Below are 61659 nucleotides of genomic sequence, written 5' to 3' on the forward strand. Positions count from 1 at the left end.
TTGATGTAGTCGTTCATTGATGTAGATTCCTCCATCCTCAGAGTGTAAAGTCTCCTTTTTAAGACGATTTTGTTGCGTAGGGATTTTGCCTCATATAGTTTTGTGAGAGTATCCCAGATCTCCTTTGATGTATTCTTCTCTTCTATGCTTGACAGCACCCCATCTGCTAATGCCAGATGGAGATTTGCAATAGCATTCCTGTCCATCTCATTCCACTTCTTATCATATGTGATGTCATCTGACCTTACACCGATGGTTGCTAGGCAATTATCTTTTCTCAAAATAGCCTTTATCTTCAACTTCCACAGTGAGAAATTACTCCCGTTGAATTTCTCGATCTCGAACTTCGCCGCCATTGCTTCTACCACGAACAGTAACTTCTTACTATTTCACGTAAACAGTAACTGTATTTATGAACAGTAACTGTATTTATGAATAGTATCATGCTTGTGAATAGTACCGTATTTATAAATAGTACTATACTCGTGAATAGTATTGTCGCCTTCAAAGGGTAAATAATAATCTAACTTATTTTCTGATGTGGAGGAGCCACATTTGGTGACAGCCACAGAACATACGATAAGTAGATACAAGCACCCTAAGCTAGGCTCTGATACCATTTATTAGAACAAACCCGGGGCCCAATAGAACAAGATCCTGGTGTTTGGGGAGAAAGTTGATGTATTCATTGCTGTGTTTATTACAACTTTAAACGTTACAATGAAAACAAAAGTTAGTGTTTTTATAAGACCCTTACATAATGAAAACAAAAAAAGTACAACTCTAGTCAAACAGCGCAACGGGTGTTTATCGCCCGCTGCTTGCGTGGGATCTTAGCCTGTGACGGGGACGTTCATGTCTGTGGACCACCAAACGATCAGATCAGGTTCGGAGCTTAGTTGATTCGCGAAGGAATCAAAAAACCGAAGTAATTATCTCGGCAACAGTGAGATAATCACTCTTCTCGATATCACCGCAACGGGGCAATCTCAAGGCAAAGGACCGGAAAGTGTAGATCTGACGAGCTCCTCTTCTTTATGCCGACAAACTCGATCCGATCTCCTCTTCTCTTCTGAAATTCGTGCTCCTTCAGTCTTCAATTTAGCAGGGCTTCGCCAACGCTCGAGAATTCCAGATCTGATAAAATGAAGGCCCTGGGGCTGTATTTATAGGCTTCTGGAGCTCTGTCTTTAGATAAGAATGGTTGATTCACTCTTATCCTCAATTGTAACCACTTAACCACATTCTTGGATGATGTTTTATCAGTTGGAACAAATCCAGGCGGTTAACGGTTGAAAAACAGCTTAAATATGCCAAAATGGTTTTTGGGGCTGCGGACACCCGTGGGTGTCTCGGTGTGGCCGAGACACTTGTGAGTGTCTCGTCCATGGCCGAGACACCTCTGGGTGTCTCGCCGAGGCCCGGAACACTATTCTGCGCGTTTTGTCCGTTTCTGTCGTATCTTCGTCGTCCGAACTCGGAATTGCGCGATTCAATATGCGTTGAAAATCTGACGAGAAGATCTACAAGTTCTCATGATTAAATTATATGTGGAGTAAATGGGACACGAGGGGCGCTTCATCTTTCGTAAGCGACACGTAGCTCCCGATCCATTCGTGTTTTCGTTATTCTGAAGTTCTGTTGCTTTGCATGGCTCGTTGACTCACTTCATGCACTTGTTGTCGTCAGATGAGCTTCTATGACTCGGATAGTAACATTCATCGTCTTCTCTTTGTATCGAACCGCGTGCGAGGACCTATAGGTAATTTTTGATGTCTACAGATACCCCCTCCAAAGTGTTTCAGCCTCATTCTTTTATAAAGGAGGCTGGAATACTTTGGATGTGATTGGTCCAACCTTCAGTCGGTGTAAAAGGACCTATAGTCAGCTTCGATCTTTGGCTTCTTCGATTTTCAGTCTATTCAATATTTTGACGAATAGCTGAAGTTCTTCCGGCGCTGCGTTTATCGTCTGGCCGTCGTCGAAGTCTCGAATCAAAATTGGTGAATTGGTTTTAGATTGTGTCATTGAATTGACTTTGAACTGACTATCTCTGTCGCAACGCGTTGATTGGCGTTGACTTAGGGCTACGCGTTGATTGCGTTGACCTAGGGTTATGCGTTGACCGGCATTAACCTTAGGGTTTCGGATTGCCAAGCGTTGACTTTTCGTCGCAACGCGTTGACCTGCATTAACCTAGGGTTACACGTTGACCGGTGTTGACCTTAGGGTTTCGGATCGCCCGCGTTGACTTTTCGTCGCAACGCGTTGACTGGCGTTGACTTGGGGTTACGCGTTGACCTTTATCGCAACGCGTTGACCGGCGTTGACCTAGGGTTACACGTTGACCAGCATTGACCTTAGGGTTTCGGATTGCCAAGCGTTGCCTTTTCGTTGTAACGCGTTGACCGGCGTTGACCTTAGGGTTTCGGATCGCCCGCGTTGACTTTTCATCGCAATGCGTTGGCTGTCGTTGACCTAGGGTTACGCGTCGACCGGCGTTGACATTAGGGCTTCGGATTGCCAAGCGTTGACTTTTTGTCGCAACGTGTTGACCTGCGTTGACCTAGGGTTACGCATTGACCGGCGTTGACCTTAGGGTTTCAGATCGTCCTCGTTGACTTTTCGTCACAACGCGTTGACTGGCGTTGACCTAGGGTTACGCGTTGACCTTCATCGCAACGCGTTGACCGCCGTTGACCTAGGGTTACGCGTTGACCGACGTTGACCTCATGGTTTTGGATCGCCCGGCGTTGACTTTTCGTCGCAACGCGTTGACCGGTGTTAACACAGTTTATACTCGAACGTTTGCTAGAGTCTACATAGTTTAAGCTCTTAAGATATTGGAGCGTGGCGGTCCCAAATGTCGAGGCTGCAGGACCAACTGTTAAAGCTGATTCATCTGCATGTATGACTCCTATTCTGAAGTTTTTGGATGCACAAGTCATGAGACCAACTAATGGGGTTGATGCATCAATGACTCTCACATTTATAGGATTTTTGGCAAACCCTCAGCCATCAACGGGTTTGATGAGCCTTTACCGACTACCGTTTGAGTCGGGCTAGTATGTGAATTGTTTAAGTCTGTTCTGTATGTAACGTTATGCCAAAAGAGTTAACTCTTTTAGTGCTACGATATTGAATACGTAGACTTCGTCCTTCTCACGGGAATAGACTACCTGGCCGCATGTATCAGATGCAGACTCAGGATTTTTGGCAAATCCTTAGCCATCAACGGGTTTGACGTGCCTTTACCGATTACCATTTGAATCAGGCTTGCATGCAGATTATTTAAGTCCGTTCTGCATGTAACGTTATGCTAAGAGAGTTAACTCTCTTAGTGCTACGATATTGAATATGTAGACTTCGCCTTTCTTACGGGAATAGACTACCCGGCAACGTGTGTTAGGCGCTGACTCATCCTTACTTAGGATTCAGGATAAAAGTCCCCAGACTCGGATTCTGGTGTCTTCTTCAATCGGTGAAAGACTAATTCGGCAACGCGTGTTAGGTGTAGGCTTATCTCTATCTAGGAGTCGAGATAAATTTCCCCGCGCGTGTAAGACGCGGATTTTGGCGTTATGAATAACAACCTACCACAATGTTGAATATGTAGGCTTTTGCTCTTTTTATGACAAAAGACTAACCGGCAACGCGTGTTAGGCGTAGGCTTATCTCTATTTAGGAGTCGATATAAAGTTCTCCGCGCGTGTAAGGCGTGGATTTTGGTGTTATGAATAACAACCTGCCACAATATTGAATATGTGGACTTTTGTCCTTATTACGGCAAAAGACTAACCGGCAACGCGTGTTAGGCGTAGGCTTATCTCTATTTAGGAGTCGAGATAAAGTTCCCCGTGCGTGTAAGGTGCGGATTTTGGCGTTATGAATAACAACCTATCACAATGTTGAATATGTGGACTTTTGTCCTTTTTACGGCAAAAGACTAACCGGCAACGCGTGTTAGGTGTAGGCTTATCTCTATTTAGGAGTCGAGATAAAGTTCCCCATGCGTGTAAGGTGTAGATTTTGGCGTTATAAATAACAACCTGTCACAATATTGAATATGTGGGCTTTTGTCCTTTTTACGGGCAAAGACTAACTGGCAACGCGTGTTAGGCGCTGACTTATCCCTACTTAGGTTTCGGGATAAAATTCCCAGATTTAAATTTTGCTATTTTTTCCAATCGGTGAAAGACTAAACCGGCAATGCGTGTTAGACGTTGACTTATCTCTACTTAGGCTTCGGGATAAAATTCCCCAGATTTGTATTATGGTGTCTTTTTTAATCGGTAAAAGACTAAACCGGTAACGCGTGTTAGGCGTTGACTTATCCCTACTTAGGCTTCGGGATAAAATTCCCCGTGCGTGTAAGGCACGGATATAGGGAGTTGAAAAGTAGTGTCTTCTCTTGGGGTAAAGACGAACCCGATGCGGGAGAGGAAGGATTTTATATTCTATCTCCCGAAGCTGAAGAGGAAGAATTTTATATTTTATCTTCAGTTGCAAAAGAAACTTAAAGTGGGATCTCCACTTTAAGAATCCGAGAAGGTGAAACTAAGAGTGGGATCTCCACTCCGAGAATCGAAAAGATTCGGATAATTCTAACTGTCGGAAGGTTTGATTACCGAATTAAAAGTGAGTTTCTCGTTTATCAAGAGTGAATTACAGTTTTGGCCCTAACTGTAGGAAGGTTTGACCAAGTGGAAGGTTTGAGTCGACCCTAACTGTATGAAGGTTTGATCGTTCGATTTGAAAGTGGACCTCTCGTTCATGGAAGGAATCGAGAGGAAATTTTGGTTGTGGCCCTAACTGTAGGAAGGTTTTACCAAATGGGGGTTTGAGACGATCCTAACAGTAGGAAGGTTTGATCGCTCAATTTGTGGACCTCTCGTTCATGGAAGAAATCAAGGGGAGATTTTGGCTTTGGCCCTAACTGTAGGAAGGTTTGACTAAATGGGGGTTTGAGACGATCCTAACTTTAAAAAGATTTGATCACTCGATTTGAAAGTGGACCTCTCGTTCATAGAAGGAATCGAGAGGGGATTTTGGTTGTGATCCTAACTGTAGGAAGGTTTGACTGAGATAAATAGTAGGAGTGGGAGTACAAATTACAGCGGGAGTGTTGATTCGTACAAATCACTCAAATAGAGTTCCTGGTGTTAAGTGACAAATACTTAACACGAAGGGGTTTGACAATCGTCAATGATCAGGATATTAAAATTCCAAGTACTATGTATGGACTCTAACAATGGGAATGTTGAGTGCACAGACATAGCGGGAGTTTGAGTGGGAGTTTCTTATTCATCACCTTCTTGTAGTGACCGAGTTATCCCTAAGAATACACTATATAGAATTCTTTCGGGAACTTTCAGTTATATGAATTATCCACCCCCAGCTTCCTTTGCGAAACCGGGTCTAATATTATATTTAGTTGGATGTCCGGGTTATCCTTAAGAATACCAGGCATGGCACTCTCCAGGAACTTCCCGTGAAAGAAAGGAAACAGTTTAGACTCATATACCTGTTGGAGTATCAGGGAACAGTTTAACCTCATATATCGGTTGGAGGATTGAGAAGCAGTTTATACTCGTATACTCTTCGGAGTGATCATTCAGCTTAATTTAGCGTTATAACGCCAGCTTTAACCAAGGTTTGGATGCTACTTTTTAGCACGAAGCAAGCCTTGGTGGGGTGAAGGATCCTCCTGTGGTATGCATAGTATTTTGGATCCGAAGTGTTGTCAGCTTCCTCCTGATTCGTGATAGGTGGTAGCTTGATCTTGTTGTTTTCAAAAAGGGATTCGAAAATGGCTGGAACGTCTTCGTCCTTGAATGAGTACTCTTTTTGGAGCCTCAAACCCAAATTCTTTTGCTGTCTCCGGGATTGTTGCTGCGACGTCTGATTAATATCAACAGCTGCTGCAGATGTCTTCCCCTTACCACGGGAGACAAAGCTTGAGTTCGGAGGGTTAGCCGTCGGTTGGCTCCTCTGGGCCTTCTTCCTTCTGAGGAAGCATTCGGCCTGCTCTCCGCGCATCTTCAACTCTTTCCAGGTGTTGGACGGTGCTACTCTCATAACTTCCAACACGTCCAAAGAGAGGTTGTTGTGACAGGTTTGGAGGATGAAGTCCTCTGTGATCGGATCTCGGTAGTTCATCGTCTTATTCCAGAAGCGCTTGACGAATTCGTCGACCGTCTCATTATCTTCCTGTTTCTCATCAAAGAGTGTCCTGATTGATACCTTAGTGTCATCATCAAAGAAGTGAGCGAGGAACAAGTTCTCCAGGTCGTCCCAGCTGTTGATGCTTGCAGGCTTGAGACGGCGGTACCAATTGAAGGCGGGCCCACGAAGGGTGCCAACGAATGACCGGGCCATCAAAGGCTCGTTGCCAGAGATCACTTCTAAGTGGGACTTGAAATAAATCAAGTGCTGAGTGGGGGAACCCTTCCCGTCGAACGACGTGAAGTTGATCAGGTTGAACTTCGCCGGATATGGGATTGATTCCTACTCTCTTGGATAGGGACATGGAATGCCGGTCTTCTTCACCTCCTGAATGGACATCAAGGCATTGATTTTGCTCTCGAGATCTTTCATCTTCTCATCCTCGCTCGTATCCTTCCTCGGTCGATTTCGAGGAGGAACATCGCGGCCACCCCCGGCATTGTTATCATCGGTGAGACCACCCCCAGCATTATTGTCTTCAGTGGGACCACCCCTAGCGTTTTGATCAATGGGAGGGTTATCAGCATTAAGGTGTTCATCCACATCTGAATCGCTACCTGCTTGGTTAGCAATGTTACGATGGCTGGATTCACCAAGTTGATTGGATAGAGCCCGAATCTATTGGTCATGCTCTTCCTTCATCTGTATCATGGTCATTTCTATTTCGAACTTGAAGTTCTCTTTTTGCTTAGCCAAAGCATCCTCAATGATTTTGGCCATTTGCTCGGTGTTGATCATGAACACTTCCTGAGCTTGTCCCATGCTAGACATTGTATCATCGGAGGCGAGCACGGAATAAGAATCCGAGAGTTCGTCATCGGAATGGATTCCTTCATGGATTACCGGGTAATCGTTATGTCCGACGGCTTCTAGCTGGAGCTGAAATATTCGTTGGGCTATTCCCGAACTGACTTCTCTTCCTGGAGAAAAGTCGGGATTCGAGCCATTTGCAGCAATCACAGAGTTTCCCTTGTCGACCATGTTGATAGTTACCTCTGGGAGTTCATCCTCTTGAACGGCCGATCTTCTTTTGTGAAAACGCATTGATTTGGGCTTCGACGCTTCAGTGTATATCCTTTCAAATACCGAGACCCTCTGTGGAGCGATCTTGGGGTAGCTACACACTGATAATACTACCCTGATAATTTTGGTACACGGACAGTGAAAGTTCGCTTCCCAGGCATGTCTCTTTCGAGATCGGTTCATACCCCCAGTCTGATAGTACAACTCATCGGCTTGATGACCGGAGCAACCTATCGTGTGTTGGCACGACTTCTCAGGTATAACATCGTCGCTTGACGAACACGTTTTCTTCTAAGGATCCATCGCCTTGTTAGCGCTCTCAAGAGTCGCACGTTTTGAGCTACGCCTTCGTGAGCGTGGGACCTCAACGGGCTCTTGGACTTCGACATACAGTCCGAGGTGGTTGGTTATAGGAGTTTTCTCTTTACGAGAAGGCTCAGACTTGTTGCAAGGACGAGTGCGACCCCCAGCTCGATGAGTTGCTCAGGGTTCATTCACCATGCCCAAGCGTTCTTTGACCAGAAATATGTCTCGATCTTCATGTAGAGGACCGAGGCGATCCTTCAACAAAATTTTGGATTTGGAGAGATCCACGCTGTCGTAGGGTTTCACCGGAGGTGCGGGAGCAATAAGAACGGGATCTGAAATTGATGAAGGCTGGGGAGCAGCCTTGGATCTGGAATCGAGCGAGAGGCACGACTGTTGTCTCTCGTCGGGTAGGGGCACTATTTTGGCCTTCGGTACCCAAACCTGCTTAGATCTTGGTAGTTTCTTGACCACTTCTTCCTGCTGTAATTTCTGTGCTTCTTGTGCAAGAATCCGTGCGTGCGCAAGTAGTGCGCGGCGTTTCTGGATATGCTCCTCAAGAGTAGAACGGGTTCGTTTGACACGAACCTATTTTTTAGCTGATGGTTGGCAGGAGGACCCCCGATGCTTGTTGTGGCGACGGCTTAGCCACTTGGCGCTTTCTGAACTCTAGATCCGCTTAGTAGCGGAGTCCGTCCACTTGCTCTAAAGCCTTAGCGAACTGACGAGCAAGACGTTGACGACGCCTTTGACAAGTCCTCTTCGACAAAGTTGGCATGCCTTTAACAGTCGACTCCTTAATGGAGGCGGTGTCCGGATCTGTAGCTTTGGCTTCATCGAACGCCATCGGACCGTTGCGAGGTGCAACTGCAGCAGCGGTAGCTGGAAGATCGCCTTCTTGAGTCTTCAAATCTGAAGACCGACGGATCTTCCAGGAGGAGGAGACCTTCCTGCGCTTGTGAGGAGAGGCGGATCTGGAGGAGGAGACGTACTCTTTGAACTTCTGTTGGTCGAATTCGTATTCGACCTCTTCGTTCACCAGGATCTTGATTGTCGGTTGCGGCACGACAGCCTTGGCAACAAGGCTGTTAGCTCCCACTGTGGTCGCTAGCTTGTTTTGAGAGAAAGTTGATGTATTCATTGGTGTGTTCATTACAACTTCAAACGTTACAATGAAAACAAAAGTTAGTCTTTTTATAAGACCCTTACACAATGAAAACAAAAAAAAATACAACTCTCGTCAAACAGCGCAACGGGTGTTTATCGCCCACTGCTTGCGTGGAATCTTGGCCTGTGACGGGGACGTTGATGTCCGTGGATCACCAAACGATCAGATCAGGTCCGGAGCTTCGTTGATTCGCGAAGGAATCAAGAAACCGAAGTAATTATCTTGGCAACAGCGAGATAATCACTCTTCTCGAGATCATCATAACTGGGCAATCTTAAGGCAAAGGACCGGGAAGTGTAGATCTGACGAGCTCCTCTTCTTTATGCCGACGAACTCGATCCGATCTCCTCCTCTCTTCTGAAATTCGTTCTCCTTCGGTCTTCAATTCAGCAGGGCTTCGCCAACGCTCGAGAATTCCAGATCTAAAAAAATGAAAGCCCTAGGGCTGTATTTATAGGCTTTGAGAGCTCTGTTTTCAGATAAGAACGGTTGATTCACTCTTATCCTCAGTTGTAACCACTTAATCATGTTATTGGATGATATTTTATCAGTTAGAACAAATCCAGGTTGTTAACGGTCGAAAAACAGCTTAAATCTACCAAAAACGGTTTTCGGGGCTGCGGACACCCGTGGGTGTCTCGGCGTGGCCGAGACACTCGTGGGTGTCTCGGTCTGGCCGAGACACCATTGGGTGTGCCATTAGGTGTCTCGGCCTGGTCGAGACACCTAGGGGTGTCTCGCCGAGGCCCGGAACACTGTTCTGCGCGTTTTGTCCGTTTCCACCGTATCTTCGTCGTCCGAACTCAGAATTGCACGATTCAATATGCGTTGAAAAGCTGACGAGAAGATATACAAGCTCCCATAATTGAATCATATGTGGAGTAAATGGGACATGAGGGGCGCTTCGTCTTTTGTAAGCAACGCGTAACTCCCGATCCATTCATGTTTCCGTTATTCCAAAGTTCCGTTGCTTTGCATGGCTCGTTGACTCACTTCATGCACTTGTCATTGTCAGATGAGCTTCTATGACTCAGATAGTGACGTTCATCGTCTTCTCTTTGTCTCGAGCCGGGTGCGAGGACCTATAGGCAATTTTTGACGCCTACACCAAGCAAATAGTAGAACAGAAGTAATAAAAATGAATACACAGATTTACATGGAAAACCCCCTAAATGAATTTGGGGTAAAAATCACGGGCAATGATAGAAGAATCCACTATGAGGAAAAACTTAGGAGTTACAATATTTCTTTTATAAGGAGCAACTCTCTCAATTTTTTTCTCTCTCACTCTTCTTTATGAGGAATTGTTTCTGGGATGGATTTTTCTTGAAGAGTTTTGGGCCTAATTATAGGCAGTTGAAATCACGATGCACTAATTTTATAATATTATTTTACTGTGTATTTTTCCTCATTTCAAAATATGCAGCTGCTTTCGGTGCGAATTATTTAGCGGGACCCACTCAGTTTTTCCTTTTTCAAGATTTTCGGCTGACAATTCTATGGGCCTCATACTCATGATAAAAAATTAAATTTTTGGCAAAAATTGAAAGACTTTTTAAAATCTATGTGGACAAAGGCTTGGGTGGTGGCTGATGATTTCAATAGCAGTATAAACAGTTTGGAAAGAAGAGGAAGATCGAATCATATATTAGAGATCAAGAGGAGTTTAGTGAAGTAGTTAATGATCTGGTGTTGTTAGATATATCTATGAGAGGTAGAAATTTTACTTGAGTAGCAAAGAAGGATAACCATCTATGGCAAGGTTAGATAGATTCTTGTTGAATATTGTTTGCCAAGTAAATTTCCTATTTCTCATCTGCAGGATCTTGCTAGTCAATTATCAGACCACATACACATGTGCTTAATTGTTAAAGAAGTTGTGTGCTGTATAAAGATTTTTAGATTAGAAAGGATGTGGTTGCAAGCTCCGGATTTTAAAGCTTGTGTGCAAGCTTGATGGAGGGAAGCTCTACGGTATCCATCTTTAGTAGGAAATTTTATATATAAGCTTAAGATATCTGAGGAAAAGAATGAATGAGTAAACAATTAGCAATTTTCATAGCATTAAAGTTACAAGAAAAACATATTGAATCAGTTGCTGGAGATTGATGTACTAGAAGAGGGCAGAGATCTAATTGATGATGAGTGTGTGATGAGAAATGAGCTTACTGCTCAATTAAATAAGATCCTGTTACAAGAGGAGATTATATAAAAACAAAAATTCATTGGTTAAAAGAAGGAGACAATACTAGTAGTTTCTTTCGTAATGTTGCTAATAGTAGAAGGAATAATACGATGACTTATGTGAAAGATGAGAAAGTAGATATTGTTTTCTGAAGAGGTTATAGTAAAGACTTTCTTAAAATATTATAAAGGGAGTGTTGGTAGAAAAATTGAGCATGGATGTGAAGTAAATTAGAATTTTTTATGTCCTAAAAATAATTGGGATTTTTTATCCTTAGAAAAGCCTTTTTATTTGGAGAAAAGGAAAAAAAAGTTGTTTTGATATGGGAAGAGATAAGGCTCCTTGCCCTGATGGTCTTTTTCCTATCTTTTTTCAGATGTTTTGGGAAATAGTCAAGGTGGTTTATTCAAAAATTGTTTTAGATTTCTAAGAACTCTAGAAATAGATAAGCTGAATTATGCTTCTGTGGTTTTACTTCCTAAGAAAATGGATGCTTTACTAGTGAGGGAATTTAAGCTTATTAGTTTGCTTAATGTCAATTATGAGATATAACCAATATTTTGAGAAATAGATTAAATTGTGTGTTAGATAAGCTAATAGATCCTATAAAAAAATGGGTTTGCTAAAGGAAATTTTTTGTTTGATGGTGTAGTCGTGGCTCAGGAAGTTATAAATGATAGTTTTTTGCATAAAAAGAAAGGGGGAATGCTATTAACATTTTTGCAGAAGTCTATAACATGTTGGATTAGGATTTTATTTTAGAGCTTTGGAAGCTAAAGGTTTTGAAAAGAAATGGATTTCCTAGGTGACCATGTGTCTGCAAGGTGGGAAGTGGGCAATTATGATCAATGGTAAGCCTGGTAAGTAGATATTGTCAAGAAGAGGAGTTAGACGAGGTGAACCATCGTTTCCTTTATTGTTTGTTAACCGATGCATTCACTCAAATGCTTAAGTTAGTAGCTTCTCAGAATTTGATATAGGGGCTAGGATTTTATACTTGTGAAAGGAAGGTGTTATGACAAATCCCCATGATAAATTAATATCAATCACACGAAAGCATAAAAAATATCAAGAAGACAATAGCACACGGATATATGTGGTTCGGCTAGTAGCCTATGTCCTCGGGCGAAGGAGGAGAATAGCTTTACCAACTGTTAAGATTTGGAGAGAAAATAGTTTCTTGGGAGAGTTTTCCCTCACTCTATACTTTATTATTTATAGAGATGGATTAGTTACAAATTAGTCTCACAGGCAATGTGGGACTAAACTAATGCTAAACTAATACTCATACTCTCTTCTAACACTCCCCCTCAAGCTGGAGCATATATATCATGCATGCCCAGCTTGTCACAAATAAAGTCAACCTGTGTTCGACCAAGTGGTTTTGTAAGAATGGCTGCCAACTGATGTACTGTCGATACATGTTTTGCCGTGATGATTTTTTCCTCGAGCTTCTTGCGGATTACATGACAGTCGACTTTAATGTGCTTGGTTCTCTCATGAAACATGGTATTCTCAGCAATGTGAATTATTGTTTTATTGTCGCCATATAGACTCATGGGACATTCTGGAGGGAGACCAATCTCTGCCAATAGGTCTCTAATCCAAACCATCTCTAGTGTCACATTTACCATAGCTCTGTATTCTGATTTTGCACTGGATCGAGACACAACACTTTGCTTCTTACTCGTCCATGACACCAGATTTTCTCCGAGAAAGACACAATATCCAGTAATCGATCTCCTATCAAAGGAACATCCAGCCCAATCTGCATCAGAGAAGCCTGCAACTCTGGTATGTCCTTGATCTGAGTAGAGAATTCCTCATCCTGGAGCCTTTTTCAAGTACCTCAAAATTCTCATTACTGCATCCAAATGAGTAGTTCTTGGTGCGGACAAGAACTGACTCACAACACTGATTGTGAATGTGATATCAGGTCTGGTCACCGTCAGATAATTTAGTTTCTCAACCAATCTCCTATACTGTCCAACATCCTCAAGAAGCTCCCCCTGGTCTGGTAGTAGTTTTGAGTTCACATCCATTGGAGAATCACTGCTTCTGCATCCTAACATCCGGGCTTCTGAGAGCATGTCCATGACATACTTCCTTTGTGATAGAAGAATACCCTTCGTTGACTTTACAACTTCAATGCCTAGGAAGTATTTTAGGGTACCAAGATATTTGGTTTGGAAATGTGTCTGTAAATACTTTTTCAGGCTGTCAATATATACCAGAAGTATCATCCCCTGTAATTATAATGTCATCCACATGGACAAATAACAGAATTTGTTTCCCATTTTGAAATCGTCAGAAGACAGGGTGATCTTTTTGTGCACGACAAAGCCTAAATTTCTGAATAACCGATGCAAAACGTCCAAACCAGGCTCTCGAAGACTGCTTTAGACCATAGAATGATTTCTTCAGCCTACACACCTTCGCATTCTCCCTCTGAGTAACAAAACCTAGTGGTTACTCCATGTAAACCTCCTCATCTAGAATACCATTAAGGAATGCATTCTTGATGTCCAACTGATGAAGTGGCCAGTGTTTTGTCGCTGCTAACGAAACAAAAATCCGAACAGATGTTATTTTTGTCATCGGAGAGAAAGTATCTACGTAATCCAAGACATATACCTGTGAATAGCCTTTAGCAACCAGTCGGGCTTTCAAGCATGCCAAAGTTCCATCAGGATTTAACTTGATAGTGTACACCCATTTGCAGCCGACGGGCCGCTTTACTGGTGGAAGTGGGACCAAATCCCAAGTCTCATTCTGCTGCAAGGCCCTCATTTCTTCCTACATCGCTTAGTTCCAACCTGGAATAGATAGGGCTTCTAACACATTCTTGGAAACCAAATATGAGTCGAGGGAAGTAACAAAAGATCGAAAGATAGAGGATAGGCGATCATATGAGACAAAGTTAGAAATAGGATGTTGAGTACAAGTTTGTGTCCCTTTCAAAGTGCAATAGGAAGGTCTTCCGCAGAAAGGGGTAAATTTGCACTTACTGATTCAGGTTCTTCGGGTGAAAGATGTGGTGTTGAGGCCGACGTTGGCACAGGAGCAGAAGCAGAGCGGCGATGATAAACTTGAATTGGGTCGTTAAACCTAGCTGAGTCTTTGCCAGTAGCGCAAATAGTATTGTCAGGATGAACCACCACCATTAACCAATGACTCTTACAGGGTTAACTAATCATACTCATCCGATGATAATAGAGATGGAGAACTAGAATGACCAGGTTTATTTTCAAAGAATGTTACATCAGCAGATAACACAAGACGATTGAGTGACGGACAGAAACACTTGTAACATTTATGCTTTCGGGAGTAGACAAGAAAAATGTTTTTAATAGACCGAGAGTTAAACTTTTGTTTATTTAGACTGTGATTATGAACAAAGCACAGAGATCCAAAAATCTTTGGAGGAAGCGGAAAGAGATCATCGTTGGGGTATAGAACTTTGAAAGGGATTTTATCTTACAGAACAGAAGAGGGCATTCGGTTAATCAAGTAACATACTGTTAAGATAGCTTCCCCCCAAAATTCTTTGGGAACGCGGCGATGGAATAGCAAGGTCCGAACAATATCAAGGAGATGTCTATTCTTTCGTTCAGCAACTCTATTTTGCTGAGGAGTGTAAACACAAGAAGACTTATGAAGGATTCCATGTTGTTCAAGGAAACTAGTGACGTTGCCATCCAAATATTCCTTTGCATTATCAGATCAGAAATTTTTTATCGAAGTCTTGAATTGATTGACTATTTTAGAATAAAAGAGTTTAAAAGTAGAAAAGACTTCATATCTAGACTTGAGAAGATAAATCCAAGTAACACGAGAGTGATCATCCACAAAACTGACAAAGTATCGGAATCCTAATTTAGAAGTTATTGGGCATGGCCCCCAGACATAAGGATTTGAAGATAAGGATTTGACAAAGTATCGGAATCCCAATTGACAAATTATATAAGTTCATTGCTAAGAGGTCATATAGCTCAATGGTTAAAAGGATTTGAAGGAACTATAAAAGGCAGAAATATTATAGAAGAAATTAAAGTAGTAACAAATCCCATTAGAGCTACAGTCCAATTTGGTGAGATGTTATTAGTACATTATATGGAAGTAATAGAAGAACATGATGAAAATTGTATTTCAAAACACAAGGTAGTAATACCACAAACAAGGAATGTTGGACAAAATAATCCTAGTAGAGCTTAGTTGCACTAATTGCTAATTTTTTGACATTTTTTGAACACTATTGTTTTATTAAATTTACTGTTAAACCTCTCGAAAATCTATTTTAAAATAGAATTAGTGTAGAACTAAAATAGAGTTACCATAGTTTTAAGAGTTAATTTGCAAAATTTAGGATTAAAATTTCTAAAATTAGCATGTAATTTTCTTTTAAAAATATTTAGAGGAAAATATCTCGTATTTGCATAACTGAAGGCATTTAAATGCAAAATTTAAAAGTCTTAATGGTTTTTACGATATATACCTTCCAAATCATAGACATTTTCAAATTTGCCCCACAAATCATTATAATTCTAGATTAGCCTTTCAAATTGTTTTCTCCTTTCAAATTAACCCTCGCCCTTAACTTCCGTTAAAATGTTAACAATTGTTAGGATTAAATTACCCTTTTAACCTTATTTAATTGTTTTTAGAAATTAAAACTAAATTAATTATAAATCCAAAATCCAACCATTAGAAGATTGCTCAAGTTCTTACGGGTACCTTGTCTGCAGCTAAACTTGCATTCTCAGCTTCACGGCTATTACTGATCAATTACACTAAATTGCGACGCTCGATCTAATAGTTAGTGCAGCTTCAATCCCAATCCAATTAGCGATGGGCTTTAATCTATCGGATGGTATTGATTCGAGTGGCAGAGAAGGGGTGGTTAGTCATCTAGAACTTAAAACTGGAACTGAGATAATTTGTGGGATAAATTTTTAAGGTGTTAGTCACATAAAACTAGGAAATAGAATATTTTTTATAGTGTTAGTTAAGTAGAACATTTGTAGAACTAGAATTGTATAAATTTTTTGGTGCGTTAGTCAAGTAGAATTCTACTAGAATTAGAATTGGGATAATTGGTCATAATTATCCCACAAATTATACTACCTATATATATAACCATAAGTTCTCCTCTCTCAAATTATCCCACACATTGGAAAGAATACAATTGGGAAAAAAAAGTGAAACGCCGCCTCCCTCCCTCTTGGTTAGTTTCTCCGCCTAGAAAATTTCTTTGCCATGAAGTCAATCATCCATTCATTTTTCTGTCTTTACTTTGTTTTTGTGATGATTAGATCTTTTATTATTATCTTCAAGATGTATTACTTTATTGATAGCTTTTTGACGTTAAATTACTTTATTATTATTTGTTTGATCTAAGGTTTTTCTCTACAACAGTGGTTTAGGTTAAGAATATAGTGTTGGTGGGTTAATGCTAAAGATATGCGGGCTATTTATGTTTTTTTATAAGTTAGAAAGCAACTTTGCGATCACATTGATGATTAGATGTTGAATGGTTAATGGTGATATCTATTATTATTAAATCGGCTCAGTAAATTGATTGGGATATTTATCGTTCATCTGTCGATCATCTGTTTAGCGGCCATGGATGATTCCTATGTACATTTAATTTATTTGCTGATTTGGTTTCAGCGATCATGATGAGATTGTTCCAAAGGGTTAATGGCTGAAAAATGCTTATTTTTCTTTCTTTATGATGTTATGAGATTTGAACTTCGACATTTATGATCCTCCACTAGAAGCTCCACGAAATGTTGCTGATGCAGACGATGACTCCGATAAAGAAGACGAGTTACAGACTCAACGAGCAGCTGTAGGAGCTTGGAGAAATTCTATGGCAGATGTCATGTGAGATGATAGAAGCCATGTTGGATGATGGAAGTCGAGTCACTCTAGGGATTTAGATTTTTATTTATTTGTAAATTATTTTATTATTTGAGATGAATAGTGATGCTTTATTGCATTATATTTTATGGTTATTACTAGAATTTGCTTATCAATATTATATTATTTTTAATATACAATTATTAACAATAGTAATTTATACCCACCATTACCCCCACCAAATTATCCTACCAAATTATGCAACTTCATAATATTATCCATCATTATCCCCACCAAATTATCCTACCAAATTATCCCACTTTAAGAATTACCCATCATTGTTCCACTAAATTATCCCAGTGTCAAAATATTATCTCACTTTATCAATTATCTCAGTTCTACTTAAAAAGTTCTAGGTGAACTTTAGCTAGCACTTCTTCTCTAAGCAATTGAAGGGTTAAAGATGTAATTAAGCCTTAAAGACTGTTAAATTTTTTACAGAAGTTAAAGGTCAATGGCAAATTTGAGAGAACAAAACAATTTGAGGAGTCGATTTAGATTTATAGGGACAAGTTCTAAGCCAGTGCTAACACGGATCCATCTAATTTCTTTTGTTTGTATACATTGGTTTTTTTATCTCAATTTGGTAGCTTTTCTATATTGAATTTCGCTGAAATTCATTTTTTATTTTTTATTTTTTTGCAATTTTATCTTTTCAATAAATGTTTGAAACTTTTGGATTTTCAGAGTGGTATTCAAGCTCTTATTTTTGTAAGGTTGATTTATAGTTTTTAAATCTTAAAAGGTTGTTTTTATTTTACAAATTTTGTGTAGAGTTTTTGGTAATTTTAGACGTTGTGAGGGTGGTTTGTAATCTTTGAATTTTATTGGGGTTGGTTGTAATTTCTATATTTTAAGGGTTTGTAATTTTTGGAATCTTGAAGGTATTGTTTATGATTATTGGATTTTAAAATGGAGCTATTTATAGTTTTTTTTTTTTGGAGTGTTTGTAATTTTAGATTTTAAAGAGGTTTTTTTTGTGTTTTCAAATATAAAGGAGCTTTTTGAAATGTCTAGATTTTCCAGGGTTTTTTTTATAATTTCAAGGGCTTTTTGAAATTTCTAATTTTTCAAGAGGTTGTTTATAATTTTTCAGATATTTAAAGGTTTTTTGTAATATTTTTATTTTTCAAGGACTTGTTTGTAGTTTCCATATTTTAATGCGTTCTTTTACAATTTTTAGATTTTTATAGGTTGTTGATAATTTTTAGTGGGTTCTATGTAATTTTTTATTATTGTAAGGCCTTTGTGTGATTTTAATAATTTTATGGGAATTTTTTTTTCTTCTCTACTTGGCCGTGATGATAGTTTTGTCTATGTAAATCTATGGAGTAACACCATTATGAGAGTTAAGGGCAAAAATTCAACATATTTTGGGTATTTTTTAATTTCCCAATGTTATTGGGTACTTAATAATATTTTTAAAATTCTTTTGCGGTTTGCTACAAAACATTAAAACTTATTGGAATTTTAATTTAATTACCCAAAAGTTTATGAAATAAATGGATAGGGTTTGCAATACATGACAATTTTTATAAGAACTGATATTTTGAAAATATGGTACATTGCCCATTTTTTTAATGATAATTCCAGTGAACTTTAAAAATTAGAGAAACCCCCCTCAAGTATGGGGTATCACACAAAACCCCCTAATCTGTAACACTTTTCTCACCAAACCCCACTATGTCATTTCAAAATATAAAATAACTAAAATATTCTTTTAAAAACTAACTCATTCAATTACAAAAGAAACCCCTAACATCTAAAAAAAGAACTATTTTTTAACTTACAATGTCTTTTGCACTCCTTCTTCCATCCCAAAAAAAAAAAAATCAAAGTAATGTTTTATTATTGAGGGGTACTTTGATATTCTCTCTGTCACTTTTTTAGTCATGTGACATGCTAGACCTAATAGTATTGCCTTTCAGGATAAAGTTCATGGGGTTCTCAAAACTTTAAATTTGATAGGAGACTAGGAGTTATCTACAGTAGGCTCAAACTTGAGGGGCTTTACCAAATTAAAAAAGTTGAGAGGGATTTTCTGTGATGCACCCTGTATTTGAGGGGGTTAAATGAGAAAAGTTTATGGGATTATCCTAAATTTTCATGGATGATGGGGGTTGTCTATGATATACTCTAACTTGAGGGGTTTTTCCAAATTAAAATTGTTAAAGGGGATTTTCTCAAAGTAACCCATAATTTTATGTAGAGAGGCTTTTAACATGATTTTTTTCTTTAGTTTTTATATTTAAATATATAATTATGAGATTTTTTTAAATTGTGGATAGTTATAACCTGAAAAGGATTACAAAATATTTAATATTAGAATTTTTTAATTATAGATAGATTTAGTTTGACTAGAATTCTTATGTGAATATTAGTTTAGGTGTGTACATATCATCTTTTGATAGGATAAATAGACATGTGAACATTTATAATTTGACACATGTTAACTTTTTGTGTCTTTATGATATAACACGTGTCAATTTTTTGCGCTTTTAGGAATTTTTCCAATTTCTCTTTTATATATAAAGAAGGGATTTGGAGTGCGAACTTAGAAATACTTATGTTTGAAGGGTATACAAAAAAAAATAAAAAAAAAAGAAACATCAACAATTAGGTTATATGAGCCCTTACGTCCTCTCCACTCCTCGGATCTCCGCCTCGCGATATTTTCGGGCGAAGATAATTTTAGGATTTTATTTATTTCTTTTAAATTTACTGTTTTTTCTAGTAATTACAGGATGAATCTTTGTAGAAACTATCTCATTTTGATTTCTCTACAAGTTGGGAGGGGGTAGGGATGTCAAATGGGTGGTTTTGGTTGGGTTTTGATTGGGTCATAAATGGGTGGGCACATTTATGACCACTTGACCATTTATGACTCATTTAGCATTTGCTAAATAGGTCACTTCTCAACCACCCATTTACTAAATGGATGGTTCATGGGTGACCTAATATCATTTAGTTATGATTATGATACTTCTATATATATGTAAGTTTCAGGGATCTACTTGTAAACTTTTAGGGGGTTTTTTGCAAACTTTAGGGGGTTTTCTGCAAACTTTTAGGGGGTTTTCTTTAAACTTTAAGGGGTTTTCTGCAAACTTTCAGGGGGTTTTCTGTAACTTTCAGGGGTTTCTGTAAACTTTCAGAGGGTTTTCTACAAACTTTCAGGGGTTTTCTGCAAACTTTCAGGGGGGTTTCTGTAAACTTTTAGGGGGTTTTCTGCAACTTTTAGGGGGTTTTCTGTAAACTTTTAAGGGGTTTTCTGTAAACTTTCAGGGTGTTTTCTACAAACTTTTAGGGGGTTTTCTACAAACTTTCAGGGGATTTTCTGCAAACTTTCAGGGGGTTTTCTGCAAACTTTCAGGGGGTTTTCTGCAAACTTTCAGGGGTTTTCTGCGAACTTTCAAGGGTTTTCTACAAACTTTCATGGGGTTTTTTTGCAAACTTTCAGGGAATTTTCTGTAAACTTTCAGGGGGTTTTTTACAAACTTTTAGGAGGTTTTCTGCAAACTTTCAGGGGGGGTTTTATAAACTTTCAGGGGTTTTTCTGTAAACTTTTAGGGGGGTTTTTGCAACTTTTCAGGGGGTTTTCTGCAAATTTTCAGGGGGGTTTTCTGCAAACTTTCAGGGGGTTTTCTGTAAACTTTCAGGGGTTTTTTTACAAGCTTTCAGTGGTTTTCTGTAAACTTTCAGGGGTTTTCTATAAACATTTCTTTCTCAATTGAATCGACTATTTAGGAAAATCTCTTTTGTGCGTCAATATCTCAACTCACTGATCGCAAATAACACTGGTTCTAATTACTCAAACTAGATTAAAACATAAACATATAACTTTTCCCCTAACTTTCTTCCAAATTCTCGTGCATTCTCCAATATCCATACGTAGCAGAAGTACCTAACCTTAACATTAAATTAAGAATATGAGACGGGTTCCTCTAAAAAGAAAGTCATGTAGGCATCAAAGACTAACTATATATGCAACAGTTAAATCTTGACGAGGTACTGAAAAGATCCCACACATGCATATATCTCCTGCCGACGAAGAATTGTGAGCGCATACTTTTTATATTTATATATCCTTGAGGATGTTTTTTGTAATTTTTAAAAGTTTAGAGGGTGTTATTTGCAAATTCGATATTTATAGGGGACTACAGAGATTTTTTAGATTTCATGTGTCATTTGTAAGTTTAGAAAATTCTAAGATTGTTTTGTAGTTTTGAACTCTTGAGGGTGTTTTTTGCAATTTTTAAACTTTGAGGGTGCTTTTTATAAATTATAAATTGACAGGGGGCTGCTAGTAATTTTTAGATTTCATGTGTCGTTTGTAGGTTTTGAAATTTCAGGATGGTTTCGTAATTCTAAACTATGGAGGGTGTTTTTCTAAAAATTTAAAACTTTGAGGTTGTTAATTGCAAATTTTAAATTTATAGGGGACTATTGAAATTTTTTAGATTTCATGTGTCATTTGCAAGTTTAGAAAACTCTAAGATTGTTTGGTAATTTTGAAGTCTTGAGGGTGTTTTTCTAATTTTCTACAACTTTTAAGGGTATTTTTTACAAATTATAAAATTTCAGGGGGCTGTTGGTAATTTTTGAATTTCATGTGTCATCTATGAGGTTAGAAAATTTTGATAGCTTTTTTTATAATTTTTAACTCTTGAGAGCATTTTTATAATATTTTAAACTTTAAGGGTGTTTTTTGCAAATCTCAAAATTTTAAGGGGCTAATAGTGTTTTCTATAATTTTTAACTTTTAAAAATAAGTTTTGTAATTGTTGAAACGTTGAGGGTGTTTTTAAAATAATATCCATCTAAATGGGCAAATAGGTGGGTAATAACCCGCCCATTAATGACTCATTTATCTTTAATAGAAACTATACACACTCATTTATGGTACATTTAACTAAATGGGTGGGTTTGGATGGTTCATTTAATGGGTGGGTATGGGTGGGCAATTGGTTTTGAGTACATTTTGTCATCCCTAGGAGGGGGGATAGTTTTTGGCCTTTGTCCATGAGAGGAGGGTTGTTGCACATGTTGAGTTTTGATCATTTTCTCAAACTAAATATTGTCCCCTTGCGATAGGTTTGTAGTACCCCATGGTTTCTCTACTTGTTTTGACCTTTTATACATATGATCCTAACAAGATAAGTTCTAGGGAAAAATGTTTTAAGGCCTCAAAAAAAAGATCCGGTTGTGACTAGGCCCCCTGTATTTTTTTTTGTGTGATCAAGCCCCCAATACCCAACTCAATAATGTTTCAGCCCCATTTTCATTTCCCAGACAACTCTGAGAGCACAGTTCGTCTCTAAAGACGAAATTGCCCTTGTAACTGTTCGCCCCCAAATCTGCCCTCCCTCTTTCTCTCGCTCGCGCTCTTTTCTCTGCAGACCCACAAATATCTCCAAAACTCGAACCTCCTTCAGCTTGCGAACCCAATTTGAAAACCCTAGTTTGACTCTAGCGGCCAGGAAATCCACAAGGAAAATGCCGAAGAAAATTATAAGAGAAATGGCTAAGAACCCTAAACGACGCAAGGGTGAAGTAGACCAGATTCAAACGGAAGCGAACGTTCGTCACCGGCGTCGGTCGGCACGACTTGCGCAGGAGGAACTACCAAACTTATCCCCCTCCACCTCCGCCTTGATATCTCACGCCAGCGATTCTGTTCCGCCATCCTCTGATGATGAGGAGAGTAATGAGGCGATGGAAACCCTATTGAGCATGAAAAGTCAGGAAAATCGAGAGCGCAAGAGGAGACGCTCGCCGGAGGATGTGTCCATCTCAAAGAAGAAGTAAGTTCCCAATCAATTGAGGGTTTTTGAATTTAATTATTTTAAATGAGTGATGTTGATTTTAATTGTGGTTTATGGGTTCCTTTTTGAAGGAAATGGTGGTGAGAGACTGGTTATTGTAGTGTATAAGCAGTTTCTTAATTTTGGAGGAAGATCTGAACAATATGAAGTGTTGTGGGGTTGGAAGAAATGCATGTAAACAATTCTCAATTGTTGATAGCTAGTAGCAATGCATGTCAATAATCTGTGTTTGTTGTTAACGTTTACTCTTAAGAGTCAACTATTAGCTAATCATGTTAATAAAAGTGTTTGTTGTTAACGTTTACTCTTAAGAGTCAACTATTAGCTAATCATGTTAATAAAACGTGATTTTGGCTATGTTAATGCCTTTACTGTTGATTATTACGTAATTTAAAGTTGAACGACTTGTTAAGAGTAAATTGTTGTTCATCCAGGATAGTTGCTGCATTAGGTGATATTAGGCCCAGTGCCTGTCTTGGAACATATTGTTCCTTCATGAAAAAACTGCAACCAAAACTGAAGAAGTGGCATTGGGATGCCTACAAGGGCTGTAACTTTGAGCACTATGTGTTCTTTGGTCCCCCAGCACGCGATCGACGGGCACTAGAGTATGTGCTCAGCCATTATACTGGCGAAACTGATGAGTTCTCTTTTCCCAACCCCAAGAGCGGTTCTATATTTTCAGTGAAATTTGATGAAGAGTGGGTGCATACTCACACAGGCTTTCCCATTGATGGGGAGCTGATCTACGGGAATAGAGACCCTCACAACCGACTTTGGAGGCAATACTTTGAAGATAAGAAAGAAATGCTAAAGGCCAAGCCAAAGGCAAAGGCAAAGGCCAAGGCTACACCAGAAGCTGGTAGCATGAGGAGATATGTCGAGGAGTTACTGGAAACACATAGAGTCCTCTGATAATAAGGACATTGAGGATTTTGTGTTGCTTCAGATATTGTACCAATGTGCAACGATTTGGTGCCCCAACAGCTCTCAAGGCATCCCAAGACAATTGTTTCAATATGTAAATAGTATCGAGAGAGTGAAGACCATTGCGTGGGGTAAATTTATTTTTGATGAGACGAAGAGAGGCATTCAAATTGCTGTTCAAGGGATGAGGAAGCCAGGGGTTACATACGAACCTGAATGCATGCCGCTCATCCCTGTATGTTACATTTGATCTAGTTAATAGGAGTCATGGTAACAGGCATTAGAAAACATGTACAACATTGGACGTTAATAGGTTAACATGTTAAAATCAACATGTTAACATGAAGTTTGACATATAAAAGTAAAAGTTAACATTAATAGGTGAAAGTTAACATGTTAACATAAACTTTAACATATAAAAATTAAAGTTAACATTAATAAGTGAAAGGTAACATGTACCCAGTAATGTTAACATGGGTTAGTGAAGTGAAGGCTAGCTATTTAGTATGTTGTAGTTCAAGAAAGAGTTATACAAGTTAATTATTTTGACAATTGATCCTTCTATTCTGACAGCTTTGGTACTTTGAGATGACTGGCATTAAAAAACCAGCCCTAAACTTGAGGTGGAAGCCTCCGATGACCAACTGGGTAAGGGTCGGAGGGACGGCTGGATCGCTGAGGATGGAGACAATCGTCTTTAAGACCAAGAAAGCAAGCATAAAACTTGAGGAGAAACCAATTTCACTCCGCATTGGATGGGGTGAAAAATACCCTCAAAGGAAGCCCAGCAGGAAGAAGATTGAATTCACTCGCTTTGGGAAAAATAGAAGTCCAACGTCCGGGAAGCAAGATAAGAAAAGGAGTAATGGGCAGACCAAAGAGCAAACTAGGCTGAGAAAGATAAACGAGGAAGAAAAGCAGAAGGCTGGGAAGCAAGAGAAGGTGATGGGCAGACCAAAGAGCTCATCTGTGGGTTACGTAAGCAGCAATGACTCTTTACACACCACAGCATATTTACATTGAGTTAAATATTTTATCGTTATTATTAATTCATTTTCAATTTGCATTGTTTCATGTTAACTTTCTTTTATGGGTTTTCATAACTATTCTGCTTAATCTTGTGGATTTACATGGGTAAAGGGTATATGGTTTACTTTTCAAATTTTGTCCCAGCATATCGCTGATGCTTTTTCAAGAGAAGATGAAATAGATAAGTTGACACCTGTAGAGCAAATTTATTTTTGAAGGAATACGACCAATATAAATTGGAAATTACTCCATGCTGTCAAGCGTAGCAAACGCCTTCAATGGGATGCTTGCTCCCAGGAGATACATAGGTTGAACAAGAAATTGGAGCGCTATGAAGGGATCGAAGACTTGATTGACCCCGAAGACCTGAAGAAAAATGTGAGGGAACTTATGTCACAAAATGATAGACATAAAGGGTATGCACAGAGGAAAAGAAGAAAGAGTTTTGATTCTAATGATAGGGGTGATATGGGTGATGATGGAATTTGTTTTGATTATGACGATGTAACGAACATTAGCAAGGAAGCTTCTCATATTGCCGAGGCTGTTGCACAAACAGAGAAGGAGGCAGAGAAAGGTGAATGTCAAGAAATGGAGGTTGCGTATATGGAGAAAGCCGTGCATAGCGAGGAGGATAAGAAAGAGGAAGAGAGAGAAGATGAGAAGAAAGAGGAAGAGCAAGAGATGGAGATGAAAGAGGAAGAGAAGGAGGCAGCGAAGGAGGAATGGCAAGAGATGGAGGTTGACAAAGAGGGGAAAGCTGTGGCTGAAGAGATCGAAGAAACTTGTGTCAAGGGGTATTAGGGGACCAAGTACCAGAAAGAGGACTCACTCACATCTGGTCCGAACCCCTTTCACTGAAGGAAAGAAGAAGGACGATCATCCAGATATAATTAACATATCACCACACAAGGCCGAAGAGAGGGATAAAATTAGGTTCTATTGTAAGCCTGAGTAATGCACTTGGGATTTTCTTGGGAAGAGGAAAATCAAGAAGAAGGAGGAGGCTCTATTGAAGTTGCTAAACAAGGGTATTCCCAACGTTGATGATTTTAGCATACGTGTGATTGATAGTGAAGGAACCTTCGTTCACAACTTTAGAGTGCCTCAGCATATAGCAGCAAAGCTCACACCAGACGAGAACAGATGGCTCTCTCAGTTCTGCAATGAAATAGCCCATCAGTAAGTTTAGACATTCTGATTAACCGTGGCTACAACATGTTAACTTTCATTGTTACATGTTAATGATTATAGGTTTATGTTAACTTTCATAGTTACATGTTAATGATTATAGGTTTATGTTAACTTATACCTATTTGTGCCAACGTTTGCCAAATCATGTTTATATTTGCAAATCCAGTTAACATATAGCCTAGTTTATGTTAAAATTTGGATCTTATTGTTATGTTTCAGGTCACGTATTATTGTTAAGACATTGAACAACAGCATTGATTCAATCTAGCTTCTTTATCTTCTACGTGGCGGGCGTATCGATGACCATGCAAGTTCAATATGCTACTCTCAATATGTTAATCTTTTACGCAATACTTGGATTTACTGCATGTTGAGATGTTATGCAATCTAATTTGCATCTTCTGTTAACAGGTCATGGAAGCTCTTGTAGATAGGCTCAGCACATGGCTAGAGAGGCCAAAAATTGGTTCTGTTGGCATGAAATATAGGGTCGTGTCAGCATTTTTCTACGTAAGCATTAGCTTCAAACTCCTAATGTTTTTTAACTCCTGTTTACAAATGGCTTATCATTATTTGCTTGGCAATACAGCATAGCATTTATGCAGTGAACCTAGATTATGCACATTTATACACCTTGTTCATACAAAAGCATGTCGCCGCAAATAAATCAATACTCCTTATCCCGCTTGTGCGGCATGACCATTGGCATGTTGTTGAAGTAAGGTTGGACGAGGATGTTATCAAGCATTACAGCTCTGCAGGCTACAGTGCATACATGGAGCCAGTAAATAAAGTAATTGATTTCATGGATCATATGAAGGCTGGTTTTGATCCCAATAATGTTTGGAAGAAATTCCGATATGAAGCCGTCCCTTGCGAGCAACAGCGTGGAATGTTAGTGTTTCACACACTTAAACATTTTCATTTTATTCAGCATCAACTATCTAACTATCTTTCCAATGTATATGATGTAGGTTTGATTGTGGACTTTTCATTCCTTTATATATAACGGCTATAATACAAGGGACTGATACCAGTCAGGTAACTAATCCCGCTGACGAGGCCGACGTCATCTGTGCCAAGCTTGCAGCTGAACTCCTAATTGAAGGATGGGAACAGAAAAATTACGTGGATGGGCTAGAAAAGGATGGGTGAATGATGTCAGAAAAAGTTATGTATTATGCAGATTGTTGTGGGAGCAAAACTAATAGGCATATTAATTTAGATGTATAACTAGAGAAAGGTTGTGTAACTGGTTGCTAGTTAAGATGTTATGTGGTATCAAAACTTTTTATTTAACTGGTGGGTAGGTTGGACGAGGAGATGTAAGAAACTGGTTGTTTAACTGGTTGACAATGGAATCTTTGTTGCTAAAATGTTTGAAATGCAATACATAACAGGGCTATAAGGGATGATAGTATATGTCACTGATGTGCCGACACAAAACTTGCATTGGCTGCCATATAAGTATGAAAGATAACATATAGCGCTGAAAGTTAACCACTTTCAATAAAAGTTAACCCGTAGCTCTGAAACTTAACCACTATCAGTAATAGTTAACATGTAGCTCTAAAACTTGACCACTATCAGTTAGAGTTAACATATAGCTCTGAAACTTAACCACTATACGTAATAGTTAACATGTAGCTCTAAAACTTGACCACTATCAGTTAGAGTTAACATATAGCTCTAAAACTTAACCATTTATAGTAAACGTTAACGTATACACGTGATACTTGACCAAATTCAGTTAGAGATGACAAAGATGATGTATATTAGAACCATACAAAAACAACACAGGAAGAATGAACAAAGTTTCCATTTTTCAACTTCGCGGTTTGCTTGCTTCAGTGCTTTCTTCAACTGCTTTGCCTTGACCGTCATATCATTTTCAACGGGGACTTCTGAGTAATCTGGAATATTCCTACTTACCATTGCATCTTCACTGTGAGCCCAAGCGAAAAACTTGTATTGCCTCTTTGGGAAATTTGCACATCCCCAGAAGTATCTATCCTTGTTCCTCCTATTTTTGCACTGCCTCATGGGTGTTGGAATGTTACAAAAACAACATACCTCTTCTCATGACTGAACACCCTCTGACGTTTTCATCTCGCAATCTCAAGAGGTAATGAAGGGAAAGTTAGAACTTCTATTAAGCTTATAACTTTCCTATGTGCACATTTTATATTGCATAAGGAATAACTTACTAGCCATTGGAATATGGTTGTTTGAAATGACTGGTTGCTAGCCGTTAGAACAGTGACTAATATGTTGGAGAAGTCACCCATTTAAACTCAAAATCTTGCCATGACAGGTGAAGGTCTGAAAACGTCTCTCATGCTTGCAGTTTCTATTAACAGCATGAACAAAATGAATCTAACAGGCATTATCATAGATTACAAAAGTACAACGCTATATACTTAACAACTTTAAAACCATCTATATGTCTCATACAAAAGTATTGTTGTTAGAAGTTGAAACACACTAGTCACGGATGGGTTCATTGCAGGTTGCTCTATTGTGACCTTCAACTTTACACCGAGAACATTTGACGGGCCGTTTGTATATGGTTCTGTTGTTTATGCGTCTTGTTCTATTTCTTCCCCTCCTCTTAGTGGTAATTGGTGGCAAAATTTGGATCTCATCTGTGGACACACTCCGCTTCTCATAGTCTGGTATGGGATATAATATTTCGTCGTAGCTCTTCTTAAACGCTTCTACGGACATGAACCAATCACAATATTGATATACATCTCTTTTCATATAAATAATGACTGCACAAGCATGGACACAAGGAATACGGGTTACGTCCCAAGCTCGGCAAGTGCATGTCCTATTCTCCAAATCAACGTGAGTGGTTCTATGTGATTGCACTTCGAAAATATCCTCTCTAGATTGCCTAATCTCTAAAGTCCGCCCTTTTTCCATATTTTCTCTAACAATCTGCTCAGCTTTAGGACAAAGATAGCTTGTCCACTTACACGCCATTATCCGTCTGTTGTTCATGCGAGTCATAAGTTGTTTTCGGATATGCTCTACCATTCGTAGGATACGTAATAAACGGGCTTCACGTATCTAGCTGTTAAAGGATTCTGCGACATTAGAGGTTACATGGCCATATCTGCAAAGGACAACATATAGGAAGTATGATGGGTATATAATATGTTTTCTTAACAAGTGACCATAAAACTTAACCTATACTGCTAAAGGCTAACATAAAAACATCATAGTTAACATATATTGGTGAAAGTTAACATATATCAGCGAAGGTTAACCTATAAAAAGGATACTTCACATATATGCATAACAGTTAACATCAACCGCAAAACGTCATAATGATTGAATGCATACCTAATGCCAGGGAAGAAGGCATTTGCCCAATGCTCTGGCGAGTAATTAATTACAATCTCATATGCGACTGGAGCCATCTCATAAATTTCCTTCATGTAGTCGTTCCATTCCGCTATAGTGTATTTATAGCAAGCAGTTTGGAGCAAATTCCCCAAAACCTGTGTGTCCTTTGCCTTCATTCCCAAATCCTTGAGCTTTGATCTAAAATTTTCAACTAGATGCAGAACGCAGCGTGAGTGAATTGCTTCAGGGAAATATTCTCTCACGGCTTCTCGAATCCCCTTGTCGGCATCAGAAATAATTACCAATTGGTGAAAGAATTGTACGGGTCCAACCTTTCATACAGTATGGACCACAGGCCTTGTAGGAACCATCTCCAATTATCAACATTTTCTTGATCACATATACAATACGCAAGTGGAAATATCCCTTGGTCTCCGTCATAGGCTATGTCGCTCAGAAGCATGCCTTTATATCTGTCTTTCAAAAAGGTCCCATCCAAAAATAAAAGGGGTCTACACCCATTTAAGAAACCCTGGATGCAAGCAGCATAACATATAAACAGTCTTCTGAACCTTCCTTCATTCTGGTCAATGCAAATGTAGCTTCCTGGATTCGTTTGCTTCACCATTTGCTCATACCTGTACAACAATGCCGCTTCTGGACATGTAAATAAATATAATACATTGGAACATAAGGGTAATATATTAACATTAAAGCGGCTACGATAAAGATTTGTACACAAGTTATAAATTAACTATAATATTTATCATCTTAATTGATCATAAGCCTCATAGCTATCACCATACATATCCTGCTGCACTCTTTCTTTGCCCCACCATATCTTACTGTATTCAAGTCTCAATCCAAATCGAGTGAGGAAGTCCTTTTGCACATCAATTGGGCGGATTTCAGGTCGTGCCTTTAATACCGGTCGTAATTGGGCTGCTATGAACTTGCGAGATGCCCGTGATTGCCCTGACAAGGTAGAATGTTGTCCGCAACTGTGTTCATTCACAAACCTTTTGATTTCCATTCTTTTATCATTTTTAACAGGAGCTGCAAAGAGCATCCAAGGGCATTCATACGTCTCCTTATATCGACAACAAATGCGGATACGTTTGGGTTCATTCTTTAGAAATTCATATTCAAATTTTTTGGCTATGGAATAGTATTACAAAGCTAGTCTTAATTCAGTTACGGTTTCAAATTGTTGCCCCTTTTCAGTTAATGATGTGTGCCATCATTGAAGAATGCTCGAAGTGTTATTGAGAATATCATCAACCCTCATTACAATCTCACCAGACGGAAAATCAGTTTGGATTCTCTCTGAATTGGATGCATTTCCTGGAGGAGGACAACTATAATCTGCATTCAAAGAGGCATCCATGTTGCACAATTTAATCAAACAGTGAGATATCCTGCACACTGTGTTAAATATTCTTCTTATAACTTAAGTTAACAGCACTATGATGAAAGTTAACAATATGCATGGTTAACACAGCACACCAAAAGTTAACTAACTGGGTATAAAATTAACCATTTTGAGTAAAACTTAACATAGAGCAGTGGAATTTAACAACAATGGACATGGTTAACACAGAAAGACGAAAGTTAACATGTTCAAGAAAAGTATAACATGTTCCAATGAGAGTTAACATGTTCATATAATAGTTAACATATATCTTAGATAATTAACCTGTAAGCTGAAGGGTTAAAATGTACCCATCAGCGATGGCAACTATTTTTCTCCAAAGTAGCATTGAAACCTGAAATCACAATTTCAACATCCCACATATCCCAGTTTCAAACAGAGTTCATTCTATTACTTACAAATCAGTAATAACTTTCTGTTTTTTCCTCAGGAGTAGGACACTACTTGGCATCAACATCTTGCATTTTAATCAGAACAATTCTAGTTATTTACTTGCGTTCCAACGTGCACTTCAAATCATGCAGAATATAGCATTATCGCCTGACGGCACCATGCTCATCAACTCTTTGGAACCCGTTGGGGGTTGTTCAAATTTATGACGACAATTATACGGTTACATTCAAGGGATTTAAAGCCCAGAGGGGTGATTGAAAGTTGACCAAAAGATAACAGTGCTTACATCACACTAAGCACAATGTTATAAAGAGTTTATTAATTACTTACATTTCGCTAATAACTTTCTGATTCTTCCCTGGCGTGGAACACTCTACATTAACAGCAGCCTGCATATGAATCTCCGTACAACCAATATTTCGATTGTGCTCCAACATGCACTTCAGGTCATCTTCGTTCTCAACTGAAAAACTCAGGTTGGGGTGCCTCTCAGATTTATATATCAAGGAAAAAGATTCTTCAGGTACTTTCAATCTTTCAGCCACACCATATTTCAGTTCATAAAAGCTTGTTGTCGACATTAGCTTCATAAATATGTCATTCTCGCCTAAAGACACCATGCAAATCAAGTCATCGTCAGCCATTGGGTGGTTGAGAGTTATGAGGACAGTTAGAGGACAGTTATGAGGAGGTGAGGAGTAATTGAGGGGATTTCAGCCGCATAAGCATGGTTGACAGTTGAAGAACATACCCTAATTTCATTAATGAGAGAGTGAGAGCTAGAACTAACCGATTTATAATAAAAGCTGATGAAGCAGCACAGTAATGGAGGGAGCGCGCGCTTTTTTCCCCCGCTTTCCTCCGTCGCTTCGCCTTAAATGCGATGAGAGCGGTCGCCGCCAAAGGAGGAACCCATTTAGCCGGTTTTCCTATGAGAGAGATGAGGGTAATTTAGGTATGTTGGTCAAAATACACTCAATACATGTATATGAATGGGTTTTTAGGGCTGGGCCACATTTTTCACTATTTTATGGGGCTAAATGCTAAGGGAATTATTTGCTGGATCTGGGCCACAACCGGATCTTTTTTTTTGGGGCCTTGAAACATTTTTCCCTAAGTTCTATCTCTCTCTTCCTTTTTCTCTTCGCATCAATTCCATTGCGTTATTGAGCAAGATACAATCAAGGAAGAATAATAAAGAAAACACAAAAATCAGCTTAAAGGAGCGTTTGATAATCAAGACGTTTTTGCCATTTCCGTTTTTTTCCAAAAAAACAATGAAATGTTTTTGGTAAATGTGCTCTTTTTTTTACCTGACCCCCTAAATAATCACTTCTCTCAAAACACCTTCCCGTTANCGAGTAGTCGCCGCTGCCGCCTCCACGTCACCACTGCTGCCTCCTCATCGCCGTTGTCGCCTCCGAGTCGCGTTCCCATTTACGCTCTCACCCTCTCATCGTCACCAAAAACCAAATCAAAACCCTAACCCTTGTTTCTCTTTCACTTGTCGTCGAGCTGCAGTCCTACTCCTCTCTCTCTCCCCTCTCTCATCGCCCAGCCCCCACCTTCAACCGCCATCTCCTTGGGAAATTGTAAGTGTATTTTCACAATTATCCCAAAAATTAGTTTGGATTTTGGATGATTTTTACAAAGTTAGGTCGGTTTGGTTGCAGCGGGGCCGAAGGAGTGACTGAGGGGTCAGAAGAAGAAAGCGGCGAGGTACGTGTTGGATCCCATCCCATCGAGGCGTCGCAGCGGAGCCTGCGATCCATGTATCTCTTGATGAGTAAGTTCCATTTGTTATTGTTTTGATTTCTTCATGTACTATGCATAATTTAGTTCATCTGGGATTGAAAGTAATCAAGTGTATTCTGATGTTGGAAACTGAATTCAGTGTGAGTTAAATTGGTTTTCAAAACACTTTTGAAAAAAAAAACACCATGCCATGGTGTTTTTCTACAAAAGCATAACAAGAAAATCACCTTGATTACCAAGCACACCCTAATTATCGTAGTACTACGAAGACAATATCACAAGTCACTAAATTTGAATTGTACTAATTATACTATAGCTTTTATACACTTTTACTAGACAAAGTCCTATACTGATTTACACTACGATGTCATATTCTTTCAGAAACAGAGACATGAATAAACTACAATATCATATTGTTAATTAGATGTCTGTTCTGAATTAAAAGTTGGGAAGCATTGGAGAACACTAAAAACTATTAAATATGAGAATCTAAGATGAAGGCAGCATACTTCGAGAACTTAAACTTATATGCTTGAATTAAACATGCACTTGATGTCACATGAAGCACTTTGTGCTGAACTAATATTTCCAGTGTATCTGCGAGAAGATGGTCTATAATTCTATGAGTTGTATATTTCTGCGAGGTCATGTGGATTATGTTTACTCTTGATTTCGGACGGAGTCAAGAAAAAATGCCTAGATTTTGGCGGCAAGTTATTCTTCAATGACACATAGATGCATGTATCATCTAGTTGCCGACAGATGTTAGATTGAGGCCTGAAGCTATAAGAACTTGCCATAGCTATGGCAAGTTATTCTTTTCTATATCGACTTTGTTTGGTCCTGCTCCTGCACATGTGTTTTCTAAATTTTCTTCCCCCCCCCCCCCTTTGTTTTTACTTCCACTTTGGGCGCCCTCTCCTTGCCTTGACTAGGTAGAAGGGGTTACGGGAGCTCGATAACCATATAAAATTGTTCTTATCAATCATTAGAGGATTTGTTATGTGTGGACAGGGAGATAGTGACCGTATAAATTTATACGTGACTAATATTTATATGGCATGCTATGTTGCACGGGTACTGGTACTGAACATAACCACCAAAGTTGTAAAATATAGAATATTGCAGACTGGTCTGATCTGCCACATGATATTTCACTGTTTCTATTGTATCAACTCAGTTGATACTAGCCATTTGCAGAGTCGGAGATGATGAGTGGACCAAAATAGAGATGGAACAAAACCAATATCTTGATATTGCGTGTTATAAAGGAAAAAAATATTTGTGATGCAGTATGAGGGTTCATTCCATTGGTGGTTGATGTTGTTCAAGACTTTTAGGATCACTACGATTAATGTTCCCGATCATCCACTCATAAGAAAGGGAATCACTCGATCTCGGCTAAAGTTTGTGGACTAGATGGTTGCAGGTCCAATTGCATTTATTACTTGGAGGATTATATCGTTAATTAATGATAGCATGCTTGGTTGTCAGATTGATTGTGGTTCATTCTGGCTAGAGGACGGATGAACTGGCCCATTGACTGAGGAGGTTTTATCATTTTGGTCTGCATGCATGCACCTGGATTTTGGTGTATGCAGTGTTTTTCGTAAAGGGGATTTCCAATTTGTTTTATTCGAACTTATCATATTGACCTATTATTAACTTGTAATCAAACTGCCCCTCAGTTCTTTCTCTATGCATATACAGTTTGCATATGCTGTAAATTGTACTGAATGATGATGATCACAAATTTTTATAGATGTTTTAAACTCGAAACAGTAGCATTACTCTGTAGTTTCTTCATTACTAGTTTGGAGAAAAGTAAGGCTTAACTTGTTATGTTTAGTCATCAACAATAGAACCAAGATGAGTGCTTTGTAAATGTTGCATAGTTTTAGGAGTTCAATTTGAATTTTTGTAATTCCTTAAATCTTCAAGTGAAAGAGACACCTCAGTCTAAGTGGATGCAATTGGCATCCCCCCCCAAAAAAAAAAAAAAAAATTCTATGGGCCCATGCGCATAAATTATTCATGTTGGGTTAGAATGTATCCGGTAGTTGAGACTTGACAGTCCAGATGTTAAAATTAATATAAAAATTATAATCCTCTATCCTCACCAAAACTTCAAAGTTTTGCTGTGATGGTCAAATGGACTTAATTTAAGATGATATAACAGTGACCCAGGATCAAATCCCCATTGGCCACAAATTAAAGCAAAATTTTTAAAAATTGATACTGTTGCATGAGTTTAGATTTTGGCTCATAAAAAAGCATTCAACATGGGAGGGAGGGAGGGAGGGAGGGGGCGGGGGGCATTGTTAGAATATAAAAAATATAATCTTTGATTCTGCCATAACTTTAGAATTTTGGTCTAATGGCCAGAGAGACTAAATTTAAGACCAGACAATAAGTTTATGTTGGCAAAATTGTGTAGGAGTCAATCCTTGCTTGTCAAATATGAAAAGAAATCCTTACATAAAATAAATTGAGTTATTTTTTTATTTACAAAAATTAAAATTATATAAAAGAAGCTAAAAGAGTTTGTCTTAGATCCACCTCTAATTCTCCTTACATCCACTAATTATAATATGCCAACAACTTCAATACTCTAAAAAATAATTTTTGGAACAACGATGACAAATATTGTAATAGTTTCATAGTTTTAGCTCACACAATTTCACATTGGGCCCCACTCACGTAAAATATAGCTCCGTTGTCAAATAAGAGTAATTATAGTGAACTTTAGGGTCAATTTATTTGGGCCACAACAAACTTATTTTTGTCATCGTGATGCGGACATCCAGGAGCATACACGGGATTTTCGTCGTGTCTACCAACGTAGGAGACATCGCGCGCTAGCTGTGCATCAGATTCCTATCATCTGGTTCTGATTGATGACAGATTTAGTAGCTGAGATTGATTGATTAGGGTCCCTATTTTTGTTGCATTTTGAATTTTGAATTTGATTTTGAATTTCAAATTATGGTTTAGATTTGGCAAGTAGTTAGTTTTAATTTTCTGATATTTTGAGAGAGATTCTGTGAGATTTCCAAAACTGTAATCGTTCTCTTTAAAAGAAATTGCTGTAATCAGAAGAAGGAATTGAAGAATAAAAATGAAAATTATCTTGCTTGATTGTGGTGTGAAACCCTAGCAGTAATCTCGTTTTCTTCCCTGTAGAAATTAAAAGAAAAAGAGCATAAAAAAGAAATCGCCACTGTTCATCGTCTTCAACCTCCAACCCCTTCTTCAACCCAACGAATCCAGCATCCCTCCTTCCCCCCTTCTTCAACCAAACCCCCATCAGACCTCATCCTCCCCCACTCTACGCAGAGCAACCACCGCCATCCCCCAAACGGCCGCCGCCCCAATCAGCAGTCAAACATCCCCGCCCTCAGCCACCAGAGCCGACTTCCCCTCAACAGCAACCCCATCCCCAGTTCGCCCGAACCACCCCCTCCCCTCGTTCTCGCCGCTCCACCCTCTCCCCGATTCCCCTCTCACAGACCCCGCCACCAACGCCGCCGTTTTCTCCTTCCTCTGAAGCCCTCACCGTCGCCACCCACTTGACCCAATCCGGAGTTGTTGAAGCTAGTTGAGTCAGATTCAACCCACTTGATTCCTGACTTTGCAATTGATGGTGCATGGCTGATCCTGATGCTGATGATGGAATCGTGCTAGATCCAGAGACCGGCATCGCAGATTTACAGCTTTCCCCGTGGTTTGATTATCAGTCATTCGAGAACGTGCCCGAGTACGTTGAGCGTGTGACTCATCAGATCGTTGACAACATAGAGAGTAGCTTGGGAATCAGTTCATGGCATCGGCGTTTCCATCCAGATACACCGCTCCATCCGAATTACGCCGCCCTCGGTGGAGAGCTTTCACCCCTCATTTTTGGCGTATACGAACCACCTCCGGAGGAGCCTCCCGTCGAACCAGTTCAACCCGACGAAGGTCCAACTTTCTTTCGCCCAATTATTTACGGAACTGCTATTGCTTGCATGTTGCTATCAATATTATTATCGATCGTATTTGTGCTGTATTCAGTTTGATTAAGTGAGCGAGCGAATCTGTTGCTAAGTACTTTTACTTATCTAAATATTACAATTTGAACTGTATTGAGAGAACGAATCATTACATTTATTTTCTGGATCATTTACAAAGATTTGAACTTAGTACATTGCAACTTTTGCTTAAAACCTATCGAAAGCTACACTTTATTCTTGAGCTTCCTGCCTAGATCGATCGCTGATTTGGCGAAGCATTGCTGTTGTTAATCTTCATACCTGCATTACATTGTTTCGCATCATTTTTGGTATCAGAGCACCTGGTTCTAGGTTAGGAAATTTGTTGAGTCTTTATTTAAAAAAAAAGGTCATCTCATTTAATTTTGTGCACCCATTCATATCAACTAGTTGTTAGCGCATGCCCACTCGCACGGGTCTACACTATCGATTAGGAGAGTCTAGTGAGCCAATTAGTGAGTCCAGCATGTCAGGCAGTGCAAATCCCGAGTTCGCCGAAATTCTTAAACAAATCGCTGAGCTAGCAGGAGCGGTAGGTAACTTAGCCCAAGAGAGTAGAGCTACCAATAAAAGGATCACTAGGATCGAGGAAACACGTGTTGCAACCCCGTCGCTGCAAGATCAAGGTTATCAACATATCGCCCAACCGCTGCAAGGTCAAGGCTATGGAAACTTCGTTCAGCGACCCCCACATCAACTGGTACCTGATCCGGATGCGCAATACCTGAGGAGTATTAAGATCAACGCCCCTACCTTTGACGGCAAGCTCGACCCACAAGCTTACTTGGACTGGCTGAAGAGCATGGATCGTTATTTTGATTGGTACGCCCTGACGGAACCCCGAAAGGTCAAATTCGCCGCTATGAAACTTACCGGACCTGCTTGCCAATATTGGACCAACCTCGAAACGTTGAGGCACATTAGAGGTGAGTTACCGATTACAACTTGGCGAGAAATGACCAACGAACTTAAACAGAAATACCTTCCGCCATCATTTTATCATCGGTTGTTAGATAAGTGGCATCGCCTCACTCAAGGAACCAAATCTGCGAAAGACTACGTCGCACAATTTGATGAACTGTTCACTCGATGCAACACTATTGAACAAGAGGCGCCAATGAAAGTCTTGTCGAAGTTTAGAGCTGGATTGAGAAATGATCTGCAAACCGAACTCTTTGCTCGGGGAGTAGACACCCTTGAAAAAGCTTACGCGTTAGTTCAGGATCTAGATGAATCAAAATCCCATCAATCTTATAGGAGTCAGGATTATAGAAATCATTCTTCCCAACCTTCCCGTGCCACTTCTAGTCATCCTCCGAGTCGATCTAACCCTAGTTCTTCCCAGTCTAAAGTCGATTCCAAAGGCAAGGAGCCGGAGAGAGATTTCTCCAAGATTGGCGCTCACGTCAAGTGCTACAAATGCCAAGGGTATGGGCATGTTTCTGCGAACTGTCCGACCCGTCACAAGGTTATCATCGATGTGACGAGTTTGTCCATCAAATTGACGATGATACTGATGATTTCGAGGATGATGCTGATGATACTATCTTGAGTTGTCTTAGACAAATTGAAACTTCTACTGTATCAGTTGTCAGATGCGCCATCTCTCAACCTAAGGCTGTTGATGATTGGAGACGTACTTCCATTTTTCATACGTTCACAAAGATTGGTGATAAAAATTGTAAAGTGATCGTGGACAGTGGAAGTTGCATTAACGCGGTCTCCTCAGCTGTGATCGCTAAGCTTGGTCTTAAGGTTGTGCCCCATCCTAATCCATACAAGGTATCATAGGTTAACGACACTGCACTCAATGTCCAAGAGAGATGCCTAGTCCCTCTTCAATTTGCCATTTATAAGGACAAAGTTTGGTGCGATGTTTTGAAAATGGATGTGGGTCAAGTTATTCTTGGAAGGCCCTGGTTATTTGATAACGACGTTCACATCTTCGGGCGATCCAACATGTTATTGTTCGAACACGACGGGAAGAAGGTCAAGATCCTTCCGGTTCAACCAAAAGGAACTGACAAGAAGACCGACCCAAATAAATCTTCCCAAGGTGTTAACCTGATTGGAGCCAAAGAAATTGATCGTGAACTGGCCAACGGAGCTCCTATTTTCGCCCTCGCCGCTAGAGAAGCTCCGAAGGATATTTCTAACGTGGTTCCCCCAGAAGTCGCTACTGTGTTGGACGAATTTTCTGACGTCTTCCCTGAAGACCTCCCGGACCAATTACCCCCGATGCGTGATATCCAACACGCAATTGATTTAGTCCCGGGAGCATCCCTTCCCAATTTGCCTCACTATCGGATGAACCCCAATGAGCATGCAGAGTTGAAAAGGCAAGTTGATGAATTGTTGAAGAAGGGCTTTGTGAAAGAAAGCATGAGCCCTTGTGCGGTTCCCGCATTATTGACGCCAAAGAAAGACAGAACATGGCGTATGTGTGTGGATAGCCGTGCGATTAACAAGATCACGGTGAAATACCGTTTCCCCATTCCCCGGTTGGATGACATGCTTGACTTAATGTCTGGAGCCACCATCTTCTCTAAGATTGATCTTAAGAGTGGCTACCATCAGATTCGCATCCGTCCCGGTGATGAATGGAAGACCGCTTTTAAGACCAAAGATGGATTGTACGAATGGATGGTCATGCCCTTTGGGTTGACTAACGCTCCGAGCACTTTTATGAGAGTGATGACTCAAGTACTTCGCCCCTTCACGGGAAAATTTTTGGTTGTGTACTTCGACGATATCCTTATTTACAGTAACTCTCGTGAGCAGCACGTGGACCATCTGCGTCAAGTCTGTGCCGTGTTGAGAAAAGAGCAACTTTATGCTAATCCTAAGAAATGTACTTTTCTTACACAGCAAGTCATTTTTCTAGGATTCGTGGTCTTGTCTGAAGGAGTATCCGCTGACCCTGAAAAAGTCAGAGCTATCGAAGAATGGCCCGAGCCCAAGAACATTAGAGACGTTCGAAGTTTTCACGGACTCGCTACTTTTTATCGTCGGTTTATCAAGGGCTTTAGTACCATCATGGCCCCTATTACCGATTGCTTGAAGAAAGGTGAGTTCGAGTGGTCAAAAGCTGCTACCAAGGCATTTGAAGAGATCAAGCAAAGGATGTTGCAGGCTCCTGTTATGCGCCTGCCCGATTTTTCTAAAGTCTTCGAAATTGCGTGTGATGCCTCTGGTATTGGAATAGGTGGAGTCCTATCTCAAGAAGGACATCCCGTTGCTTACTTCAGTGAGAAGCTTAATGACACTAGGCAACGTTATTCCACTTATGATAAAGAGTTCTATGCGGTGATACAATCTCTTCGACACTGGCGTCACTATCTGCTCCCACAAGAATTCGTCATATATTCTGACCACGAAGCTCTTCGATATATTCACTCCCAAAAGAAATTGAACGCTAGACATGGTCGTTGGGTTGAGTTCCTCCAGGATTATACCTACACGATCAAACATAAAGCGGGAGTAGAAAATAAAGCCGCCGACGCACTCAGTCGTCGCATGCACCTCCTCTCCACTATGAGTGCGGAAGTAATCGGTTTTGAGAAAGTCAAAGACCAATATGAATCGTGCCCTGATTTTGGCGAAGTTTATACTTTGCTAAATGATGGAGTGATCTGTGAAATTGATGGTTTTCTCCTGAAGGATGGATATCTTTTCCATTTTCGCAAGTTGTGTATTCCTGACACCTCCCTGAGAGAATTCTTAATTTGGGAACTACACGCTGGAGGCCTTGCAGGACATTTTGGAAATAACAAGACTGTCGAGGCAGTGGAAAGTCGCTTCTATTGGCCAAGCATGAAACGAGACGTTGTTAGACTAGTGAGTAGATGTCACATCTGCCAATTGGCAAAACAACGTAAACAGAACACTGGTTTGTACACTCCTCTCCCTGTGCCAAATTGTCCATGGCAGGATGTTAGTATGGATTTCGTGTTAGGACTCCCGAAAACGATTAGAAAACACGATTCTATCTTTGTTGTTGTGGACCGCTTCTCCAAAATGGCCCACTTCATACCATGTTTCAAAACTTCCGACGCCTCTCATGTTGCCAAGCTATACTTCAACGAAGTTGTTAAACTGCACGGGCTTCCGAAAACAATCGTGTCAGATAGGGATGTTAAATTTACAAGTTATTTCTGGAAAACCCTTTGGCACAAAATGGGAACTAAACTTCAATTCTCTACGGCCTTTCATCCCCAGACTGACGGTCAAACTGAGGTAGTCAATCGGAGCTTAGGTAACCTATTAAGATCGCTAGTTGGCGAGAATCTTAGGAGTTGGGATCAACATTTGCCTACTGCTGAATTTGCTTATAATAACTCTGTTAATAGGTCTACAGGTGTCAGTCCAGCTGAAGTCGTGTATGGTTACAAACCTAGACAGCCTATAGATCTTGTCCCCGTGTCTGCACATCATAGAGTATCTGAGTCAGCATCTGCATTTGCATCTCGCATTCATGACTTGCATAAAGACATCAGTAAGAAGATCAATGACAACAATGCTAACTATAAAATACGAGCAGATCTAAGAAGGAAGTTTAAAGAATTTAATGTTGGTGATTATGTGATGGTTCGGATACGTCCGGAACGGTTTCCTCCGGGAACTGTTAAAAAGTTGTATGCGCGAAGTGCAGGACCTTTTAAATTTCTCAAGAAAATTAATGATAATGCTTATGTTCTCGACCTTCCCGAAGGTTTTAATATTGGTTCGACTTTTAATATTGAGGATTTAGTAGAGTACAAAGGCTCACATTTTAACCCTGACAACCCACTGGTTGATGAGCCTACCCCTGAGCCTATTTCTGAGAGCTCCCCTTTACCTCCACTTCCCCAGATATCACCCACATATACAGCACACGACATTGATACTATTATTGATGATAACATTGTTTCTACTAGCAATGGTGGTATCCGCAGGTATTTGGTACGTTGGAAAGGACGACCTGAGTCAGATGACACCTGGCTCGATAGGGATGACTTGCAGAGGCTGGATCCAGATCTTCTTGAGCAGTATGACAGCCGTTCTGATTTACACTCGACAGGGTCGAGTTCTCTCCCACCCGGGGAGAATGATGGGGACATCGGACATCCAGGAGCATACACGGGATTTTCGCCGTGTCTACCAACGTAGGAGACGTCGCGCGCCAGCTGTGCACCAGATTCCTATCATCTGGTTCTGATTGATGACAGATTTAGTAGCTGAGATTGATTGATTAAGGTCCCTATTTTTGTTGCATTTTGAATTTCGAATTTGATTTTGAATTTCAAATTATAGTTTAGATTTGGCAAGTAGTTAGTTTTAATTTTCTGATATTTTGAGAGAGATTCTGTGAGATTTCCAAAACTGTAATCGTTCTCTTTAAAAGAAATTGCTGTAATCAGAAGAAGGAATTGAAGAAATAAAAACGAAAATTATCTTGCTTGATTGTGGTGTGAAACCCTAGCAGTAATCTCGTTTTCTTCCCTGCAGAAATTAAAAGAAAAAAGAGCATAAAAAAGAAATCGCCACTGTTCATCGTCTTCAACCTCCAGCCCCTTCTTCAACCCAACGAATCCAGCATCCCTCCTTCCCCCCTTCTTCAACCAAACCCCCATCAGACCTCATCCTCCCCCACTCTACGCAGAGCAACCACCGCCATCCCCCAAACGGCCGCCGCCCCAATCAGCAGTCAAACATCCCCGCCCTCAGCCACCAGAGCCGACTTCCCCTCAACAGCAACCCCATCCCCAGTTCGCCCGAACCACCCCCTCCCCTCGTTCTCGCCGCTCCACCCTCTCCCCGATTCCCCTCTCACAGACCCCGCCACCAACGCCGCCGTTTTCTCCTCAGTCAAGTGTGGACCAGACCCACTTGACCCAGTTGTTGAAGCTAGTTGAGTCAGATTCAACCCACTTGATTCCTGACTTTGCAATTGATGGTGCATGGCTGATCCTGATGCTGATGATGGAATCGTGCTAGATCCAGAGACCGACATCGCAGATTTACAGCTTTCCCCGTGGTTTGATTATCAGTCATTCGAGAGCATGCCCGAGTACGTTGAGCGTGTGACTCATCAGATCGTTGACAGCATAGAGAGTAGCTTGGGAATCAGTTCGTGGCATCGGCGTTTCCATCCAGATACACCGCTCCATCCGAATTACGCCGCCCTCGGTGGAGAGCTTCCACCCCTCATTTTTGGCGTATACGAACCACCTCCGGAGGAGCCTCTCGTCGAACCAGTTCAACCCGACGAAGGTCCAACTTTCTTTCGCCCAATTATTTACGGAACTGCTATTGCTTGCATGTTGCTATCAATATTATTATCGATCGTATTTGTGCTGTATTCAGTTTGATTAAGTGAGCAAGCGAATCTGTTGCCAAGTACTTTTGCTTATCTAAATATTACAATTTGAACTGTATTGAGAGAACGAATCATTACATTTATTTTCTGGATCATTTACAAAGATTTGAACTTAGTACATTGCAACTTTTGCTTAAAACCCATCGAAAGCTACACTTTATTCTTGAGCTTCCTGCCTAGATCGATCGCTGATTTGGCGAAGCATTGCTGTTGTTAATCTTCATACCTGCATCACATTGTTTCGCATCACATCGTCTTCTTCCTCTCGAATTATTTGTTGCCTGGTATGGCTGAACTCTATTTTACTCTTCTATTTAATCAATAACGTTTCTCTCTCCTTTTGTTGTTGGAATGTGGGGTATAATTTCTCCATTTATCCAATTATTAATCCAATCCTCCATTTACGGTTGCATCGTGCTCTTCCAGTAGATTTATTTCAATGGGTCTCATGGGTCAAGAGAGTATTTGTGATCTTTGTCATTGAAGAAAGATTTTAGGTACCAAATGAGATCTCCCTCCCCCTCGCCACCCCCCAACTCCTCCAAAAAAATATTTTTGGAAAAGAAAACTCAAGTATTTATTTGTTAACAGAATTAATTTTAGTTTGGGTTCATAGTTTAGAGAACCAAAGCTTCCATCTTTAAAACTTAAGAAGTGCAAGATTTTTTTTAATGGAAGAACTCTAAGATTTTGAGCTAGACTTGAGAGGAGTTGAACTGCTAAAGAATGGAGGAGAATGTGAGCAAAAGAAACTGTTTTGGAAAAGAAAAAAATAGGAAATAAAAAATACATTAAAATGGCAAAGACAAAATTACCCCTTTTTATTTTTCAGCAATATTTTATTTTCTATTATTTAAAAATAGCTATTTTCGGAGTACCAAAGCATTGCTGTTATAATATTAAAAATCTATTTAGCTACCTCCTTATTACGTCATGAAATGATCTTAATCATCCAATTATATTTTTTATTTTATTTTCCTGGTAGGAGGAACCTCATCTCCAATGAATGTATTCATTTTGTCCTATTTGTAGTATACGTCCATTATACATCTACAAAAATAATCTTAACATCCTCATTTCTACAAAGCCAATACTTTATTTATGTTGTTTCTTAATTGTCCAACATTTCTGATCCACTAAGTATTGTTGATTTTGTAGTTGCCGCATGTAGTTTTCTTTAGATTTCATATACATTCTTGGGTATGTAAGATTTTAGAAGTATTTCTTCGCAATAATAGAAACTAGTTAATCATAGATTAGATATCACTAAGTATTCTTATACCCCCAACTTTGTATAGTTTAGCAATGATACCCAAATCCATAAAAAAACAAAAAAAAGAAACAATGACACCTAAAAGATTGAGCAAAATTCTATACGGTTCACATGTGATTAGAAAGTTAGTTTACGAATAATTGTTTTTCTATATATGATGTAAACCACATCATTCGTATAGGGAAGCTTCTAATAAGATTCCTAGAGTTATTGAAGGTCTTGACCAGAGTTAACTGTTTGACAAAAAAGGGAAAAAAAAAGAAAATCAAGATAGCCTTGGGCTGAAATTGGGCCGGAAAGTAGCAATGGTCGTTTTGAACTTGGGTCTAGTTGCTAACTCAAAACTTAAACTTCCTAAAAACTTCGTGAACTTCTCGACTCATCTTCTTCTCTCTCGTCTCGCGTCTAACCCCAGAATCAAGAGAGCTCGATGATCGCGTAGCGACGACGAAGAGAGCTCGAGAAAACTCTCATCTACTCTTCGCTGAGAGGTTCAAATTGAAAAAAAAAATTATGAGTTACTGAGGTTTTGCGCATTTAGGGTTGTTTAGGGTTTTTCAGTTACCATCTAGTTAGGAATGGAATTGATATTTTGATATCTGTTAAAATTTTATATTTTTGTGTAGTTTACATGTAATTTCTTGTGTGAGTTCCTCTCTTGCTGCAAATGAGAAAATTTAGTTTTAATAAATATCTTTTTGTCCAATTTTAGCAAAGAAATCGTATAGTATTACGAAACATTAAACTTTTTAATCCACTTCTTTAAGTCCAATTTGAAATCTTTACATAGCTAAAGCGATTAAAAAAAAGATAAAAGATTGTTTCTTGTGGCATATGGAGGTATTATTGTTGACTACGCAAGCCAAGAAGATCATGATGGACAGTTTGATCAATATTTCATGGTCAAATAGAAATGGATCAAATTTTTAACTTAGGAGTGTTTGGTAACGGGGGCGTTTTTCCCGTTTTTATTTCAAAAAAAAAAATGAAACGTCTTTGGTAAATGAGGTGTTTTTTTGACCTGACCCGTTAAAAAGCTCAAAATTAAACGTTTTTCTCAAAACACCTAAAATGTGTTTTGAGTTCCCGTGGCTTTTTCTCCCCCCAACCCACGGTAAAATTTCATTGTAATTATTATCATTAGAATTTATGGGGGATTAATATGAAACTTTTTTTGTTTTTTTGCTAAAGATTTACTTGTCGAGTGAAATTAAACAGAAGTCAGAAATTAGCAAGTATAAAAGCAGCATACAACCAGGTTCTAAGAATGGAGATATTTCTAGTGAATTTGAACTTCTCTGTTTGATTTGGCTACATAGTTACAATGTTACATTAAACGCTGGATGCTCCTAGGCGTCGGACTTAACGCCCAGCACTTAGACGTCTAGGCGGGCGCCTAAGCGGTTTTCTGGACGTTTTTTTCTTTTTTCTATTTTTATTTAATTGTGATACTTGAAGATAAATAAATATGTTACATTTTTTCTTTCCTAAATCCACAGCATTTTTTCTTTCCTAAATCCACAAGAAGGAAAACTCCCCACAAGTCCAATTGTCCAAAATCATATTAATACTTTAGTCTTTAGTTTAGTTTACTGCAATTTCCAAGCTTCTATCGAAAGAAAATCATAATAATTTTACTGTAGAATGAACGACTGGAGATGAGAACGATATTTTTCCAAGCTTCTATCGAAAGAAAATCTAAGGGAACCAAATCTAAAGAAATTTTTTACTTACAGAGGACAAAAATCTGAGAACGAGGACGAGAGAGAGGCTGGAGATGAGAACGACGAGCTCGAAGACGAGATCCCACGGTGAAGACGACCTCTGAAGTTGAGCTCAAAGACGATCTCGGAGAAGACGAGATCCCACGGTGAAGACGACCTCCGAAGTTGAGCTCCGAAGTTGAGAACGAGGACGAGAGAGAAGCTGAAGATGAGAACAACGAGCTCGGAGCTCCCAGCTTGAAGACGAGCTCAGAACTTGAGCTCGAAGTCGATCTCAGAACTTGAGCTCGAAGAAGAGCTCCCAAGTTGAAGAAGACGAGCTCAGAACTTGAGCTCGAAGAAGAGCTCCCAAGATGAAGAAGACGAGCTCAGAACTTGAGCTCGAACTCCCAAGTTCGACGACGAGCTCCCAAGCTCAAAGACGAGAGCTCCCAGCAGGATCGAAGATGAGCTCGAGATCTGGGACTTCTGACGACGTCTGGTGAGTACGATTAGGGTTTAGGAGGCTTTATGTGGGTTTCGGGTTTGGGTGAGTGGGTTTCGGGTGAGGGTTTGAACAGAGCCCTAACGTTTTTTTTTTTAAATTGTGCGGTGGGCCGCTTAAGCGGCCCGCTTAGCCCTGGGCGGCCGCCTAGGCGCTCCCAGCGCCTAAATGTGGCCGCTCAGGGCTCTTTTGCACGGCCTGGGCACCGCCTCCGCCTAGGCGGGCGCCTAAGCGGCCGCCCAGGCCGTTTTTTACAACACTGATAGTTATTCAAGTTTCTTTTTACTTTCAATTTTTGTATGAAGATACAATCAGAAATTTTCTAGGCTTTCTGTTTTTAAACAAGACGTGAGCTTTTTCTTAATGAATTCTTGACCATGACGGATACAAGTGAGCAAATAAATGTAGACATGAGCTCTTTAACTGCTCCAACTAGATATAATATTAGTTGTCTGTGGTTTCTGCTGAATGCCACTTCAAGGTTTTCAAATTGCTTGTTCTACTTCGTAGACAACCTGGAAATGGATACATCATAATCTAGATCAAGCAACTAAGAAAAATATGAAGATATGATCCATGGGTGAGTATATACCTAACTTTAAATGGCAACGCAAAATGATTTGTATGCTATTAAATATAGAAACTAGCACAGGCTGCACAGCTTTACCTCCACATGCCCAGCATGGAACAGATCAAATACACCATCGATGTAAACTATGTAAGAATCTGGACCTGGCTGTTTTCTTTTATCACCAGCAAAATGAGCAAACGAAGCTTCAATCAGTTGGGTCGATTTTAAGACCCAAAAAAAAAAATTAGGAACTTCAGCTCATGCGTAGACAATATTAAACAGGAATCATATGCAAACTTCATCCTGAATGGTTTCTTGTCATGTTTTTGGAAGGGGACCAAACATTTCATGTTTTTGGAAGGGGACCAAACATTCAGTAATTATATGCTACTTGTCATGTTTCTTGTGCATGATGTATACTACCAGTAGTTATGTGCTACTTAAACATTATAAACATTTTTAAAAGTAAGTTAGATGATAAGGAGAGAAAGGTGTTCTAAATCATGTTAAAAGATTTATAGCATAATCGTGGTGGGTAATATCAAGATGTGTTTTGAAATTGATGTATATTATATTGTAATGTCACTAAAATACATTTTGAGCCTAATGCATATATATTATCAATGTCATTAGAACATGTTGAACAATTATTCATCATTGTTTCATGATGGTGGTGGTATATTAGAAGTTTTTTAAATTTTTTTGAATTATAGACATTGAAAAAAGCTCCCGAATGGTGGTTGGTCATCGCCGCCCGTCCGCCGGCCGGCCGAGTGGTCGGCTCGCGGGCCATGGTTGCTGTGACGACTGACGGCCGACAGGTGGCTAGTGGTGGGGAGCGGCAACGGGTGAGAGTAAGGTTAAGCGGTTGGGTGTGACTAGTGGTTGTTGATTGGTATCATATGCTATATAAATGGTTAAACTAGTTTTACCAATAACTTTCAAAATGGTGTTTTCAAAACACTTTTGAAAAAAAAACACCATGACATGGTGTTTTTCTACAAAAACACAACAAGAAAATCACCTTGATTACCAAACACACTTGTTCATCACCCACAACATGCAGTTTCAATTGGTTCATCATTCATAATCCACAAATTAAAGGAACTTAAAAATGTCTTACGAATTTTGTGCTCACCCAATTTATGAGCTAAGAAGACTAGTGATAAGTAATGAAGAATTGTTAGCGTTCTTTTTTATAAATTTGGTTACAGCATATTGTTTATACATGGTTCTTGTGAGGCTTGTAAGATAATTGATTTTTGCTTCTCTTCTTTGTATTATAGACTAGCTTACTGGCTAACACATTAGAAATTCTATGTTGAAGAATGTCCATATTTATTATACTTATTACATAATCAACCATTGGTATGCATTGTTATTGATACTTGATAGTATTGCATATGAATCCCTAATATGTAAGGAAAAAGATGCATAATTTCATTTCCAAGCCTGAGATATGTTTAAAAGTTGCAGAAACACTTGAGATGCAAACTCTTGTTTTTGAAGTGTTTTCATAATAGGATTGTATCTTGTATCTTCACTGATGATCAGAGTTGAAAATCTTAAAGTAGGACATTCTATTCTTTGCCATGCTCTCTCTACAGAACGTTACTGACCCTCCCTCTCCTCCTCCCTTCCTCCCCGGCATGTGTTTGGCACTGGTGGTTTCCAAGCCTGAGATATGTTTAAAAGTTGCAGTCTTGCAGAAACACTTGAGATGCAAACTCTTGTTTTTGAAGTGTTTTCATAATAGGATTGTATCTTCACTGATGATCTGAGTTGAAAATCTTAAAGTAGGACATTCTATTCTTTGCCATGCTCTCCCTACAGAATGTTACTGACCCTCCCTCTCCTCCTCCCTTCCTCCCCGGCATGTGTTTGGCACTGGTGGTTTTTTTCCTTCTCTACTTTATCATCTTCCCTTGTTTGCTTTTCTTTTATTGACTCTGATTATGCTGGCTGTGTTTGACCTGGAATTCTGATTAATCTCAGAGGAGGTACAAGAGCTTGATAATCGTTAAAACTAATGTTTGGTCTAATCATGGAGGATTGATTTGTAGACATGGAAGTGATAATCGTTAAAATTAATGTTTGGTCTAATCATGGAGCATTAATCTCCCTGTGTCGAAAACTAGGGCTTTGTGCCTCTCTTCTCTCCAAGATGTGCCACATGTTGGTTGTAACAACTAGGGCTTTGAGGTAGAGCTTCAGCCTCTCTTCTCTCAAGACTGTTGCACATGTGCCTCTGTTCCTTTTCCCTCTCTCTTCATCTCCCCCACTCCCTCCCTTCACAACACCCCTTCAGTCCACCCCCCCCCCCCATCTCTCTCACTCTCTGTCCTCCATCTCAATCTCTCTCCATCTCAGTCTCATTTTTATTAATTTTTTGACTTTTGATTAAAGTTAGATATTAGTTAGATATTTGAATTGAAAAATTGGAATATGCTAGATATTTGAGTTGAAATGTTGATTTGTTTTATGCTATTAAATTGGTATGTTATTTACATTTTTGTATGTTTAGACTATAAAATTTATTAAGTATGCTTAGATTGCATTAGGACATTATATTATACATATACACATCATCCGATATTTACTACATATCCCCTAACATTATCCCCAATTTCCGCTGTCCGTCATGCATTTTAGCCATCCAAGAAGAACCCGGCATCCGGCATTTAAAACCTTGTTAATAACATATACTGTAAAACGGTATTCTCTAAAAGTTGACACTTAACAAATCAAATAATATGAGATTTCAAGTTATGTATATCAACAGTTACAAGAGAAATCATAATTCTTTCTTAAGTCCTCTTGATGGAAATTGTGGAAAAAATTATATAAATGTGTCAACAAGTATAATCGAATTGCTCTAGATTTTTAACTTCTTAGTCACTTATTATGAATCTCCGATACGTACCAAATATAATTTTTTGGATACATCATAGGTATATTTGATGCTGACACTAAAATTTTGGAATAAAGGTTCTGCTGTTGTTGTTACAATAGGTATATCTGATAAATATCCATCAAGTATCTACTTTTCGCGTACATAATAGATAGAGGTATACCATCTACGTTGAACCATCTGTGCAACACTGCTTCTAAAAGAGGTGAACGCAATCTGTTTGATGGAGGAAAAAAAGGACTTGCGGAGATGATCCATAAATGCAATCCTAAATGTGTTTCAACCACTGCCTTGTTTCCTTGTCTCATTATATACAGCATGGTTCATTGTGTTTTTTATATACATTTCCTGATTTCTGATATGGCAGTATGTATTGCTGAATTCTCGATGATGTATTTGCATGTTACCACATTCCAATCATCTGGTTTCTTTTTAACTGCTGACCCTTTTTGCAGATATTGAGGTGCATGCAGACCATTTCTAAATTTCCATAGGCCTTTTTTCTTGGGGTTTATCATGTTTTATGCATGGCGTCAACAATTCTCTTGCACCTGCAGAATTTTTGGCCGTTTTCCATTCTCAAGTCTGATGATTTGAAACTCTCAAATCAACTGGTTGGTAAGCTTTCAATCCCAGAGCAGACTAAGCAGTTTGTTTTCGCTGTTCGTGAGCCTGATTCAAATGTAGTAGTTTATATTTTGGCTGCACAAAACCTCTCCGAGCAGTCTGCTATTGATGCTGGATACCTGATCAAAGAAATTCAGCCTAAAGCAGTTGTGGTTCAGGTTGCCTCATCAGCCTTGGATGAAATACAACTTGAGGAGAAGAATTTGAAAGATGATCAAGTAAACAATATACCGACCTCATCATTTGGCGTTCTCAGAAGATGTCTAACCGATAAGATCAACAAAGATCAGTATGATAAATTTGCGGGATGCCAAGTTTTGCAAGAAATTTTTGGGATTGGATTGTATGGTCATTTCTTTGCTGCTAAACGAGCATCAGAGGAGGTTGGGTCCCGATTCTTGCTACTTGAATCACCTTATGAGAGTGCTAACACTGCAGAATCTCCAGGCACCATTGGAACTGGTGATATAAGCTCAGCGTTAAATTTACAGCCAGCACGCTTTCTCCCTAGAAGTGTGAAACCTTCTGTTTCAAGCTCTCACAGGTTTTTCCTCACTGATGCGCTTCAGTCCCAAATGGTAAAGGTATTGACTCCCTCTCTCAAGTTATCGCTTCAAGATGTAGAAGCCAAGAAATCTGAAAGCGAATCAATACACAGCACATATGAGGCTCCTCAGCCATTTGCACAATCTGTTTATCCTTTACTGGCTGATCTCCATGACATATTTAATGAGCTTCCAGCAATCAGGAAAGCCTTTGTTTCTGCTCAAGAAATGCTTGCCAGTATCAACCTAGGAAAACCAGTGGGTGCTCAACTTCTATCTGAAGTTCACAACTTTCGGATTGCAATCGAAGGTCTAAGAATAGCTTTGAATAATGCAGCTCACTGTCCCATAAACAAAGTGGAGAGTGGGAAGTCAGAAAGCAAGGTGGAGTTTTCCGAACTCTCTCCTGATGAGAAATGCCATGTTCTCTTTGCACAAGCCCTTAGGAGCCAAGCAAGCAAATTTGGAGGACCAATTGTGGCAATAGTTGATGCTGCTAGATTAGCTGATCTCAGGAAGCACTGGACAACTGCAGTGCCTTCAGAGATCGCAGATTTAGCTGGTAAATGTTTGACTCGTAATTACTCCAATGAAAATGTTGATGACTATGACGATGACGATGACGATGATATTGTGAAGGAACAACACACTGGAAAAAAGAGGCTATTATCAGACAAACCCATGGTTGCAGTCGGTGCAGGAGCAACTGCAGTTATTGGAGCTACTTCTTTATCAAAAGCTGTTCCAGCTTCTACTGTCGTCAAGATCACAACCTATAAAGTTCCAGCTATCTTAAAGTTCAGTTTAGCAAGCCTAAAAAGGCAAACTTATATGGGTCTAAGTAAAATTCTCGGTCCATCAAAACTTTTAGCTCCTGGAGTAGCGAGCGGAGGAACCAAAACCTCTGCTACCTTGAAGTTCACAGCATCAGGTGAGAAGATTCGCGCGGTCGCTCACAGTATGATAGCCTCAGCCGAGAGGACTAGCTTGCTAGCAATCAGGACATCATTCTATGAAATAATGAGACGTCGCCATATCGGAACATTTAGGGTTAAACCTTGGGCTACTTTTGGATGCAGTGTGGCTACTTGCTCAGGGCTTCTTATGTATGGAGATAGGATTGAATGTGTTGCTGAGTCTGTTCCTTGGGTTCCTACAATTGCTAGTATGGGCCGAGGACTCCAGAGCTTGCAGCAAGCTTCTCAGGAAGTGAAGGAGACGAGTAGCGTAAAAATAAAAGAGGCTTTACAGTCACTGATGTATAATTTGAAGAAAAAATAAAATTCAAATTTAGTAGTATAGTTACTCTGGTGAGTTTTCTAGTTAGGAGGATATACACTTCCAGATTTTGAAGGTTGAGCTCATATTGTGGGGCACATACATGACTTTATTTTGTTTGCTGACTTTCTGTATTCTTGATTGAGGTTTGGCTTAGGGGTAAATAAAGGGGGGTGTATATTGATGTGGTTGAATATGAGGTGTGAATAATACCTAAATAGGGAGTATTGCATGTTCATGTAAATTATGTTGATGCATTTGCTTGTATATATGAGTAAACAATACGACTTTGAACTGCGTCAACTATCAATAAGTAATTGATATGCCTCAATTTTTGGCTCTCTGGTGGTGTTGATCCCTTCATGTTCTTTAAGAAGGAATTTCTTCCTCTTTCTTTTTCAGTTTTAATTTGTCATCATAGACAGAAAGACAATTCTCTTCCTGCTTCCTGAACTTGTAGTTGATGCCAATGATTCGATGCTACCGATGCAATTTGCCCAATGTCTATAAATAAATATAGATCTGTGATGACTGGCTATAGAATTTTAAATGCTAATTGGCAATGCTAGTACCTTGTCCGTAAACAAGTGTTGAGCTTTTACAAATGTCGATTGTCCTACTCTCACCAGAGTTTCTTGACAAAGACATCACCACGTATGTATTCAATTTTCTAGTCTTTCATTAAACGTTTTTCGGCGGTAAGTACTGTTTGCAAATGTGTGAGAATCTAGCTAGTGCTAAGATGCTAGCTGGTTCTCGGATGCTTCTTTTTGGCTTCTCAACGATTGCTTGGCAATCACTTGATGTTGATTCTCTTGTTCTTGGATGAATATGTTCACTCGAGGATGAAGAAATGCTTTGATGATTTTTTTTTACTGGGCGCTGCAACTCTCCTGATCTTGCACGCCCTGATCAAGTTACAATTTTCTGGGTCCTTTACTGGATCATTAAAACTTTTATGATATTACTCAATAACAAACCAATTGACTGAGAAAGATTCTGGCCAACCCCTTCAAGACAGTGCAGAACCTATTTCTAGCTTGCACATACTTCACAGGATACCGCAAATTCAAAAAAAAAAAAAAAAAAAAAAACTTCAAAACTGACAACTGCACGTGTAAGTATGCATCAAGGAGAAACTTCACTATAAAGAAAAAGAAAGTAAGAATAATTTTAAGATCTTATTTTAGTTGGGGAAAAACCCTACATCCCCTTGATCCTTGATGAGATGGTTGATGCTTAAGTCTACATTGTTATCATGAGAATTATAATGAAACATAGTTCATCAATTATCCTATCGTCAGTCAGATGCCCAGCTTTGAAACCCAGTAGTTGATTTGCTCACGTACACATTCTGAACCTGTTGACCCATAGGACCGGAACTTCCTAACACAATTTTCAACTCCAAGGAAATCATAAACATCATCCTCAAATGCCGAATTTATGTCTTGTAGATCATTAAGAGTAAGGTCTGAAAGCTGGCAATTCCTTGAGACGCACAAAGCAACAGATCTCCCAACTATATCATGAGAAGTTCGAAATGGAACTCCCTGTATCGAACAAATGACAGAAATGTAATATGTGGAAACATAAGCCACTATCATAGAAAAATTACAAAATAAAGCACATTTTACAGAAAGAACTAATGACTAATGAGTCAACACATCTTACACTAGCTTGCTAAACTGATGCTCATGCTCGCAGTGAAAAGATATAAATAAGTTAGGTCTTATATTTGCATACGCATCAGACTCAGCTTGAATCTAAGTCATCTTAACCAACCAAAGACTCTTGTTTGACAGGTAGATTATTGGATTAAAATTTTCAAAAACCAGCAGGCTGGGACTATAAGTAGTAAGTACCCCACTCTATCTTGAATTTGGCTAGGTTCAGGTTAAAGATTAGACCCAAAATAATCATTTGATTGGAAAAATCAGATTTCAAGTCAAAAGCGATTTTTTTTAAAGGCTTTTGTGATCTGTTTGTTCTTCCCTAAAGATTGAACTGAAAGTATATGACATGGAATCAGGTTCATTTAGGGTCCAAATCAATAAAACACATCTTGTCCATGAAGTAGACTGCAAGTATGGTACAATGCTATTCTGGGAAATGGTAACATGAGCTAGGCTTACCTTGTTCACAAGATAATCTGCAAGGGTAGTAGCATCAAGATGTCCAGCTGGTAAAGCCTTTTGTATTCTTGCATGGTTGAAGGTGATGTTATATGCAAATTCTGCTGTTACTTCAAGCATCCCGGTGATAGTTCTAACGCTATCAAATAGAGGTTCCTTATCTTCCTGTTTGGGAGGAAAAAAAGAACACATTTGATAACTGAAAAACAGCAAATGGAAGTCGTAAGAACATTCATTTTTTTAATTAAAATGTATCAGACAGACTAATAAGTTAATATCTATATGGAAACGTTGGCAATACTTGGAGGTCGCGGTTGTAGGCTTGTGGGAGCCCTTTGCACAGGACCAACAGGGTTGTAAGGCTTCCAATAACCCTAGCTGACTTTCCACGAACAAGTTCCATTGGATCTGGGTTTTTCTTCTGAGGCATGATACTACTTCCCGTGGAAACAGAGTCACTTGGGGTCAAGAATCCAAACTCTTCGGATGCCCACAGAACCCATTCTTCACCTAGCCTTGAAAGATGAATGGCAATGATCGAATTGGCAGCCAATAACTCCAAGACAAAGTCACGGTCAGATACTGCATCAATGCTGTAAAACGCAACAAATTATTCAGGAAAAGTTGCAGTTCAATTAAATATTATTTGTTATTTTAGACAGGTTCTTTTTTCATCCATAAGCTAAAAACAACTATTATTCTTCTGGAATACACAATCTTAATCTGCGAAAACTCTTCAAGAGAAAGTCTATTGGAAAGACACTTAAATACTGTCAAATTTACAAAATTAAGCAAGACATATGACTAGCAGCTTTTAGTATGCAATCTCAAAATTCAGGAAAATCTTAATCAATACCAATGTTTAAAAAAGCCGAAGCGCAAGGCGAAGCGTTTGACCCGTTTGATCCTTTGATGAAGCGAGGCGTAAGCTTCAAAGCGTGAGGCATTGGCTTCATGAGTTTTAAGTATTTTAATTTTGAATTTGTGAAAATTATTGAACATATAATATATATATTGGTATAATAATTTTCAAATATATATACATTCATGTCCTTAGTAAATAAGAATTAAACATGTGACATATGGAAATGAATCATAATAAATTAAGCTACATGCGGGTATTTAATGTTTTTATATAAACTATTTACACTCATATGGTCATATGAAAATACATACAGGTATTTAATGTTTTTATAGTCTCCTATCTTGTCTAAAGCATGCACTTCAAAAGAAAAAAGCTTTATGAAGCGATGCGCACACTTCAATTATGCTTTAAGCGACGAGGCATAAGCTTCAAGGGATAAATAGCTTCACCCTTAAGTTTCGAAGAGTTTACCCTTCAAAAAGTTGCGAAGCGGGTTTCAAAAAAGCTTTTTCAAACATTGCTCAATACCTTATTCGTTTAGCCAGAGAATAAATTAACTTTAACAGCTCATAGAAATGCATACGCTTTCATTGTAACTGATTTGGTTTACGCAATATTGACTCAAACTAATTACGGGTAGTGATGGAACCTTAGCATGACAATGTATCCTCTAGATTTAAATATAAAAACTGCATGTGCTTTTTCCCCTCCTTTGTCTTTGCTGATTCAGTGTGGAAGACTCTTCCTCAGGTCCTCATGAATGTGAGACAGAAATCAACAAGGATCAGAGATACAAATGTGTTAGGTGTATATAACTATAAACTGGCAGTCTTTTCCAACCATTGATATTAACTCAAGATAATCTTATATGCTGAATCTCTTTGGACTACACAAGAAGAAACTACAATAACGATTCTAAGCATATATGAACTGTGAATATATGTACACTAGAGAGCTAAAAACACGAAAGTAAAGACTTACCTATTTCTCATAGGTGCAGTAAACGCTAATGCATCAGAAGTCATGAATCGGTTGATAGGAAGGCCAGTACCAGCCAAAGCACAAGCACCCAAGGGGCAGAAATTCATTCGATCTTTGCAGTCAACTAAGCGACCAGCATCACGTTCAAGCTACAAGATATCACTATGAATAAGCCAAATGTTTCGGAGACTAAATTCAACAAGAATGATGGCATTCATCTAGCTAAAGATGCCAAGCAATCAACCAAACTTGGTTCAAGATGTTCAATTCAGCTTCCACTTAAAAAAGAAACTAAGAAGTGAATTTAGAAAGCTAAATTTAAGGGGGAGAATGATGCATCATTGTGTTAATTTAAGGGGGGAAAGGCTACACGAAAAGACAGCATATGTAAACTCAATATTTTCAACGCCAATAAATCAAAGCCTGGCGAAAATTAATTTAAAATTGTATAAGACAGAATCTCAGTCCTCTTCAATAAAAAACAAAACGACTTCAAGGTTCACTGTTCACATATGACAAAATGTGCAATGCAACTGAATAGGCAGTTAAAGTATTTCAGAGTCCTTTGTCATATGAGGATCCTGAAGTCCTTTTGTTTTGAGAGAAGATGACTAAGATTTTTTTTATTCATTTTTTAATTAGTTCCCACCAAGCTTTGATTCCTTAGTGTTAATATCGAGCGGTGCAATGCAACATCGTGAAATTGTCATATCCATACGAAAACTTATTACATAAGAAGGTGACAAAGGTCTCCAGGATTCTCGTATGACAAAGGTGCAATGCAACATTCCTAAGTATCCATACGAAACTTCATTAAATAAGGTGGCAAATTAGAAATGTTTTTAGATATATAAGAGGGATAAAATGCATGAGAAGGCCTCTTACCTGCTCAACATATGATAGCAGTAGATGTTGCAACAAAACTGGTTGTGCCCGCTGAAGATGAGTATATCCAGGAACTATTAACCCTTCATTTTTTTGAGCTAAATTAACAAGTGCCACCTGAAATTTTGAAATTTGACTTAGCTTTCACAAATTTAGCTTTCACAAATTATTACCTGGCAGATAATTATTATGCAAAAGAAAATGTAAAATAAAAAAGAAGCAGATTGATTTTTCAAATTGAGTTATGGGCAAGGTTACAAAATGCCTAATGACTTGTGTTGCACATATCTAGGAGAAATGACAAGCTCCGGAATTTGACTCTCTAGCCTTTTGGGCTTGTTTCATGATTAAGACTGAGCAATAAATGTGATAATATGGAGGAAAGCTCATGACTTTACCTATTTCTCTCCATTGCTTCCAGGATAGGAGAAGAGGTGACTCTTTACGCGCATGCACCGATACTGCATGGCCAGGAACTGTAGATTTACCTACCCATGAGCAAGCAGTAAGGGTTTTATTTCAGCGTCTTCACTTGCTCATAGTTGATTTGGGCAGGAGCCTGGGAACAGTTATAAATGGTTGGTAACAGACTAACAAGTAGCTATAAAACTATGATCAGTTTTTTTCTTCTTCTTTTTCCTTTGGACCTATAACAACTATAATCATGCTCTACAACCAACCATGTTTTGCCAGGTAAAAAATTACAGCTGTATTTCTATTGCTAGCATGCATGTTTCCCGTAACAATCTAAATTCTAACATCAAAGCTTCCTCTTTTTTTCTCGGTGTCTTTGCCACTGTGGTCTGATCAAAAATTGTAGGCGAACCAACCATTCAGTTCGGCTGCCATGTCCACAATGCAGGCAGCATTCTGCATCTGGTTTTGTGCAGATAACTCTTCTATAATAAATATATTGCATTGTCTCATTCCCAACCTAATTTGTTGGTGAATTTGGAAGATGATGTGCGGCTTTTTAGTCTTATTTAATCTTAATAGATGTCAAAAACATAATTCTTCAAAAACAATAATCTCTATTCGAAATTCAGAAAATGGCATGTACATATTAAATAAGTTATAGGAAAAGAAAAACAAGAATCAGCAAGTAAAAATTGTAGGCGAACCAACCATTCAGTTCGGCTGCCATGTCCACAATGCAGGCAGCATTCTGCATCTGGTTTTGTGCAGATAACTCTTCTATAATAAATATATTGCATTGTCTCATTCCCAACCTAATTTGTTGGTGAATTTGGAAGATGATGTGCGGCTTTTTAGTCTTATTTAATCTTAATAGATGTCAAAAACATAATTCTTCAAAAACAATAATCTCTATTCGAAATTCAGAAAATGGCATGTACATATTAAATAAGTTATAGGAAAAGAAAAACAAGAATCAGCAAGTAAATGAAATGGGAATATTACTGAAGATTAGCTTCACCCATTAATCAATTACTGTAGTATGATAAGGCAAACCTAAGTAGTAAAAACATAGGCGAATTGGTAATTAAAAAGTAACAGAGAGAAAGAAAAGATAAGAATAGAAAGAAAATGGATTATCATGCAGCTAATTTTGGGAATAAGTTGATGTGCACGAGCTTCACTAGCAATCTACGATAAGCTCAGCGCATCAAAAGAAAGGATTCATTAGGCATGCAACAAGCAAACACACCTGGAGTTGTCTGATGAGTTTAACAGTTTTATCAATTGAATCCCGGCACCATAGACGAAGATCCGTTACAACTTGATCATTTCGACTTCTAGCAGTGTGGAGCTTTTTCGCCGGTTCACCAATCAAGTCTGTCAGTGCTGCTTCTATATTCATATGCACATCCTCTCTATCTGTTCTCCACACAAACTCCCCAGCTTCAATTCTTTTCTTTATTTCATCTAGACCAGATAGTATGATATCTTTTTCACTTTCTGACATCAAACCCTGCATATTCGATTAGTTAGTAACGATGTTATCTTTCTTGTGTAGCAGGTAAAAGGGAAATGCAGGTGAGGGAAGGTGCTATGATTAATATGAAAAATAGAAGATATATCTAAAAGGTGGCTTCACTGTTAGATAATAGATTACATTCAACTATGTCAAAGACCAAAAAATGAAGAGTGATGGCATCCATACAGATACTGATTACAGTACCTACAGCTCCTCAACAGATATGAAAATTGTAAAAATCAATATCTCACTCTACCTAATAAAAAGCTTCCATCCACAAGCATTTTACCTGACGTAGGCTACATTTTTATGAATGATGGACAGTTTAGATGGACTATTATTATAAATTTGGTGCCTAAGTGTCCTAGTAATCCCATGCTCCTTATGCAACTATTGAAGCGATAATATGGCTATATGAGACACAGATAAAAGAAAGTTGGTTTCGGTGAAATGCACGTTTGCAACTGTGTAACCCAACCACTAACAAACATGTGGATTGAAGCCATTTCCACACTAAAGCAACTGAAACCTTGTACATGAAATAGATCTCCAAAGGTAATCCAATATATGGCAGTGAATCATATAATTATTGAATGAACCACTTGCGAACAGAGACTACTGGTAGGAAAACACGCGCAAGTGATCTCTTTTTTACAAGTTTGAGCTCCACAAATCAGCAACTTACTTCAAGATAAGAGATTACGGATTGTCCGATCTCCTAAAAGCAGCCTATACATATTAAAAAATTTATTTTCTAAGTTTATTGATGAAGACATCTAACTAGTAAAACAACTACAGTAATAATTTCAATTTTCATCCGTTAGCCAAAATGGCACAATCGCAATTAACAGTTCTCGGAGCTAAAATGTTCGACTTTCGTCCCATACAACCATCAAAATCCAATCTTTTAACAGATTCAAGCTTTATTAAACTGAGGAATTTCGCCGAACACCGAGAGCTCGAGAACAAGCAAAGCCGAAGTACCTGATGGGCGAGCATCGAGGCGTGGGCTTTGCTCCCCATGATGTCATGCTTGTAGAGGGCCTTGTCGTAGGAGACAGACTCGCTGAATCTCTCGACGGCGTCGGTCACGCTGTCCTCGAATCGCCCTCCCCAGAGCTTGGCCTCCTTCGCCTTGGCCTCGGACGCCGCCGCCATGGCTCTGACGGTGAAGGAGAAAGTTCGAGGTTGAGGTTTGTGGATCTTTGGGTGGCCGGATGAGAAGAGCACCGGATCGAGGACCGGCTTCTGGATTTGGAAGACGGAATTCATCAGCATTCCTATTTTACTGGATTTTTTGCTGGGAGAGAAAGGAGGCGAGGGTTTAGGGAAGGCAGAAGAGGGTTTTTTATGTTGGAAGAAGCCGCTAAGTTGGGCACCTGGCCTTTCTATTTTAGTTTACTGCTTGGTCCCTTCGAAGGGACCAGTTATGTAACATTTTTTGGAGTAATGCTTCTTGTAATTGCTAATGAGTGCTGCTACGGGGACTCAAAATATGGAACCAATGGAGGGGACATGTGGTGTGTCCCCTCCCTATTGCATAATAAGTTGGCTATTGCATAATGAGTTGGCATGGCCAACTTATTATGCAATAGGGAGGGGACACATCACCTGTCCCCTCCCTTGGTCCCATATTTTGGGTCCTTAAATCATTTTCCATTGCTAATTCACCTACGAAAGTCTACTTGTAAGTAATAACTTAAGGTCATAGGTCTCTGGTTCGACTTTTCTGAGAGCACCTACAGGAACGGAGAGCACCCCCAGAATTGATCCTAAAGTTCGTAGGAAAGTTTTCTCGCCAAACTAAAAAAAAATATTATGATATCTCTTTAGCATTTAAGCTAATTTAATTATTCTACAAATATGAAATTGATTTTAGGAAAAATTTTCAAAAAAGACCCCTTTAAAAATTTATTTTTAAAAAACAACTCATTTCACACATATTTGCCATTTTCGACCCAGTTTCAGCCACATTTCAGCCAGATGGCTAAAACTGGGTAGAAAATGGTGAAAAAACATCGAAAACTTTACGGAATTTTAAATCACGTGAAGTTTAAGACCTAATTAGAGCATGGATTAGATGGGTAAGTGGGAAGCCACATCTTCACGGTTGTGTATGAAGTATATACTGAATTACAATAATATTCATAAAATTTAACCATTGAATCAAAACAATACACACGAAAATCACATATATAAACAAAAATTGATCCTCACAAGCAACAAATTTGAACAATCTAACCATATACATTCTTTAAATTCATAATCATACTGTAAATTTCACGTACATTCTAAAATTCATCCCCTCCCTCCTCTCTGA

At 39.1% G+C, this 61659-nt stretch overlaps 2 protein-coding genes across 2 annotated transcripts; one reads left to right on the forward strand and one right to left on the reverse strand.

Annotated features, from left to right (window-relative positions):
* LOC109837591 lies at nt 32348–52881 on the forward strand. Its single transcript, XM_020405904.1, has 3 exons — nt 32348–32575; nt 32657–32769; nt 50546–52881. The coding sequence occupies exon 3, from the start codon at nt 50618–50620 to the stop codon at nt 52541–52543; it is 1926 nt and encodes a 641-aa protein (XP_020261493.1). The 5' UTR covers nt 32348–32575; nt 32657–32769; nt 50546–50617; the 3' UTR covers nt 52544–52881.
* Nucleotides 53688–60742, reverse strand: LOC109837592 (argininosuccinate lyase, chloroplastic). The gene is made up of 7 exons (XM_020405905.1): nt 60324–60742; nt 59070–59333; nt 57404–57520; nt 56519–56667; nt 54974–55265; nt 54673–54837; nt 53688–54090 (listed from the first exon to the last, which is right to left on the reverse strand). Exons 1-7 carry the CDS (start codon nt 60615–60617, stop codon nt 53845–53847), a joined length of 1527 nt encoding a protein of 508 aa, XP_020261494.1. The 5' UTR covers nt 60618–60742; the 3' UTR covers nt 53688–53844.

This window comes from Asparagus officinalis, chromosome 4 (genome assembly GCF_001876935.1).
Source record: "Asparagus officinalis chromosome 4, Aspof.V1, whole genome shotgun sequence".
Lineage (NCBI taxonomy): Eukaryota > Viridiplantae > Streptophyta > Magnoliopsida > Asparagales > Asparagaceae > Asparagus > Asparagus officinalis.

Bases quoted from the DNA above. Each gene is read 5' to 3' on its own strand.
- LOC109837592 (XM_020405905.1), bottom strand. From the start codon at position 60,617: ATGCTGATGAATTCCGTCTTCCAAATCCAGAAGCCGGTCCTCGATCCG. The intron at 56,668-57,403 runs GTAAGAGGCCTT...GATATCTTGTAG, and splicing joins TGCTATCATATGTTGAGCAG to CTTGAACGTGATGCTGGTCG. The intron at 54,091-54,672 runs GTAAGCCTAGCT...TGTTCGATACAG, and splicing joins CAGATTATCTTGTGAACAAG to GGAGTTCCATTTCGAACTTC.
- LOC109837591 (XM_020405904.1), top strand. From the start codon at position 50,618: ATGGCGTCAACAATTCTCTTGCACCTGCAGAATTTTTGGCCGTTTTCC.